The following is a 60,450-nucleotide window of genomic DNA, read 5'->3' as shown; positions in this document are numbered from 1 at the left end:
ATACGTGTATTGACTGTGAAGATATTGTTGTGCACACTTGCATTATCTCTGAGTTAACATACTCAGATACATGGATTATCATAATCTATATCTTCAGTGACAGGAGATATATTCAGATATAATTCTGAATTAGAACAATAATATCAGAGATATTGCTCTATACCTCTGTAATTTTAATTCTGATCCCAAAATTTAACAAGATCAAGGGTACAGCGTACGTCATCAGTCTCACTAAAGACTTTACATTGGACAATTGTATGCTCTATTAGCTTTCCTCCCATATTCTTCTTCAAGCTTAGGAAAGCTGATTGGTCTTTAAAACTCTATAAAGTTCCAATAAGGTTGGTGCCAATATCACTGCAGCTTTTGCCATGCTGAAGTCTTATGCGAATATCACTAACTGGTACATGAAACCTATCTATTTCTTGATTCCCATCACTTGAGCTGTTGCTTCTAAGCCCAGGTGAACCAGTGTATTTGAAGCTCAGGAAGCCTAGCCCATCTGGAGAGTTTATTCCATCTTGCTGCTGCTTTTGGGATTTTTTGGTGACTGTACCATATGAATAGGCTTCCTAAACAGAAGAAAGGACGTGGTCTTAGGGAATAAGCTACTAGTATACTTACTACATTTTTGCTCACTTTGTGATGAATTCCTCATTGTCAGTTAACAAGAGAGACCGTTCTGCACCTTTGATTGTTCAAGAGAAAGGCTCCCTATATTGAGATCTGTGGAAATAGGAGCCATAGCCCCTGGATCGTGGTGGTTCAGTTTATCTTAAAATAACCTAGATTGGATTTTGTTTTGATGTATGTCTGAGAAATCAATCCTATAAAGACTGTCATGCCTGCAGTTACATTTTTGAAAGACTGCGCCATAAGTTTGTTTGCCCTAGCACATTATTGGTGAGATTGTCCATTTGGAGTCCCATGATTCCTCCTTGGCCCTCAACATGTAACTCAGGAGGCTGTGTAACTTGGAGTTTTTTCATAGGGAGCATAAAAAGTGGCATTTGGATGGTAAGCATGTTGGAAACAACTTCCACCAACGATGGACTAACCCGTTTCACGTTTTGTAACAAGTCTGGCTCATACCATGCCACCTGTTTCACAAGCATCCAAGCTATGAGAACCTAGAAGTATAAAAAAGTAGAGCTCAGAACTGTCAAGTTATTCTTCATCCACTTCCCATTGCTACCTATTTTAATCTAAATTCCTAGGGAAGCCAAAACAAAATTATAACAAGTTCTGAAAATGATGATTTTTGGCGGTCAACCATGCAGCACACGGATTCCAATTTCCATAGTATCTTTTCCTGGCATCTAACTTGGTAAAACCTACAACCGATGTTACACCAGTTACAGGTTAAATGAATTGTATTTGTTTACAATTACTTGTGTCATAATTGCTTTAAGTCAAAAATACACTGAGAAGAATAAATCAGAAGACCTTAGGGCTCATAAAAAACTTTCCAGAAACCTGGAAGTTATATGAAATTTTGAATTCAACAGCAGAATATAATCTTAATGTTCATTACATCATAGTCGAAGTTTTAAATTTTGCTAATGGTGAACATATACAGAAGAAGGGTGGTATCAATACTCGAAAGTTGTAAGTTCTGCCAAAGGGACCTCGAAAGCAGAATAGAATTAAAACATGCATTATATCGTACTCAACAGTGTATATTACAGTATGATCAAAGATTTTTTCCAAGGGGTACTTGATTCACAAGCAGGGTAGAATCATAGCAAAGTCGCGTTATCATGCAATCTTGTGTATTTTGCCAAAGGGATCTTGATTGGAAGATAGAATAGAACCAAAATACTCATTACTTATAATAACATTGAAAATTTGGCAAAGGGGCCATGATTCAGCAACAGAGGTCAGAAACAAAGATAATAAAGTAAAGTTTAACTGTTAAATTGGACATATCAATGGATATTAACTATATATTTTTAACTGATTATTCCTATATACATCAGAGTAAATTTCCTACCTTCCCAAAGTGAGTTAACTAATTTTTATTTTTTTCAATAAATGATATTGGTATGACTAGAATCTGCTTGTCACATATGGTGTCGCTTCCTATGGAGTTGAAGTCCTGCTCGTATGTTTTATCATGTTCCTCCTAATACTCTATTATATTCTCACTTTCCATCTTGAAACCCTGTTTGTAAACTATTACTCTCGATAATTGAAAATCACTAAAATTTTCCCACCTCACATGTTGAACCTAAAGCTTTCTGTCAAAATATTAATATGGGTAAGAGTGACTTTTAAGAATAACTTAGTTATAATAGTCACTGCTTCAACCTGAAGTACTATTCCTAAACTGAGATCAGTCCCCCCTAAGCATTATCCACTGAGATCACCCAAATTCGAGAAGTCTCCAATGGAGACGAATTTGTAAATAAGATTTGAAAAGAGACCAAATAATCTTTATGATCACTATATCAACCATATCTGAAATCAGCGATCCTATAGATCAATGTGTATTGTTAACCGGTCAAAAAGAGAATAAAGAAGATAATCCGAGCCATCGAAAGGTCAAACATGTCCAACGTATATACAGTTCCACTCTCTCAAAAGATGCATAAATAACGCAGAGATATTGTGCTCAATTGGATCGATCGATCAAGGTATATAATCGATACGTAAGAAGCGGTCATAGGAGTATCAACGCTTCACACCGTGTGTTTCTAATCAAGGGGAAGATATCTATTAAGGAAACATGGCGCCAATACAAGACTAGAATATCAACAATGTAAATGATTGGTGAGAGCGTATATGTCTCAGAGAGGTCATCATCAAGAACTAAATATTGAACAAAGTTGCTAGAATATCAACCGGTTATATACCAATCATGGTAACAAATATTAGCCAGAGGTGATAACCGTGTTTTCATGATCGTAAAAGATCATCCACGATTAAGGCATGAACCAACAGTAATATAGAAATCAAGCTGGGCAAATACCAATAATTAGATTGCATTAACTAATGCACACCATAACCATTCACCCATCGATATCTGTTGAAATGGAAGCAAATGACTGAATAGCGGTTATGAGTAATGAGTAATGCTTAAGATAACACTTGATTAATTAATTAACTGACATACTAATGAATGGAAACGACCTGGTTAAAATACAAGTAAAGGAGCAATGCTTAGCATAAACAATGATAGGGATCAGTGGCGATAGTTGTAATAAGGAGTCACGACCCCTTATAAAGAAAACATGAATGGGAGAAGGTGTGACTTTCAAGATGCAATCCTTCACGGGTAATGGATACATAAGTCAATCAGATCGCTCATTCCAAACAAGGTGGAATTAGTATCTATCATTTATCTGTAGATGTGAAGAAGTTTGTGGGCAGACTGAAGGCCAAAATTTTTGAGCACCAAAACCAAGGCATATAAGTGTTTGACGGTCAAGATTAGTATCAACCAATTCAATATAGAAGCCATTCTAAAATAGGACAAAGGCAGTATAATTTACATCTAGTCATCTGGATCCCATAAATTATAAGCAGAATTTAAGTGTCTCAGTAGGGAACATTACAACAACCTGAGTGGGTCTAATGGTGAAGGTTGTGTGCTCCATAGAGAAACATGGTTAAATCTGAGGGTGTGTGAACTGTGAAGGATCTATGCCTTATTGAACAATGCACATGGTAAATTGACAATCAATCACCTTCGTTTGTGGGGTTGAACAACAAGGGTCTTGGACACCACATTGGCGTCTCTGTAAGTGGGAGGATTCATACCAATTTGGTGTCTCTATAAGCAAGAGAATTCACACCTTTGAATATGACAGTAGAGGAAGCCGACATGAATATTGTCTAGTAGTCCCATAGTATCAAGAGAATGTACTTGTTAAATTCTAAGTTTGTAAATTTTTTAGGCCAAAAAGGAGCTCAAATTTGGTTATTTTTTAAGACGAAAAGATAGAATCAGATCTTTTGGAAAGGAATTGTAATCTTTGAATAATGAGAGCCATTTTAATAAATTCATTAACCAACACCAATATGTGTTATATCTACGAACTAGAACTCTCTATTCTAAACATTCTATTAAAACAGACTTCTAATGTTTCTTTGATTTGTAATACGATATCTATTTAAAGTGCTACATGTAGAACATATATATTTACTCTCATAACCAAAATTGGGTAAGATTAGCATTTGAGCAACAGCTTATAAGTTTTCTCACTTTAATTAGTTAATAAAAGTATATATGAACCTACTGTTTTAGATATATATGTATGTTAAATGTGCAGAAGCTACAATATTATCTGTCTCAGTTTAGAGTTTCGTTCATGAATAAATCTCATGAACTTTGTGTTCATAGAATACTACATTTTAACAGCAACAAGATTTCAAAAAGAATTTTATAATGATAGTATGCAGAACTGCAGTCTCAATTTTATTCAAATTTTCCAATGAAAATTTTAAACAAAGCCCTATATACCTGTATATATTTGAACTATAAAATAGCTGTGTGAACTATGGATACCATTCTCACCTATATATATATATATATAAATCTATCTGGTTGTTATTTTCTGCAATATCTATATGAGAATGTATATATAATATATATGCTATGCTACCTAATAGTTTGATTATCCTCTTTGTATTATTGTCCTTGAAGCTTTTGCTGTTTCTTGCTCTTGGAGATAATTTGATGCTTTAATGTAAATAATATGTTTTCATCTAATATTCATTAGTTAGTTTTGCCCCTTTCGACTATAATGAAGTGAGGGACTGGGCAATAGTTCATATAATTGATGCAAAGAAGAGATGAGAAGTTCATATGTTTGATCTTGGAAATAATTTAATGCTTTAATGTAATTAATATATTTTCACCTAATATCATTAGTTATTTTTTCCCTTTTGAAATATAATGAAATGAGAGTCCAATGCAGGCATTGGACACAAGATCCGGTAGGAGTTCATAGAACCGATGTAGAGAAGAAGAGATGGGAAGCTCACATGTTTGATCGTAGACAGCCTTCTTGCATCCCCTTCACTGTAAGGGGTTAAGATTCTTTATACAACTGACATTGTTGGCTTAAATTTAATTATACGATTAAGGCCTCGATTATTTTTACATGGATTTAAGAAATGAAGGTTTGGCTCATGGAGTTCTATTAATAAACAGGTATGGATCGTTTTTCTGGACTTGTACTTTGCAAGATCGTCTGCATCACATGTGGTTCAGCAATTCACTGACCTCACAACACATACAGCTGCAATGCCCTATTGGGCTTCTGGTATGTCCGTTTTTTGGTGTAGCATTGTATTGTTTATTTTATAGAACCTGCAAATCATCTATAATAGTAAGCTAAAGTTATATGAGCTAACTGAGCTTTGTTGGTTTCGGAATTTAATAATTTTGGTTTAGGGTTTCAATATTTTTTTGAATTCCTTGTTTAGGGAGCTCTGGTAATTTTGTTGGATTTATTCATTTTGTTTATTATTTGAAATGGGATGCAGGGATATGATTTTTCTTGGTTTCAGGCCAACAGATTTTATAAAGTAGAGAATGAATTATGTGTAATACAGAGAAGCTACAATCATTGAAGTTTACGAGGTTGACACGATCGATTAAAATTGAACCTGGTACGTATAGTTGTTTAATGTTTTAGATTGTTTTCACAACCATTTGTGTGATTAACTACCTTGGTTCATGTTCCTGTTTTGTGTGATTAACAACTATGGTAGTTAGAAAACAAAAGTTTACACAACTTGTTTTCACAATATGCTTTGAATGATTTATGACTGTCCCTTCTTGAGATTAAATATATGTTCCTTCTCTGTTACCGCAATTCGTCTTTCTTTGATGTTAGGATTGCTAATTCATAAAAATGGCTTTTGAGACTACCGTACTCCTCTTAGTTGCTAATGATCCATCTGATGACTGCTCAAATCTCCAATGGATTGTGTTCTGGTCTTCATGGACCTTTGATGAGTTGTTTGTAAGTATTCCCTTTTGTAGAGGCCATCATACCTTACTGTCTTTGCTCATTGGTGAGGACTGCTCACTTGTAAGGGTATTGACCTTTGCTAGATTTGGGACTGTTGTTCTGAAAACTGTTTCTTAGTTTGGATCTCTATTTCCTTTGTTACTAATGATGCTACTAATCCTCATCATGACCTGTGGCTCATGATGAGGATTAGTGGCATCATGAGCCACAGGTCAATGAGGGTATTGAATGCCTTAATCTACCTTAACTTTATACCCCCTGACTGTATAGGCTCTACATATTATTGGTGTGAAGGTTTCTCAAAGATCCGTCTATTCATATGATTGTCTTCAAAACAGATCTCCGTAGCTTATCATGAGAACCTTCAATGCTTTTACCTGTGTTAGGACAAGAAATGTGACTGTGAAAAAATGTTTGCTGTTATTAATGAGTGTAGGTTTCTTTGGACAGCAGTGATCAAGGACTGCATGCTATCATGAAACCCATATTGTGCTTCTCTTTATTGCTCAGACTGCTCAAACTTTTGCCACAAGTCTGCATTCATAGCTCTTGGTGATGGATCATTCTAGGACTCTCACAACTTTGTAAGGGTTCTTTATTGTCTTTGTACACTGTGTAACAACCTTCCTCTACAATATTAATCTATCTACTGCAAATAAGGACTGTCTTCCTTAAAGCTGGTCTGAAGCTTGATTATACTCACAAGGACTGTCATCTTGCTTATCATATATGATGGCTATATGCCTCTTGATGGAGACTCTAACCATTCCTTGCTGCGATGATTGGTATCTTTACCTTGAGCACCATCCTTGAACATCTTTTGAAGATATTATCGTATAGCCTTTCTTGTTCACCATTGTGTTTTGCATCTATTCTTTGACTGCCTATTATCCATTGTACAGTGCTCTTTTCCAATCTGCTGCTTTTGCAGTGGCAAATTGAAAAGTTATTGCTGCTGATAATCAAATCCATGGTGCATCGTTCTCGGCACTGTACTATGACATTTTATCAGTCTGGTTACCTTATGCACTTAAGGTTTCATGCCCTTGAGAATGACTGCTAATCTGATCCTTCATATGTTTTGAACATTGTTCCCTGACTGATTCATATAGCAAACTTATTACAGAGCTCCTCTCGAAGATGATAGTCCTTGTATCATATTTTGTGTAACCTTACAACTGTTTTGAAGCCTCTTTGATCTACTCTTTTCAAGATCATTGTCCATTTTATCAGACTTGGGCGTATTTGTTGTCTTCTACTACACCCTAGACTAAGGTATTGGCTGATAAAAAACTTTTGTTATGCATTAGACTGTCCTAAGGAAACATTTACACATTATGACATCTCTTTGAGACTATACTTTCATCTGCAACAAAAACTTCGAATGGCATGCATATCTTTTATACCATTAACAGGAGATTTGGCTGCTGTTATAAGGCTCTTCTATGGCTGGAAACTTTGTTTATGAATTGATCTTGACTGTTTATTGCTGCTCTGTATTGGCTACCTCTCAAACCCTTAGACTATCAAAATAGCATTTGATTGTTCTCTTCATTTCAATGCATCCTTTTGATATATATCTTTACTTTTGATTTCTTGGTGACATTGAGGACTCTCTTTTTTCTCCTCATGACTGCTATTTCCTTGTATACCTGAACTTTATCATGACGGTGACATCATAACTCTGCCATGATTGAATGCTCTTTGAAGACCATTTCTCTGTTTCCCCCTTTGCATGGACTATCTCACTGTCAAAACTTTGTTTTTCTTGGTGTCTCACCACGACTTGATGAAAGGACTTGGAGCTGTCTTAAGGGCGCTGTGAAGACTACTTTGGATATTACTTTCCTTTAAGATTGTCATCAAAACTTTGCCTTGCTGTTATAATAACTTCCATTTATCCCTTTGTTCTTTGAGTTCAAGATCAACCTTAATGAAAGATGCATCTCTCCGCTATTATGGAATAAGAGGTTTCTAATTACCATGCAGACTTAGAAGTTTGTTGATCTCTGAATGGTCCTCAATCTCTGCAAGCATTCTATTTTGGCTCTCCATGTTGATCTTCTCACAACAGCCCCTTCGTTTCAAGAGCAAACCTAGCGAAACCCTAAACGCATATACGAAGACCTTGCTTTCTACAATTGTAAGAAAGAACTTGATAAGACCTATCTGACCTGATTAATGGAGAACTATGTGCATGAGGCTTGCATGGATGGATGATAGTGATCTCTATTACTTTCAATGGCCTCCACAAGTACTCTTCTCTATCATGGAGCATATTTCACGTTCCACAAACCTCTAGATGACTTCTTAACTTCTTGAAAAATGAAGAACACATGATCTTGACACTCTTTGAGATAGACTGAATATGGAAGTGTAGAAGTAGTATTGAATGGATCTTCAATTCTTTATTAGAGAGATTGGCCACTATGATAAATCTGCAACAGTAAGAAAACTTATAGAAAGGTATGGCTTATTTGTATAATAACTCAAGCCTTCTCAACACAACCCTAGCCTGACTCTTTCCACGTGGAAAACATGCCTCATGACACACTACGCCACGTGGAAATACATTCAAACCTTGAATTACTCTTCATGCAGCGCGGAAACAAGGGTTGTGGGACACTTTATTTATTTATTTATATTTCACATTTGGGCATAGTGAAGAGGTTTATGTTTGCACATTCACATTTGAATAAAACAAAAAACCTATGGTCCCTTGTAAGACTATTTTTAGCTTGTGAGCAAAAATAGGTAACAATTACGTCCACCACCTCTTTCACCAACCCCAACATCACCTATTATTGTCTGCATCTTTGAAGAAAAAATTTCACCTTGCAAAATTTTTATAACTGTTTTCAAATTCAAACAGTTTTCTATGTTTGTGATGTTTCTTTTTTGGTTTTTTGTGGTAGTTGTAAAATGTATGAATCTTTGAGCATCCTAAATTTCATTTTCTAGATTGGAAATTACTTCTATGATCATTTTTTCTTGTTGCATTATGTTGACTAATTTATGGCTGAATTGGTATGACAGGGTGGTAGACAGCAAGCTCACAACCCTTCTCTACAACCTCCTCAATGATTGGGTGGCAACATGTTGCAGCCAAAAAACTGCAGTTTGATAAGAAGGATCTTGAGCAGCTTTTTGAATTAGTCGTTTTCCATCATGGTGTATTCAAAACAGCTAGAGATGGAATTAGGCTTGTATCATTTCTTTAGTTATGTTTTGGTCAAGCATACTGACTTGATAGCATTGTAACATGTACAAATATAGTGTTTAATAAAAAAATTATTTGGATTGGAAGGGGTTAAAAACTCCTTCCAAAGACTGAAGGGAATAGTCACTGGCCATGGTTATTCCTTGAGGTCGTGTTTTCTGACACCTTAAAGAATGGTCAATAGGCCAAAGCCATTCTTTAAGGTTTGTGTCTCATTTTCGTTGCTTTTTAACTATTAGTTTAATTTTTATTTAAAGCATTTATTCATTTTGATTTCAATATTGAAGTTAAATTTCACAATTTCGAAAAATAAATTTATCATTTACCCCCTCCCTAAATGTTTTATGAATCATTTATAACAGTCCACAAAAAGGATAATCATTAATAACCTTTACAAAACCCAAATTTGCTCAATTTATGAACTATGCCACTACAAATTAAAAAATGACAATCACATAAAAACATTATTGTAAATGATTGGAAACTAATCATGAATTACCCTTACGACAATATCATTAAAAGAGCACCATGAAAGCAATATACATAACATTAAAATTTTACCATAATTATAATAAAATATGTATACTCATAACATATTAACACTATTTCATATTCCATAACTAACAACAAATTATAAAATGTGATACTTAATATAACCATCACATTTATCATCGTCATAATAAATAAAATAAAATGGTCTGGTCTAGTCTTATCTTGTCTCGTCTCGTCTTGTCGTCTTAGGTCACTTAGGGGAGGCCATACAAGCTTCTACCTTCACGTGGTTGGCCTTGTTAGTAGAGAATGTTTGAATAAATATTCTTGAAACTAAAAGAAGCTTACATGTAAATATTTTCATTTTAAACAAATAATGTTTTATAAGTTTAAGGTAGTTCATTGGATGTTGAAATTCTTTAAGTAAAACGAAAATCGTGATTGCAAAGGCGAAATAAAGGCAAAGTAAATAATATTTTTAAAACTAGAAACATATATGATATGTTTTCAAGATGGTAAAATAATAGGTTTCTTTAAATTGTTTGGTATTTTAATGGAGCTTGTTTTTAACTAAGTATAATAATATTAATCCCAATTGTAACCTTCCCATAACCAAAACCTAATTTTAAGCATTATTAGGGTTTAGAGTTAGGATTATTGTTAGGGTTTAGTGTTCTAGGTAAGGTTTAGAGTTTAGGGTTAGGGTTAGGGTTTACATCATGGGAAGGGTTAGGATTATTGTTTGGGTTTAGGGTTTACATCATGGTTAGGTTTAGGGTTATGAATCCTAAACCCTAAATTTGAACCCTAATATCAAAAAGCCAAAACCCTAAACATGAACTATAAATTTGTTTATTAGGATTTGGATTTAGGGTTTATGGTTTAGGTTTAAGGGTTTAGATTTAGGGTGTGGGTTTACGGTTTAAGTTTAGGGTTCAAGTTTAGAGTTTGGGGTTGGGGTTTAGTGGTTTGGATTTAGGGTTTAGGGCTAGGGAGGGTTCAAATTTAGGGTTTAGGGTTTGGATCAGATTTAAAGTTCATGGTGTAGGTTTAGGTTTAGGGTTAGGGTTTAGTGCTCGGATTTAGGGTTCAAGTTTTAGGGTTTAAATTTAGGGTTCAAGGTTTAGGTATACGAATTAGGGTTTAGGGTCAAGGTTTTGGGGTTTAAATTTAGGGTTTTAGGTTCAAATTCAAGGTTTTGGGTTTTGACAACAAACTGAACCCTAAATCCTAAACCCTAAATTTGAACCCTGATATCAAAAAGCCAAAACCCTAAAAACAAATTTAGAGTTCATATTTAGGGTTTAGGTTTAAGGTGTGTTTAAGGTTTAGGGTTTGGGTTTCAAGTTTAGGGTTTTGGGTTTAGTGTTCGAATTTAGGGTTTAGGGTTCGGGTTTAGCGATGTAGACCTAGGGTTTAGGGCTAGGGAGGTTTAGGTTTAGGGTTTATGGTTTATGGTTTGGATCATATTTAAAGTTCGGGGTGTTCAGGGTTTAGGTATAGAGATTAGGGTTTGGGGTACAAATTTAGGGTTTTAGGTTCAAATTCAAGGTTTAGGGTTTTGAGAATAAATTGAACCCTAAACCGTAATATCGAAAAGCCAAAACCCTAAATATGAACTCTAAATCTGTTTATTAGAGTTCAGATTTAGTGTTCAAGGTTTAGAGTTCAAATTTAGGGTTTAGGATTTGGATTTAGGGTTTATGGTTTAGGTTTAAGGGTTTAGATTTAGGTTGTGGGTTTAAGGTTTAGGTTTAGGGTTTAGTGTTCAAATTTAGGGTTCAAGTTTAGAGTTTAGCAGTTTGGATTTAGGGTTTAGGGCTAGGGAGGGTTGAGGTTTAGGGTATGTATCAGATTTAAAGTTCGGGATCTAGGTTTAGGGTTAGGGTTTAGTGCTTGTATTCAAGGTTCAAGTATTAGGATTTAAATTTAGGGTTTAGGAATAGGGATTAGGGTTTAGGGTTAAAACTGAACCCTGAACCCTAAACCCTAAATTTGAACCCTAATATTGAAAAGCCAAAACCCTAAATATGAACTCTAAATCTGTTTATTAGAGTTCAGATTTAGGGTTCAAATTTATGGTTTAGGATAAGGGTTTAGATTTAGGGTGTAGGTTTAAGGTTTATGGTTTAGTGTTCGAATTTAGGGTTTAGGGTTCAAGATTAGAGTTTGGGGTTCGGGTTTAGTGGTTTGGATTTAGAGTTTAAGGCTAGGGAGGGTTTAGGGTTCAGGTCAGATTTAAAGTTCGGGTTATAGGTTTAGGTTTAGGGTTTAAATTTAGGGTTCAAGGGTTTAGGTATAGGGATTAGGGTTTGGATTTAGGGTTTCAAGTTCAAATTCAAGGTCTAGGGCTTTGACAACAAACTAAACCCTAAATTTGAACCCTAATATCAAAAAGCCAAAACCCTAAATATGAACTCTAAATCTGTTTATTAGAGTTCAAGTTTAGGGTTCAAGGGTTGAGGTTCGAATTTAGGGTTTAGGGTTAGGGTTTCGATTAGTGTTCAAATTTAGGGCTCGAGGTTAAAGGTTTAAATTTAGTGTTTGGGTTTGATTTGCTATTGAAAGCCTAAACCTTTAATATAAACCTTGAATCCAAGCACTAAACCCTAACCCTAAACCTACACCCCGAACTTTAAATCTAATTCAAACCCTAAACTCTAAACCTCAACCCTCCCTAGCCCTAAACCCTAAATCCTAACTGCTAAACCCAAACCCCAAACTCTAAACTTGAACCCTAAACCCTAAATTCAAACACTAAACCCTAAACTCGAAACCCAAACCCTAAACCGACACACCCTAAATCTAAACCCTTAAACCTAAACCATAAACCCTAAATCCAAATCATAAACCCTAAATTTGAACCCTAAATCTGAACTCTAATAAACATATTTAGAGTTCATATTTAGGGTTTAGGGTTCAAGGTTCAATTTGTTAACCCTGAACCCTAAAACTTGAACCCTAAATCCAAGCACTAAACCCTAACCCTAAACCTACACCCTGAACTTTAAATTTGATCCAAACCCTAAACTCTAAACCTGAAACCTCCTTAGCCCTAAACCCTAAATCCAAAACACTAAACCTGAACCCCAAACTCTAAACTTGAACCCTAAACCCTAAATTCAAATCCAAACCCTAAACCTTAAACCCACACCCTAAATCTAAACCCTTAACCCCAAATCCAAATCCAAATCCTAAACCCTAAATTTGAACCCTAAACCTTGAACCCTAAATCTGAACTCTAATAAACAAATTCAGAGTTCATATTTAGGGTTTTGGGTTTTCGATATTAGGGTTCAGGGTTCAATTTATTCTCAAAACCCTAAACCTTGAATTTGAACCTAAAACCCTAAACCTTGAATTTGAACCTAAAACCCTAAATTTGTACCCTAATCCCTATACCTAAACCCTGAACCCTAAACCTACACCCCGAACTTTAAATATGATCCAAACCATAAACCCTAAACCTGAACCTCCCTAGCCCTAAACCCTAGGTCCACACCGCTAAACCCGAACCCTAAACCCTAAATTCGAACACTAAACTCGAAACCCTAAATGTAAACCCAAACCCTAAACCTTAAACACACCCTAAATCTAAACCCTTAAACCTAAACCCTAAATATGAACTCTAAATCTGTTTTTAGGGTTTTGGCTTTTTGATATCAGGATTCAAATTTAGGGTTTAGGGTTTAGGGTTCAGTTTGTTGTCAAAACCCTAAACCTTGAATTTGAACCTGAAACCGTAAATTTGAACCCCAAACCCTTGACGTAAACCCTAAACCCTAAAACCTGACCTTGAATCCAAGCACTAAACCCTAAACCTGAACCCTCCCTAGCCCTAAACCCAAAATCCAAACTACTAAACCCGAACCCCAAACTCTAAACTTGAACCCTAAACCCTAAATTCGAACACTAAACCCTAAACCCTAAACCTTAAACCTAAACCCTAAATGTAAACCTTAAACTTGAAACCCAAAGCCTAAACCTTAAACCCACACCCTAAATCTAAACCCTTAAACCTAAACCATAAATGCTAAATCCAAATCCTAAACCCTAAACCTTGAACCCTAAATATGAACTCTAATAAACAGATTTAGAGTTCATATTTAGGGTTTTGGGTTTTTGATATTAGGGTTCAAATTTAGGGTTTAGGATTCATAACCCTAAACCTAACCATGATGTAAACCCTAAACCCAAACAATAATCCTAACCCTAACCCTAACCCTTCCCATGATGTAAACCCTAACCCTAACCCTAAACTCTAAACCTTACCCAGAACACTAAACCCTAACAATAATCCTAACTCTAAACCCTAATAATGCTTAAAATTAGGTTTTGGTTATGGGAAGGTTAGGATTGGGATTAAGATTATTATACTTAGTTAAAAACAAGCTCCATTAAAATACCAAACAATTTAAAGAAACCTAATATTTTACCATCTTGAAAACATATCATATATGTTTCTAGTTTAAAAAATATTATTTACTTTGCCTTTATTTCGCCTTTGCAATCACGATTTTCGTTTTACTTAAAGAATTTCAACATCCAACGAACTACCTTAAACTTATAAAACATTATTTGTTTAAAATGAAAATATTTACATGTAAGCTTCTTTTAGTTTCAAGAATATTTATTCAAACATTCTCTACTAACAAGGCCAACCACGTGAAGGTAGAAGCTTGTATGGCCTCCCCTAAGTGACCTAAGACGACAAGACGAGACGAGACAAGACAAGACTAGACTAGACCATTTTATTTTATTTATTATGATGATGATAAATGTGACCGTTATATTAAGTATCACATTTTATAATTTGTTGTTAGTTATGGAATATGAAATAGTGTTAATATGTTATGAGTCAAAATACATATTTTATTATAATTATGGTAAAATTTTAATGTTATGTATATTGCTTTCATGGTGCTCTTTTAATGATATTGTCATAAAGGCAATTCATGATTAGTTTCCAATCATTTACAATAATGTTTTTATGTGATTGTCATTTTTTAATTTGTAGTGGCATAGTTCATAGCGTGAATTGTATTCATAAATTGGGCAAATTTGGGTTTTGTAAAGGTTATTAATGATTATCCTTTTTGTGCACTGTTATAAATGATTCATAAAACATTTAGGGAGGGGGTAAATGATAAATTTATTTTTCGAAATTGTGAAATTTAACTTCAATATTGAAATCAAAATGAATAAATGCTTTAAATAAAAATTAAACTAATAGTAAAAAAGCAACGAAAATGAGACACAGACCTTAAAGAATGGCTTTGGCCTACTGACCATTCTTTAAGGTGTCAGAAAACACGACCTCAAGGAATAACCATGGCCAGTGACTATTCCCTTCAGTCTTTGGAAGGAGTTTTTAACCCCTTCCAATCCAAATAATTTTTTTATTAAACATTATATTTGTACATGTTACAATGCTATCAAGTCAGTATGCTTGACCAAAACATAACTAAAGAAATGATACAAGCCTAATTCCATCTCTAGCTGTTTTGAATACACCATGATGGAAAACGACTAATTCAAAAAGCTGCTTAGGGTCCTTCTTATCAAACTGCAGTTTTTTGGCTGCAACATGTTGCCACCCAATCATTGAGGAGGTTGCAGAGAAGGGATGTGAGCTTGCTGTCTACCACCCTGTCATACCAATTCAGCCATAAATTAGTCAACATAATGCAACAAGAAAAAATGATCATAGAAGTAATTTCCAATCTAGAAAATGAAATTTAGGATGCTCAAAGATTCATACATTTTACAACTACCACAAAAAACCGAAAAAGAAACATCACAAACATAGAAAACTGTTTGAATTTGAAAACAGTTAATAAAAATTTTGCAAGGTGAAATTTTTTCTTCAAAGATGCAGACAATAATAGGTGATGTTGGGGTTGGTGAAATTTTTTCTTCAAAGATGCAGACAATAATAGGTGATGTTGGGGTTGGTGAAAGAGGTGGTGGACGTAATTGTTACCTATTTTTGCTCACATGCTAAAATTAGTCTTACAAGGGACCGTAGGTTTTTTTTTTTATTCAAATGTGAATGAGCAAACATAAACCTCTTCACTATGCCCAAAAGTGAAATATAAATAAATAAATAAAGTGTCCCACAGTCCTTGTTTCTGCGTTGCATGAAGAGTAATTCAAGGTTTGAATGTATTTCCACGTGGCGTAGTGTGTCATGAGGCATGTTTTCCACGTGGAAAGAGTCAGGCTAGGGTTGTGTTGAGAAGGCTTGAGTTATTATACAAATAAGCCATACCTTTCTATAAGTTTTCTTACTGTTGCAGATTTATCATGGCGGCCAATCTCTCTAATAAAGAATTGAAGATCCATTCAATACTACTTCTACACTCCATATTCAGTCTATCTCAAAGAGTGTCAAGATCATGTGTTCTTCAATTTTCAAGAAGTTAAGAAGTCATCTAGAGGTTTGTGGAACGTGAAATATGCTCCATGATAGAGAAGAGTACTTGTGGAGGCCATTGCAAGTAATAGAGATCACATCATCCATCCATGCAAGCCTCATGCACATAGTTCTCCATTAATCAGGTCAGATAGGTCTTATCAAGTTCTTTCTTACAATTGTAGAAAGCAAGGTCTTCGTATATGCGTTTAGGGTTTCGCTAGGTTTGCTCTTGAAACGAAGGGGCTGTTGTGAGAAGATTAACACGGAGAGCCAAAATAGAATGCTTGCAGAGATTGAGGACCATTCAGAGATCAACAAACTTCTAAGTCTGTACGGTGATTAGAAACCTCTTATTCCATAATAGTGGAGAGATACAACTTTCATTAAGGTTGATCTTGAACTCAAAGAACAAAGGGATAAAAGGAAGTTATTATAACAGCAATAGAAGGCAAGGTTTTGATGACAATCTTAAGGAAAGTAATATCCAAAGTAGTCTTCACAGTGCCATTAAGATAGCTCCAAGTCCTTTCATCAAGTCATGGTGAGACACAAAGAGGAACAAATTTTTGACAGTGAGATAGTCCATGCAAAGGGGGAAACAGAGAAATGGTCTTCAAAGAGCATTCAATCATGGCAGAGTTATGATGTCACCGTCATGATAAAGTTCAGGTATACAAGGAAATAGCAGTCATGAGGAGAAAAAGGAGAGTCCTCAATGTCACCAAGAAATCAAAAGTAAAGATATATATCAAAAGGATGCATTGAAATGAAGAGAACAATCAAATGCTATTTTGATAGTCTAAGGGTTTGAGAGGTAGCCAATACAGAGCAGCAATAAACAGTCAAAGATCAATTCATAAACAAAGTTTGCAGCCATAGAAGAGCCTTATAACAGTAGCCAAATCTCCTGTTAATGGTATAAAAGATATGCATGCCATTCGAAGTTTTTGTTGCAGATGAAAGTATAGTCTCAAAGAGATGTCATAATGTGTAAATGTTTCCTTAGGACAGTCTAATGCATAACAAAGTTTTTTATCAGCCAATACCTTAGTCTAGGGTGTAGTAGAAGACAACAAATACGCCCAAGTCTGATAAAATGGACAATGATCTTGAAAAGAGTAGATCAAAGAGGCTTCAAAACAGTTGTAAGGTTACACAAAATATGATACAAGGACTATCATCTTCGAGAGGAGCTCTGTAATAAGTTTGCTATATGAATCAGTCAGGGAACAATGTTCAAAACATATGAAGGATCAGATTAGCAGTCATTCTCAAGGGCATGAAACCTTAAGTGCATAAGGTAACCAGACTGATAAAATGTCATAGTACAGTGCCGAGAACGATGCACCATGGATTTGATTATCAGCAGCAATAACTTTTCAATTTGCCACTGCAAAAGCAGCAGATTGGAAAAGAGCACTGTACAATGGATAATAGGCAGTCAAAGAATAGATGCAAAACACAATGGTGAACAAGAAAGGCTATACGATAATATCTTCAAAAGATGTTCAAGGATGGTGCTCAAGGTAAAGATACCAATCATCGCAGCAAGGAATGGTTAGAGTCTCCATCAAGAGGCATATAGCCATCATATATGATAAGCAAGATGACAGTCCTTGTGAGTATAATCAAGCTTCAGACCAGCTTTAAGGAAGACAGTCCTTATTTGCAGTAGATAGATTAATATTGTAGAGGAAGGTTGTTACACAGTGTACAAAGACAATAAAGAACCCTTACAAAGTTGTGAGAGTCCTAGAATGATCCATCACCAAGAGCTATGAATGCAGACTTGTGGCAAAAGTTTGAGCAGTCTGAGCAATAAAGAGAAGCACAATATGGGATTCATGATAGCATGCAGTCCTTGATCACTGCTGTCCAAAGAAACCTACACTCATTAATAACAGCAAACATTTTTTCACAGTCACATTTCTTGTCCTAACACAGGTAAAAGCATTGAAGGTTCTCATGATAAGCTACGGAGATCTGTTTTGAAGTAAGACAATCATATGAATAGACGGATCTTTGACAAACCTTCACACCAATAATATGTAGAGCCTATACAGTCAGGGGGTATAAAGTTAAGGTAGATTAAGGCATTCAATACCCTCATTGACCTGTGGCTCATGATGCCACTAATCCTCATCATGAGCCACAGGTCATGATGAGGATTAGTAGCATCATTAGTAACAAAGGAAATAGAGATCCAAACTAAGAAACAGTTTTCAGAACAACAGTCCCAAATCTAGCAAAGGTCAATACCCTTACAAGTGAGCAGTCCTCACCAATGAGCAAAGACAGTAAGGTATGATGGCCTCTACAAAAGGGAATACTTACAAACAACTCATCAAAGGTCCATGAAGACCAGAACACAATCCATTGGAGATTTGAGCAGTCATCAGATGGATCATTAGCAACTAAGAGGAGTACGGTAGTCTCAAAAGCCATTTTTATGAATTAGCAATCCTAATATCAAAGAAAGACGAATTGCGGTAACAGAGAAGGAACATATATTTAATCTCAAGAAGGGACAGTCATAAATCATTCAAAGCATATTGTGAAAACAAGTTGTGTAAACTTTTTTTTTCTAACTACCATAGTAGTTAATCACACAAAACAGGAACACGAACCAAGGTAGTTAATCACACAAATGGTTGTGAAAACAATCTAAAACATTAAACAACTATACATACCAGGTTCAATTTTAATCGATCGTGTCAACCTCGTAAACTTCAATGATAGTAGCTTCTCTGTATTACACATATTTCATTCTCTACTCTATAAAATCTGCTGGCCTGAAACCAAGAAAAATCGTATCCCTGCATCCCATTTCAAATAATAAACAAAATGAATAAATCCAACAAAATTACCAGAGCTCCCTAAACAAGGAATTCAAAAAAATATTGAAACCCTAAACTAAAACTATTAAATTCTGAAACCAACAAAGATCAGTTAGCTGATATAACTTTAGCTTACTATTATAGATGATTTGCAGGTTCTGTAAAATAAACAATACAATGCTACACCAAAAAATGGACATACCAGAAGCCCAATGGGGCATTGCAGCTGTATGTGTTGTGAGGTCAGTGAATTGCTGAACCACATGTGATGCAGATGATCTTGCAAAGTACAAGCCCAGAAAAATGATCCATAGCTGTTTATTAATAGAACTCCATGAGCCAAACTTTCATTTCTTAAATCCATGTAAAAAGAATCGGGGCCTTAATCTATAATTAAATTTAAGCCAACAATGTCACTTTTATAAAGAATCTTAACCCCTTACAGTGAAGGGGATGCAAGAAGGCTGTCTAAGATCAAACATGTGAGCTTCCCATCTCTTCTTCTCTACATCGGTTCTATGAACTCCTACCGGTTCTTGTGTCCCATGCCTGCATTGGACTCTCATTTCATTATATTTCAAAAGGGAAAAAATAAATAATGATATTAAGTGAAAATATATTAATTACATTAAAGCATTAAATTATTTCCAAGATCAAACATATGAACTTCTCATCTCTTCTTTGCATCGATTATATGAACTATTGCCCAGTCCCTCACTTCATTATAGTCGAAAGGGGCAAAACTAACTAATGAATATTAGATGAAAACATATTATTTACATTAAAGAATCAAATTATCTCCAAGAGCAAGAAACATCAAAAGCTTCAAGGATAATCAAACTATTAGGGAGCATAGCATATATATTATATATACATTCTCATATAGATATTGCAGAAAATAACAACCAGATAGATTTATATATATATATATATATATAGGTGAGAATGGTATCCATAGTTCCCACTGCTATTTTATAGTTCAAATATATACAGGTATATAGGGCTTTGTTTAAAATTTTCATTGGAAAATTTGAATAAAATTGAGACTGCAGTTCTGCATAATATCATTATAAAATTCTTTTTGAAATCTTGTTGCTGTTAAAATGTAGTATTCTATGAACACAAAGTTCATGAGCTTTATTCATGAACGAAACTCTTAACTGAGACAGATAATATTGTAGCTTCTGCACATTTAACATGCATATATATCTAAAACAGTAGGTTCATATATACTTTTATTAACTAATTAAAGTGAGAAAACTTATAAGCTGCTGCTCAAATGCTAATCTTACCCAATTTTGTTATGAGAGTAAATATATATGCTCTACATGTAGCACTTTAAATAGATATCCTACTACAAATTAAAGAAACGTTAGAAGTCTGTTTTGATAGAATGTTTAAAATAGAGAGTTCTAGTTCGTAGATATAACACATATTGGTGTTGGTTAATGAATTTATTAAAATGGCTCTCATTATTCAAAGACTACAATTCCTTTCCAAAAGATCTGATTCTATCTTTTCGTCTTAAAAAATAACCAAATTTGAGCTCCTTTTTGGCCTAAAAAATTTACAAACTTAGAATTTAACAAGTACATTCTCTTGATGCTATGGGACTACTAGACAATATTCATGTCGGCTTCCTCTACTGTCATTTTCAAAGGTGTGAATTCTCTTGCTTATAGAGACCAAATTGGTATGAATCCTCCCACTTACAGAGACGCCAATTTGGTGTCCAAGACCCTTGTTGTTCAACCCCACAAATGAAGGTGATTGATTGTCAATTTACCATGTGCATTGTTCAATAATGCATAGATCCTTCACAGTTCACACACCCTCAGATTTAACCATGTTTCTCTATGTAGCACACAACCTTCACCATTAGACCCACTCAGGTTGTTGTAATGTCCCCTACTGAGACACTTAAATTCAGCTTATAATTTATGGGATCCAGATGACTAGATGTAAATTATACTGCCTTCGTCCTATTTTAGAATGGCTTATATATTGAATTGGTCGATACTAATCTTGACCGTCAAACACTTATATGCCTTGGTTTTGGTGCTCGATAATTTTGACCTTCTGTCTGCCCACAAACTTTTTCACATCTGCAGATAAATGATAGATACTAATTCCACCTTGTTTGGAATGAGCGATCTGATTGACTTATGTATCCATTACCCTTGAAGGATTGCATCTTGAAAGTCACACCTTCTCCCATTGATGTTTTCTTTATAAGGGGTTGTGACTCCTTATTACAACTATCGCCACTGATCCCTATCATTGTTTATGCTAATTGTTGCTCCTTTACTTGTATTTTAACCAGGTCGTTTTCATTCATTAGTATGTCGGTTAATTAATTAATCAAGTGTTACCTTAAGCATTACTCATTACTCATAACCGCTATTTAGTCATCTGCTTTCATTTCAACAGATATCGATGGGTGAATGGTTATGGTGTACATTAGTTAATGCAATGTAATTATCGGCATTTGCCTAGCTTGATTTCTATATTACTCTTGGTTCATGCCTTAATCGTGGATGATCTTTTACGATCATGAAAACACGGTCATCACCTATGGCTAATATTTGTTACCATGGTTGGTATATAACCGGTTGATATTCTAGCAACTTTGTTCAATATTTAGTTCTTGATGATGACCTCTCTGAGACGTATACGATCTCACCAATCATTTACATTGTTGATTAATATCTTCTATCATGATAGTCTTGTATTGGCGCCATGTTTCCTTAATAGATATCTTCCCCTTGATTAGAAACACACGGTGTGAAGCGTTGATACTCCTATGACCGCTTCTTACGTACGATTATATACCTTGATCGATCGATCCAATTGAGCACAATATCTCTGCGTTATTTATGCATCTTTTGAGATAGCAGAACTGTATATACGTTGGACATGTTTGACCTTTCGATGGCTTGGATTATCTTCTTTATTCTCTTTTTGACCGGTTAACAATACACATTGATCTATAGGATCGCTGATTTCGGATATGGTTGATATAGTGATCATAAAGATTATTTGGTCTCTTTTCAAATCTTATTTACAAATTCGTCTCCATTGGAGACTTCTCGAATTTGGGTGATCCCAGTGGATAATGCTTAGGGGGGACTGATCTCAGTTTAGGAATGGTACTTCAGGTTGAAGCAGTGACTATTATAACTAAGTTATTCTTAAAAGTCACTCTTACCCATATTAATATTTTGACAGAAAGCTTTAGGTTCAACATGTGAGGTGGGAAAATTTTAGTGCTTTTCAATTATTGAGAATAATAGTTTACAAACAGGGTTTCAAGATAGAAAGTGAGAATATGATAGAGTATTAGGAGGAACGTGATAAAACATATGAGCAGGACTTCAACTCCATAGGAAGCGGCACCATATGTGACAAGCAGATTCTAGTCATACCAATATCATTTATTGAAAAAAATAAAAATTAGTTAACTCACTTTGGGAAGGTAGGAAATTTACTCTGATGTATATAGGAATAATCAGTTAAAAATATATAGTTAATATCAATTGATATGTCCAATTTAACAATTAAACTTTATTTTATTATCTTTGTTTATGACCTATGTTGCAGAATCATGGCCCCTTTGCCAAATTTTCAATGTTATTATAAGTAATGAGTATTTTGGTTCTATTCTATCTTCCAATCAAGATCCCTTTGGCAAAATACACAAGATTGCATGATAACGTGACTTTGCTATGATTCTACCCTGCTTGTGAATCAAGTACCCCTTGGAAAAAATCTTTGATCGTACTATAATATACACTGCTGAGTACGATATAATGCATGTTTTAATTCTATTCTGCTTTCGAGGTCCCTTTGGCAGAACTTACAACTTTTGAGTATTGATACCACCCTTCTTCTGTATCTGTTCGCCATTAGCAAAATTTAAAACTTCGACTATGATATAATGAACATTAAGATTATATTCTGCTGTTGAATTCAAAATTTCATATAACTTCCAGGTTTTTGGAAAGTTTTTTATGAGCCCTAAGGTCTTCTGATTTATTCTTCTCAGTGTATTTTTGACTTAAAGCAATTATGACACAAGTAATTGTAAACAAATACAATTCATTTAACCTGTAACTGGTGTAACATCGGCTGTAGGTTTTACCAAGTTAGATGCCAGGAAAAGATACTATGGAAATTGGAATCTGTGTGCTGCATGGTTGACTGCCAAAAATCATCATTTTCAGAACTTGTTATAATTTTGTTTTGGCTTCCCTAGGAATTTAGATTAAAATAGGTAGCAATGAGAAGTGGATGAAGAATAACTTGACAGTTCTGAGCTCTACTTTTTTATACTTCTAGGTTCTCATAGCTTGGATGCTTGTGAAACAGGTGGCATGGTATGAGCCAGACTTGTTACAAAACGTGAAACGGGTTAGTCCTTTGTTGGTGGAAGTTGTTTCCAACATGCTTACCATCCAAATGACACTTTTTATGCTCCCTATGAAAAAACTCCAAGTTACACAGCCTCCTGAGTTACATGTTGAGGGCCAAGGAGGAATCATGGGACTCGAAATGGACAATCTCACCAATAATGTGCTAGGGCAAACAAACTCATGGCGCAGTCTTTCAAAAATGTAACTGCAGGCATGACAGTCTTCATGGGATTGATTTCTCGGAAATACATCAAAACAAAATCCAATCTAGGTTATTTTTAGATAAACTGAACCACCACGATCCAGGGGCTATGGCTCCTGTTTCCACAGATCTCAATATAGGGAGCCTTTCTCTTGAACAATCAAAGGTGCAGAACAGTCTCTCTTGTTAACTGACAATGAGGAATTCATCACAAAGTGAGCAAAAAGGTAGTAAGTATACTAGTAGCTTATTCCCTAAGACCACATCCTTTCTTCTGTTCAGGAAGCCTATTCATATGGTACAGTCACCAAAAATCCCAAAAGCAGCAGCAAGATGGAATAAACTCTCCAGATGGGCTAGGCTTTCTGAGCTTCAAATACACTGGTTCAGCTGGGCTTAGAAGCAACAGCTCAAGTGATGGGAATCAAGAAATAGATAGGTTTCATGTACCAGTTAGTGAAAGGACAGATGGATTGAAAATGTTTAACAATTCTAGCATAAGACTTCAGCATGGCAAAAGCTGTAGTGATATTGGCACCAACCTTATTGGAACTTTATAGAGTTTTAAAGACCAATCAGCTTTCCGAAGCTTGAAGAAGAATATGGGAGGAAAGCTAATAGATCATACAATTGTCCAATGTAAAGTCTTTAGTGAGACTGATGAAGTACGCTGTACCCTTGATCTTGTTAAATTTTGGCATCAGAATTAAAATTGCAGAGGTATAGAGCAATATCTCTGATATTATTGTTCTAATTCAGAATTATATCTGAATATATCTCCTGTCACTGAAGATATAGATTATGATAATCCATGTATCTGAGTATGTTAACTCCTCAGAGATAATGCAAGTGTGCACAACAATATCTTCACAGTCAATACACGTATATATATACACCAGAATCTTCGACGGGTATTACACGGGTATATGCAGTATGATCTTCAACAGGTATTATATGGATGTATGCAGTATATCCTTCAACAACGAACCATTAATGCTCCCAATCTAGGGAACTAAATACCCGACCAAGGCAGTGAAAGCACATGACCTCAATCGGGGTAACTTGTCAGATAAACGGGTGCGATAAAGATAAACTAACCCGATAGACAATCATCAACATTCCCTGATAATGAGATGAACTAACTAATATATTTGTCAAGGAAATTAATACTAACCAATATATACGTAGGAAAAACAATTAGATTAGCAAAATAAAGAAATCGCAAAATTAACACGGCGATTATAAGGAAATAAACAAAATATTAATAAAAGTTGCGACAGCAGTCAGGAGAAAGATATCTCCTGCTGCTTTAACATTAACAGATCTAACACTCTTCAGTGCATATGAACAACTTTATGCCACTTTGGCAAAAATGTTGGTATTGAATAACTTAAGCTTTCCAATCGTGTTCTCTACAAGGACATTGGCAACACTCTGAGGCATGCTGGGGAGGAGCCTTGTGGGTAAGTTATCTGTCTGATCCAATCCTGTTCCTCTTTCACCATTATCTTAAGCTTAATTTGAGTTTGTTTTACAATGATGAAAATTAAGTTCTTTCATGTGATATAAATAGTTTCCTACAGAAATCTTCTTTTGCATTGCCTTTAGAAGTGATTTCTTATATAGATCCTTTAGCGATTAATTAAATTGTCATTTTAATTATCCTTAATTTATATACAGAGATTTTGTGAAAACAGTGAGGAGGATTACAATCACTTCTGATTCAGGTAGGGACATGATGTCAAGATTGTTGATGTTTGTAGCTAGGTCAGAATCTTTCTAGGGCCGACCAAGCACTTGTGGGTGACTAATTGGCCTATCGGCCTTAGCCACATTAATGTGCAAAACCAATATGTAACTTGTGAATTAAGCTGGCCCTAAATGGGCGATGTGACTGTTGATGTGCAAATGTAACTTGTAATTGCAAATATGGCCGACCCTATAATGGGTGCCAATTTAAGAGCATATTATTATTATTAGTAGAGCAGACCTAGGATGTATTAGGAGGCAAAGGCTCTTATATATTCAAGGTTCAAGCAAGCATCATATACATCCAAGCAATTAAGTATCCAGCAAATACCTTCTGCAGTGCATATTCTTGATCAGCGAATTGTATTCTTGATTAGCGAACTATCTTCTGATCAGCAAAGTATCTTCTAGGGCAGCGAATCATCTCCTGATCAGCAAAGTGTCTCCTAGGGCAGTGAATCATCTTCTGATCAGCGAATCCATTCCTGAAGCAGTGAATCAATACCTTGTGTTGCATCCAGCACAGCGAACCTAATTCTTGGCTAAGCGAATCATCTTCCTTCAATCATATTGCAGACAAGTCTCACTGCTGTGTATATCACGTTTATTGCCCTGGTTCAGATACATGTGGTGCTTCAAGAATTGAAGCAAATTTGTAAAGACATATACTGATTTTTGTCTAATAAGATCTGAGATTAATTGCTGGGCTTTTCACCTCCAAGAGGGAGGTTTTCCCAGGGTACTATTGTGTTCTGAGTGTTTATTGTGTTGATTTACTGTTAATGCTATCAGTTTGATCTAAACTTAACAAAGATAATTGATAGCATGGATAAAACTGCATGCCCTATTCCTGCATTACGATTTTGATTATTGTCTAATAAGTAAATTTGTTATTATATGTGAGGGACTGCATACTGTGAGAGGGAGTTCTGAAGGCAGACAACTTAGATATCAACCTATTATTGGATTTGTTTTGTCATTGATGTCAAGAAGGGGTTTGCAGATTTCAGTTTAGAATTTGTCGTGTGTACACTGGTATGAGGATCAGATTTGTGTTTCGATTTCAGTTCAGAAGTGGCCATGTGTGCCGGTAATCTTATCTGTACGAGTTGTTTCTCTTATTGCTTCTGCACCTGCCATTCTAGAACATTCTCTCTTTACGCGGCATTTTTTTATCAGTGGCGTTTTTCTGTAGTAGCTCTGCATTTACTTACCTGTGCGATGATTATTCTCTGATCATTTTTGTATGAGTTCGGAAGATATGCATTCTTTGGCAGATTCGTATCCTTGCGTGACAAGTGTTTTTATCATCGTGTTTCTCCTTCAATGGCGGTTTCTGCATAATTCTTGTTGAAGGCGTTACTTTTATTAGCACTGTTTGTTATGTCTGCTGTGAAAAAATAACATCTGTCACCTTTTAACAAATGAGGCGTTTTCTTTTAAGCTGTGTGTGGAAATTCTTTTAAAAAATGAGGCGTTTTCTTTTATGACATCTGTGTGTGGGAATTCTTTTCTAAAATATGGCGATTTCTTTTAAGCAGTTCAGATGAATCGTCCAGTTGGTAGACAGAAAATGAATTCTTTTACAATCTTGACAGCGCTGTTACTGCAAATCGAAAGGTGGAAAGTCGACAGGTGTTAAAAAATAATTTTTGGTAGCTATGAATCTTGTCGAAAAATGTTGACCAGATATACAGTCGACTTAGCAAGTTTTTGTTTCGGTTTTTTTTAAAAATATATCAAGCTGTGAAAGTGGATGGTGTGATAATATGCAGAGTCAATTTGGATGAGCGATTTTTTAAGTATGCTCAACTTCTAGTAACCTAGGTTCCACGGGTGTTACTTGGACACTGATTTTTATCTGAAAGGGTGCTAGTAGAGTTGCAAATGTTCATTTAGATTGCTCATTTGAAATTTTTTTGAAGAGATTACGGGTTCTTTGCATATTGAGATGTGTTGGTAGTAAAGGTTGGAGTTTGTGTGAACTTCACACAGGTTTGAAGAGATGCAGAATACTCTGTGTCAACAATTTCTTGTTTTTGTAGCTATTTGCAGTGTATAACTACTGCTGAAATTTTTCAGTTCGAATATTCCAGTGAGTACTGAAGGGTAATCTGCAGTAGATGATTTTTCAAGGGTTTTATACATCTCTGTATGGAACACTGTTATAACTTTTGTAACTTCTTTAAAATCTGGAAATTGTTCCTACTGAGTTGGTGCTCTACTTAAGGGTTGGAGCCTCTTTTTTAAGCTATTTGCAGTGTATACCTAGTGTTGAAATTTCTCTGTCCGAATATTCTAGTGAGTACTGAAGGGCAATCTGCAGTAGATGATTTTTAAAGGGTTTTATACATCTCTGTATAGAACATTGTTATAAGTTTTGTAACTTCTTTAAAATCTGGAAATTGTTCCTACTGAGTTGGTGCTCTACTTAAGGGTTGGAGCCTCTTTTTGTTCTCAAGTTGGTGCTTTGTATGTGAGTTGCAACTCATTATTGTATTTGGGTTGGTGCCCAGTTGTTTTTTATGGAAGCATTTGTTGCCGTGGTTTTTAACCCTGTTGGGTTTTCCACGTAATAAAAATCTGTGTCTCTGTCTCTCTAGTTACAAGCATTTATTTTTGGTTTTTCATGTTGTTAATTGTGTGAAAATACTGATTCACCCCCTCCCCATCTCAGTATTTTCTGTTGCTTTTCACCTATGATTAGGTTTGACGTGAGAAAAGTTTTATCAAGATAATTGTGGCTCCAAAACTCATTGGTACTTTATTTTAAAACTAAACCTGCAACAGAGAACATCCATAAGATGTACTCTGTGCAACCGATGACTTTAACCATTGCTGTCAAAGTTCAAACAATGATTAGAGGTTTCTGGACTATGCTAATGCTGAATATGTAAGTTGTTGTCTATATTGGTTAAAGATGATTAAGTAGTCACAATAAAGCAACTACTAAATCACAGATTAAAGGGCATAAAAATTGTAAACCAAGAAAGCATTCTCATATCATATACAAGCTTAAAATCCAATAAATGGAACTGCCCATCTGGGTTGCTAGCCTTGCAAGGCTAGTCCTAAGTCATCCAGGTAGTAACATAGTATCAGAACCATTTTGAGCCATCCAGATGTAACAATAGCCATCATTGGATGATATGTGCACCGTGCAGAAAACTTTGACAAGTCAATCATGGGAGATGAAAGATGGGGGATGGATCTGGGTAGTTACAATCCGGCCTGTTCTTCGAGGATTGTGAATTTTTAGATATGCAATGCTTTTATGTATGGCCATTATGGTACATAACCTGCTTCCCTCGTCATTCTTTGGTCTTTTATGTATGGAAATTATGGTACATAACATGCTTCCCTCGTCAGTCTTTGGCTTATCCAACTTTACATAGATTTCATCAAATTGTGGGTGGGATCTGTCATCAATAAGAAAAAATGCACTCTGCTCTTTCACTCAATCACTCTGCGTTGCAATTTCTTTTTCAATCCCCTCTCATTCATCAACTTTCATATGATTGGGGCACCATCCCAACTATTAGCTTTGCATAAATATTTGAAAGCAGCACATACTACCTACGTGTTTCAGGTGCTAATGGAAACAGACACTCTACAGAAAGCTCGTCCAGCTTTATGTTACGACAAACTCTACATGCGCTAATGCAAGCCCCCAAAACAAGTAGGTTGCAGAGCCATCTATTCAATTAATTCATGTGCTTCACATAGGTTGCGATGATGAAGAAGAGATCGTTGTTGTGACTCTAGGGACCAAATCTGGGATCTTGCATTCCAGGGCCCTAGTTCGTCTGAAGGCTCAGAGAGACTTCTTGACCGCCACTGCACAGGCTGCTGAGAGGTTTTTCAACAGTGAGAGTATTCTTGGGCTAGATGAGGCCTATGCCAAGTTCAAGAAAATGTATCCAAAATTTGATAGTACAGAGAAAGTGGATGAGATCAGAAGTGATGAATATGGGCATCTAGAAGAAACTTTGAAAGTCTGCTCAGATTATTGTGGATTTGGGCTCTTTTCTTACCTGCAGCAGTTCCAGCATTGGGAAGCTTCTTCGTTTAGTTTGTCAGCAATATCTGCAAACTTGAGCTCACATGCACTAAATGGGCTGCTTGAGGAAGGTACTGTTGAGTATGCTATCAGGAATAGGATAATGGATTATCTTAGCATTCCTCAGAGTGAGTACAGCATGGTATTCACTTTTAGTAGAGGCTCCGCTTTCAATCTTCTTGAAGAAGCCCATCCATTTCATCAAAATAGGAGGCTAATAACTATGTATGACTATGAAATTGAATCAATTAATTGTATGGCGCAAACTGCGAGGAAGAAGGGTGCCAAAGGACACAGTGCTTGGTTCAAGTGGCCAACACTCAGACTATGTAGCTGTGAGCTTAGGAAACAACTTCAGCATAAGAAAGGAAGGAAAAAGGACTCAGCGCTAGCTCTTTTTGTTTCTCCTGCCCAGTCCAAGGTGCCTGGAGCCAATTATTCCTACTAATGGATGTTTCTTGCACAGCAGAACAGGTGGCATGTATTGCTGGATGCAGGTGCTGTAATGTCGCCAGTTGGGATCCTCTTATAATCTGTCTAAAATCTCAGTTTTAGCACATTAGAAAATAATAGAAGGATATTGATGTAAGACAAGCTGGAACTGGCACTACTGAGAACAAGTATGTTACTGCCAGTAACTTAACAACAGTTCTCAACTACCCCAGATATAAAGATTGCTGTTGCAAATTATTAAGAAAAGACGCCTATGGTAGACACTGTGATGCTCCTTTTTTGGAAATGAAGGAAAGCTGGGATGATTACTTCAACCTCCTCCTCCTAACATGACAAGAGAGTATAATTTTAAGCAACGGGAGATAATTCTATTTCAGATTTGATCTTTGATATACCTTCAGTATAGATATATACTGTGATGATAATTATAAGGCAATTGTGATGTCTAATATGCAGTAGGATATAAACAATGTGAGAAGTGATTTCTACCACCCCAGAGACAGTTTGGTTATGCAATCACTGACTCACAGTGACAATCTGCAATCAATATTTATTACTTGTAGAAATGGTGCTATGTTTGGTCCATCGATATTATGTCAACCTGAATGTGGTCGCTTAGGGGTGATTAATATTATAACTGGTTACTCGGTCAGGCTATTGACTCTCTAAATATGTTGTACGCAGTTGCCTGTGCAATTCAGTCAAGCTATTGACTCTCTATGTAGAGCATACCACCTAGAACAAGGATGGTACTGCCAGTAATTTAATAACAGATCTGATCTGTTCTGAATCTGACACTGTATCTTCAATACACGGAACATTTATGCAGGAATATGCTAATCTTCTAGTGTACCTACTTATGTCTAAGACTGAAAATATATCCTTAAATACACAAAATACTAATACAGAGAATGGGCTAGTTCTCTGATATATACACTATGTTCTGGGACTGAAATATATCCTTAATATGTAGAATATGTATACAGAGAATGGATGGTATTCTGATATCGTCTTCCTGAATCAGATTCCTTCTTCCGTTTGGGTATAATCTGGGCGTCGTTTATCCCCCTTCCTTTTCCCCCAATCGATTCTCATTATATAACTTGTGGTTATCGGACAGTCGCAACCATTGGTTGGAATGGGCATGTTCCTTCCGTAATCGCACTTCCTTATTAACATTGCGTTTCTTCATAACAATATTATGTTTGGTAATTGATGAGTTTATTTATCGATTAGATAGCTTATACGAGTTGCTAGGATTATTATTAACCTTCCTCCATGCCACGTTAATTGATCTTCTGGCAATTACAATGTATTTATCCATAATCCCTATTCGCTATCGATACTAATTCGGTACCGGGACCTTCACAATGTATGACGATCGATGCTTAGCCGGTTTTCTCCAGCCATGTATGTGACAGGTCTTCATCGGATGAATCTTTGGTGGTGGTACACGGAAGGAGTTTTGGTATTCAGCATAGCTCGATACTTTGCCGGCAGCGAGGAATCATTTATTGTAGAATTCCCATAGTCGGTAATACCAAAAGATAACAGAGGAAGTTCTCCAGAACCATTAAATATTAATCAAATAATAATATAAAATTTTAAGAATATTATTAGAAATATATTAATCAAATAATAATATTTAATAAATAAATAAATCTCCAATATTCATTTGTTGTTTAATTATTATATTAATTATTAATAATAATTGCTTCTTTTAGGATGCATATAGCGATCAAGGAGGGGACATGACAGGTGCTTTGGGTCCTAAAGACATGGATTCCCTTGAACTATCACTCTTTACGCCTGATTTTACCATCACATCTTTTTACAAGGTATTTGGATCAGATCCAACAGGTTTAGGATGCCTTTTTATAAAAGACTCTGTTCTGGGCTGTCTCCAAAATAAGGAAAATACAGGAACTGGAATGGTAAGCATTATTCATGTTTCTCCTCAATACTTGAGTGATTCTGGAGAACGGCGTGATGGCACAGTGCAGGAGAGCGATGGAACTAATGAAATTGGAGAAGATGGTTATGGCTCCAAGTTCTCTATCAGACCTCATCTTCCAGCATTCTCTGGTGCATTCTCATCAGCCCAAGTAAGGGATGTATTCGAAAGTGAAATGGAATATATGAGAACAATTCTGACAAGGATGGAGCTAGTACAATTTGTGAGGAGATTGATAATCTCTCAGTAGATGAGATTATGAAAAGTCCCATCTTTAGTGAAGAAGAAAATGAGGATGCGATCTGCATAGACTTGGGTGAAAGTCCAGGTGGCCTAAATACTCAAAGAAATTTCAAAAAGAGTCCTCCTAGCAATCTGGGTTTGCGCCAACTCCACAATGGGTTTTCTCAAAGAACCAAACATAAAAAATCTTCTACTGAAACCATATCCAAGTCTTCAACGGAAGATTATGGAAATGGTCCTACTTATGATGAAGAAAAGAAGAGTTTGGGTGTGAACAATGAAATAGTGTCATTTGATGCAGCAGTATCATCTGTATCACAAGATATTACTCAGACTAAGTTGGTTTCTAAATGCGCAAACTTCTTGTTTAAAAGGAAATACCAAGCCATTGCAGGATGATATTAAGAAAGCAACATCCAAAAAGTCTAGAGAAATTGATACAAGAGAATCCGTTTACAATGGCCAAGGAAAATCACATGCAGACCAAGATCCCAGTAAGCCAAATGGTAACAGTTTCTCACATGGATCAAGTCAAGGAGATAACCTTCTTTTAGAAGATGAGATGGGGATTTCTAGAAGAGTGGATTCACAGAGATTCCCAAAGCAGACATGGATAACTTTCAACTTAGATGGTGAAGGCTCTGTTTCTGCAGGTTACGAAATAGATGATAACAGAGACAAAGGTGGAAGTCATACTTCAGAACAAAGTATGGGCATTGCAGAGGAAGTTGTTCAGTCTGTCTCTTCTGAAATAAGTAGTTGTGACAAAGATGATAAGCAATTCATGGAGCGTCCAATCCATGCAAAACAAAATATTGTAAATGCCACGACTAGCCTAGCAAATGGTCCAAGAGAGCCTGGAAAGATTTGTTTTTTAGTTGAAAGCAAGCAAAATCCAGCAGAGAATGGATGCATAACAAATGAAAGTTGTATAAGAGAAGAAACAGAGGGGGCATTCAGGCTTCTAGATAGTAACATAGTATAAGAACCATTTTGAGCCATCTGGATGTAACAATAGCCATCATTAAATGATATGTGCACCGTGCAGAAAACTTTGGCAGGTCAATCATGGGGGATGAAAGGTGGGGGATGGATCTAGGTAGTTACTATCCAGCCTCTTCATGGATTGTGAATTTTTAGATATGCAATGCTTTTATGTATGGCCATTATGGTAAATAACCTTCTTCCGTTGTCAGTATTTGGTCTTTTATGTATGGCAATCATGGTATATTACATGCTTCCCTCATCAGCCTTTGGTCTATCCAACTTTGCATAAGTTTCATCAAATTGTGGGTGGGATCTGTCATCGATAAGAAAAAAATGCACTCTGCTCTTTAACTCAATCACACTGCAATACAATTTCTTTTTCAATCCCCTCTCATTCATCAACTTTCATATGACAAGGGCAATATCCCAACTATTAACTTCTGCATAAATATTTGAAAGCAGCAATAATACCCAGGTGTTTCAGGTGCTAATGTAAACAAACACTCTACGGAAAGCTCGTCCAGCTTTAAGTTACTACAAACTCTACATGCACTAATGAAAGCCCCCCAAACAAGTAGGTTGCATAGCATCTATTCAATTAATTCATGTGCTTCACATAGGTGTCCAACACAACCAAGAGGGTCTACTAGGTAGGCTTAATGTTCCACTATGTGTGCAATATAAAACTCTTGAATCATAATATCAAAACAACGCATGCTCAGATAGTAGACCTGCGTGATAGAACAGAAACTACACAGGGCTGGATCTGGATTAGGGGGTTCATTCTCTAGTGTCTTCCATTCAATGTAAGGATGCACCACTATTAAAGAACAATAATTTGCAATTAAATAAGGGATATTGGACCATCGTGGCATCTGCATTTTTCCCTTGTGGAATGACTTTCAATCTAGTGTCTATGTCAAAAATTTGGCTCCACTTTTTTTTATTGTTGGTATGATTCAAGTCTGATTTTAGCCAGTCTATTTCATTCATTTTACGTGTTCTATTTTTTCTTCATTGGTATATCAATACACTGAGTGAAATACAATGTTAAAGCCTTTATGCTTCTTATTCTTTCTTCTTCAAGAGCTTGCTTAAATTTTAAAACGGTTCTATGTTTCACTCTTTAAACTATTTTTATTTTCTTCTTCAAGAGCTTGCTTAAATTTTTAAACAGTTCTATATTTCACTCTTTTAACTATTTTTATTGCTTGTCTACTACATTTATCTTCAGCTGGCTCCTAACCAGCGACCTATGGCCTTCAGGTAGATAATGTACACTAAACAGAGGGTGAAGACAGCATAATTGCTATTGGTGGTTATAAGAAAAGATATTCTTTATCACTAGGAATCTAGTTCCTGTCATTATGGGAACGAAATCAAATTATTAAATCATAAAAAAGATTCCGGAAAATCAATATGATAAATGTTCTTTTAAAGAGTTATCAGTCAGTTTGTTAGACAAAATGGATGTGCGAGGACATTTTTGTATAGAGAAGAGAAAGAAAATTACAATGTAATAAATTATCACACAAATGACTTAAACTATCAATCTCAAGTTTTATTGCAGTTCTTTTATATTCAAAGCAACAAAATAATGATTAAAGACTCCAAATCTATAAAATTATTTTTAAAAATTCATCATAGAAAATGAAGGGTATACAAAAGAAACGCATAGAACAAAGCATGGTAGTCACACAAATTGATCAGGTAAAACAATCTAAAACATTAGGCACGTGTACATACCAGGTCCCATTTGTAATCATTCATGCCAACCTCACCAAACACGTCAACTTCAATGACTGCAGTTTCTCTGTGTTTCTACAACCCACAAACAATCCCGATAGCTGTTTGTCAGTCATAACATTCCAAAACTTGACCAAAAAAAATTTTAAATACAGAATATATTGGAACATAATGACCTAAAACATTTGTGATTTACCTAGAATTAAGACATCCCAATCCAAAAACTTTTTCCTTGAGTAAAACAATGACATCCACCTAATAAATATTCAAAACTTAAAAAATGATAAAAGGAAGAGCGTTAAAAAGAAAACGAAAATCACAAGCCTAAATATATCATCCCACATTTTACGTACTTGATTTGGGTTTGTACACTTCGTTTGAGGTTGCTATTCCATTGCCAACTATGTAATTTAGAATTTAATGGATAGTTTTAGTGGAGCTTATACATTTGCATATTTTGAATTGATATTTGTTTTCTATTATTTTGAGATGTAGACTTTGTCTTGAGTCAACAAAAGTATGCAATGTCAGTTTATATTGTCAAAGGATAAAAAATACATGCAAAAGTCAAAACTCCACACCTTAAGTTTTTAAATAGGAAAAGATAAATGAAAAAGGAAAAACCTAAGTTGATGATGCAGTTCACCTGTGAGCAGGTTCAGAGGGAGTCATGAAATGCTTGCCTCCTCTTAGAAATGGACCCACCCATGAATCCGTTGACAGTGCCATGACAACTGAATATAAAAATAAACATGAGCTAACCTATTAAAAATTAAAACAAACAGAAATATTTATTTCCAAGAAAAATAAAACATAGTGTGTAAACTTAAATATTAAGAGAACAATGTCCTTTGAAGTGGTCAAATCTAAAACGTTTTATCTATAAATTTATAATTTGAACAGTAAATTATACCAAGATAAAAGACTGATTACATCAAAAACATTAAATCATATCAAATATCTAACATATAATGCCCACCACTGTCATCATAGCACGGTGAAGAGTAGGCAAGCCAAAAGAAATAAAGATAATGATGCTAAGGATAAATAAACTAGGGCTGACAGCTCCAAGGGTAGATGGCTATTTTTTATTATTGTCCAACTGTCCATGTATAAACAATTTGTGGTTCTTATTCAATCAGGTGCAGCAAACAATCCATTAGTTTTTAGGATAAAGATATCTTAAATAGGAAGATTTGGGATTCCTATTAATTCTGGTAAGGCAAACAATCCTTTAGTTTTCATTGGAAAATCTGTGGTTCCTATTCATTCTGGCAGGGTAAACAAATCCTCTACTCTGCCTCTGTTACTACATAAATATAAGGAAAACATAAAGAATAAAGATAATCAATAAGAAGAATTACCTGCAAGAAGAATTTTGCCCTCATTCAATTTCTATTTCCTGATCCCTGCCTTTTCCTATGCTATTTCCTGATCCCTGCCTTTTCCTATGCTTTGCCTCTTCATCCTCTGCCACACACAATGTGAAAAACAAAAAAAAATAATAGATAAAAATCATGACAGACACACAAAATGTTTCACAAATAACAGATTGAAATCATGGACAGACAGACCAGTGTGCACACTGCAGACAAACTCATACAGAAAAAGGAAAAGCCAAGAAATAGAAAAAATGCAGAACAAAGCATTGTGAAAAAAAAAACATAATTAAAGAAATTATAAAAAAACAGAACAAAGTATTGGCAAAAGAGAAAATTAAAAGAAAAAACGTTATCTGTACCTGGTCTACAAATGCTGAGGGTTATATATAATCATACTTTTGCACGCTCCATGGAATTTGAAATTTGAATTTTGAATTTTCCTTCCGTTTCAAACATTCTAGAACACTCAACGGCTAGGTTAGTTTCAAACACGAATCGGTGTTTGAATCCACGGACCATATACATGGAAAGACATTGCAATGCGGCCATCCGTTGGATTTTTTGAACACGTTTTTCTCGCCTCTGCTCGTGTTTTTCTCGGACCGTTTCAAATCACTGTGAATTTCGTTTGAAGCAGATTGGCTATACCTAGGGTTTCAAAATATTTAGCAGTAAGGTTTAAAGCTTTTCCTGCTGTGAGACGCTTAATCTCTTCAATGAATTTTTATTATTTCTTATAAAATTTATCCCGTTGTCCTGCAGATGCTTAATCCCTTTCATGAGTTTATATTATTTCTTATAAAATTTATCCCTCATTATTATATTGTATGTAAAATATTTATTTATGTTTTTTAATATATAAAATATATATTTAAATTATATTTAATCTTGTTATATACTAAATTCATAGAATATACTTTAACTTTAGTTTATTTTCTTTGAATAAGAGTATGTGTTTAGGGGAACCTACATTGTGTAGTTAGGCTCTTGTTTGCAAATAGTATGTGCAACGTTTAATATGTTCATGAGTATGAAATCTTATATTTGATGGAAGGGATTTGACTTATATTTATAAATTTTTATGTATCTTTTGGGGTTCTATCAGTGACCCCTTTTATGCTAAGTCTTCACCCTTGCTTTGAAATTTGGTTAGTATGTTATGTTTCAAATGATCTCATCGTGAGGCCACCAGTTGTTAAGTCGGTCCCCTTTTCGCTGGTTCAAAATAGTAGCATCTATCTAATTATTCGGTGAATAAAAACCTTTAATTTTGTCCGTCTCCAATATAAATATGAATGACTTAACGAGTAAACGTAGTAAGGTTTGCACTTGTTTTACTTGTGGGCAGCATATGGTGAGAGAAGAAAAGGAGCTTGTAGGCACAATGAGAGCCAAGGTAAAATAGGGATATCAACATGGAATAGTATAAGAAAATTCAATGACTCTAATTTCCTTTAAGCCATCTCATAAACAACAATAAAGTCATTTTATTTTAGTAATTTATTAATTTGATTAAGGAAATGTTTAGTTAAACTCACTAATTAATGTCGAACTTTTAAGAAAAGTATAAAAGTGTATTTGCATGTATGTATATCCAAATGTTAGCGAGTATAATAGTGAATGTTCTTTTTATTTTGGTTTAATTTATTTATTGGTGTGTATGGAAAAATTTATGCAAGATAAGTACAATAATAATATTTCCATTTTGGTAGACTCGCTTAGGGATTCTGATTAAATCGACATTTGTTACTGTAGGTTTTTTATTTTCCTTATGTTAGCGGGTATTTATTTTTCCTACACATATATTATTTAAGCTTGCTTAGGTTAATAGGAGTGGTTTATATGAGGACACGTGGCGAAATACTTCAGCTACATGTGTAACTCTCCACCTCACATGGGTAGTTGAGTTACACACCCTCTTTTGGCTTGTTGTGCCACCTCTCATAACCACTATTTTGTCATTTCCTAAGTGGGTTATGGGGTAGTTGGGTTTCACACCCTCTTTTGGCCTTATGTGCCAACTTTCTCAACTCCTTTTTTGTCTTCATGTAAGGAGGTTATGCCACATGTTTTGACATTTACCAAGAAGGTAAACCTCCCACTTTTTATGGGGAATAGGAGTTAATGCACCCCTTGGATGTATATGCTTATATTTTTCTATATAATAAGCATTATACTCTCACCTTCACTAGACAAGTTAGTGGAGTGATAGCTCCGTAAGAGTCTTCTCAAAATTCTCTTTTTTGTCTCTATTTCTCTCTCATATTGAAATTATCTTCATTCAGCTATTTTGATCTTCGATCATCCATTGTGTGAGGAGTTGCATGTGATCTATGACCGACATCAGATCTTGGCTCGATTCTCACTTCTTGCAGAATCTCACATGGTATCAAAGCGTATTGTCTAATATAGCTCATTGCTTTTTTTATTTTTGTTTTATTTGAGGGATTTAAGACTTTTATATAGCTAATATTTTCCTTAAAAACTAAGTATGCTCTTCTCCTACATTCTCATGTGATCTGGAGAATCAGAACAGTTTAAAGGAAAATAGCTTCTAGTTAAATCTGGTTTACATGTATGTGTTCTTGTAAGATCTGAGTGATTGCAGCTTTGTAGTAATATTGGAAGCTTAATAAGAATTTCCAGAGTGTCTATAAGGCGTGACAAAGTCAAAAGTGACTTTTACTTCACCAAAATCAGAATTTGAAGGACACAGTAAAAAATCAGAGTAAATTTTTTTTACTGGAGCTGTTTTCATTTTGGCTTTAGTGTTCCAACTTCTGTTCACTTTTAGAAAAAACAATTTCTGGGTTTTCTTCCCAGTCTCAAAAAACTTCTGGGTTTCAGATGGTATTTCCATAAAATTAATAAATTTTGCATAAATCGAGCTTGAATAGGGCCTAAGCCATTTTTCTATCAAGGAAATTTAGCAACCTTTCTTAAAAGTTGCACAACTTTTGCCTCGGGTGTCAGATTTTTGCAAACAAGTACTTGACGGAAAGCTGGAAATGAGCACTCTTCATTATTGCAGGTCAAATTGAAATTTTGTGCCTTTTTCTATCAGATATTAAAGGTTGTATCAGCTATTTTGTTTTCTCTTCAACTTGTCATATCTTTCTCCTCACAACTCTGTTTTTCAAAAACTAATAGTTGTTGGAAAGGTATTGAGATAAATTAAGCAGTTATAAGGCTAATTTGTTTCAGATCTTGTCTCAAATTATTTGTATTTAAAATCTCTATTGGTTTCTTAAAAGATTTGTAATTTGATAAAAAGCCTTGTAAATGCACTAATTATAAAGTGCCAACCTTGTAATATTTGGGGGGGGGGGGTGATTTCTGAGACTAGTGAAAAGGGGGGGTGTCTCTTGTGCCTTCTTTCTTGCACTTTTCATGATTCTTTGCAATCTTCTTTTCTACTATCATGGATGCATCTATAGTTCCAATTTTAACACCATATAATTATTTTGAATGGAAATCTAAGATGATAATATATCTTAAAAGACATGGATATCATCGTGTTACTATGGGACTTGAAATTGAACCTCAAGATGCTGCAAAAAATATTAAATGGTTTAATAAATGTGATGAAGCTTTTGGTACTCTATGTATGTTAGTCTCTCCAGACCTTCTTTTTCACATTGAATCTGCCACTACACCAAATGCAGTGTGGACCTCTTTGGAAAACCTCTTTGGTAAGCAGGATGAGCTAAGACGTCATCAGTTAGAGAATGAACTCATAGGGTTGAATCCAACCAATTTTGATACTATACAAGATTTCTTCACTAAACTTAAGTCTGTAAGATTGCAGTTGGAATGGTGTGGAACTAAGAAAGATGATAAGCAACTGATCTTGAGTATTTTTTCCAAGCTTGGTCCTAACTATTCAGTGTTTGTTTCTACATTCTATGCTACAAAATGTGCCCTAAGTACCACATTCAAAATGCCTTCTCTGGATGAATTTGCTGCAGAATTCACTAGGGAGCAAGACAAATTGGTTCAAATGGGTACAATAAAACCCTCTAAGTCACATGCCTTAGTTGTAAATCAAGGCACAAAAGAACAAAAAGGGTCTAGTAAGCAAGATAAGAAACAAAAGAACCAAGGAGAGAAGAAAAAAGATCAGAAATCTGCTACTTCAAAAGTAGATAATCAGACCTCTTCATCAAGAGGTGAACAACCTAAGAAGGAGAAGGTCAAGTGTTCTTATTGTAAGAGGCCTGGTCATGATGAACATAAGTGTTTAAAGAAACAAATTGATCACCTTTCAAATCTTCTTGAAAAGAATAATATCAAGGTTCCTGATTCAGTCAAACAGAGTTCATTAGAAGGATCTTCTAAGGATACAGATAAGAGTAAAGGGAAAGGAAAAGATAAGGCCCTAGTTGTTGTTGCTTCACAACCCAATTCTTGGATAATTGACTCAGGTGCTTCGCACCACATAACTTCTTCAAAAGATGATTTCACCTCTTTAGAGCCATGTTCTATGTCTTCCATACTAATGGGTGATGACACTCCTGTTGAAGTGCATGGGAGAGGGTCTGTTGATGTGGGCAAAGGAACATTTAAGGATGTCCTTTGTGTTCCATCTTTATCAACTAATCTCCTATCTGTTTATCAGATCACTCACACTGGTTCTAGCAAGTGAGTTGAGTTCACACCAGATACAGTGGTAATCAGTGAAATGCATAATGGGTCTACTATTGTTGTGGGAAAAGCAGATCATCAATCCAGATTATATTAGTTTTCTCACTTTGTTCCTGACTCTCCTTCGACAGTTTTACTCACTCATGCAGATGAGATTAGTTGTTTGTGGCATCAACGATTTGGCCACTTGAACTATCATTACTTGCAACAACTCAGTAAATAGGACATGGTTTCAGGGTTGCCTCTATTCGATTTTCTGATGGAGTTTGCCAGGGATGTATTCTTGGTAAGCATCTTGAGGAGAAGTATGATAAAGGCAAAGCATGGAGAGCTCCACAGCTATTGGAGTTGGTACATAGTGACTTGGCAAGACCATTTCCACAACCATCTTTCAGTAGGGCTAGATATGTCTTAACATTTATTGATGACTTTTCCAGATTTACATGGGTTTACTTTCTCAAACAAAAGTTTGAGGTATTTGAGAATTTTCTAGATTTCAAAGCTTTTGCAGAGAAACAATCTGGGAAGTTCATCAAGATTCTGCATACAAATAATGGGGGTGAATATGTTAATAATCAGTTTGAACAATTTTGTGCTTCAGAAGGTATCAACATACAACACACAGTTCCATACAGTCCTCAGCAGAATGGTGTCGCAGAATGGAAGAATAGGTCCTTGAAGGAGATGGCAAATTGTATGATTCACTCCAAGTCTTTGGCACCTCAGTATTGGGTAGAGGCCATCAATTGTGCATGTTACATCCAGAACCGAGTTCCTCATAAAGCTATGAAGGGGGTAACTCCTTTTCAAGCTTGGACTGGTCGGAAACCTACAGTTAAGCATTTCAGAGTGTTTGGTTCTCTTGCATGGGCCCACATTCCAGTAGAGAAACGCAAGGCTATGAATCCGCAGAGCAAGCCTTGCATATTTGTTGGGTATCCAGATGATGTCAAAGTGTATAGACTTCTCCATCCCTCTACACATGAGTTGTTCATTGAGAGGAATGTTCGTTTTGAGGAGAGTTCTTCTATTTCTTCTCATACCACTTCTCCATCCACTATCACATTGGAGACATTGCATGATGATGACAGTTCTTCTGAGGATCTTAATCCTCCTAATCCTATTGAGGAGTCTTCTTCCTCCACTTCAGATGGTGACAGTGATGGTGAGGATTCACATTCTTCTCATAGTCATCCTTCAGAGGTTGATGATTCTCCCCCAGACTCACCAGCTTTGGTGCCTCTTTGGGCTCAACAAACTTTTGAGTCAGCAGAAGATTGGCTTGGTGATCCATCAGATTCTAGAAGAACTAGATCACAATTTCAACAAGCTCCACATCTCTTCATTGCTTTAGCTTCTGATCCACAGTCTTTTCGAGAAGCTACAGGTGTTCCTGAATGGGATGTTGCAATGCAAGAAGAGTTTAATTCCTTGGAAAGGAATCACACATGGGATTTACTTCCTCTTCCTAAGCGAAGGAAACTTGTTCGATGCAAGTGGATCTATTGAACAAAATTTGCAGCAGATGAGTCAGTTGATAAGTATAAGGCTCGCTTGGTAGCAAAAGGCTTTTCCCAAGTTCCAGGGGTTGATTACTCTGAGACTTTTGCTCCAGTTGCTAAGATGAATTCCATCCGGCTTGTCCTTGCTATTGCTGCAACCCATCATTGGGAAGTTCATTAGATGGATGTCAAGAGTGCATTTCTTCATGGTGACCTTCAGGAGGAAATCTACATGGAGCAGCCACAAGGGTTTGTTCAAGATCCTTCACTTGTGTGTCGACTTCGAAAGTCTCTCTATGGCCTCAAACAAGCTCCTCGAACTTGGTATGCCAAGATGGACTCCTTCCTTCTGACAGTTGGTTTTACTCGATGCCATTCTAATCCGAATGTCTACATTCTCAACCAGGATGATACTCTCACATTTCTAGTTCTCTATGTTGATGACTTGTTGATCACAGGGAGTCACTCATCCACCATCAAGGTAGTGAAAACTACTCTACTTGATAGATTTCTGATGTCAAACTTGGGTCTTCTACATTACTTCTTGGGAATTGAGATTACTCAATCTTCTTCAGGCATCTTCCTTGGACAACCCAAGTATGCACTTGATATGCTCTCTAGATTTCGCATGGCTGATTGTAAACTTGCACCTACTCCTTTTTTGTCTGGGGTCAAACTTGAGGCTAAGTGCTCTTCACCCTTGGTTGATAGCACTTTATTTCGACAAATTGTTGGGAGCCTCATCTACTTGACTCATACGAGACCTGACATTTCATATGCGGTGGGCATGGTCTCTAGATTCATGCAAGAGCCACATGAGTTGCATTGGAAAGCAGCTAAGCGGATTCTCCACTACATTCAGGGTACTCACAATTATGGAATTCAGTATGTAGCAGGCATGGATATTGACTTGGTGGGATATACGAATTCAGATTGGGCGGGTGATTCTCAGGATCGCAAATCCACTTCAGGGTATTGCTTCTCACTTGGTTCTGGTCTAGTTTGTTGGTTGAGTAAGAAGCAGTCTGCAATTGTTCTTTCATCAATAGAGGCTGAGTATCGAGGGGCAGTTAATGCCACCACTGAGGCTATTTGGCTTCAGAATATTCTCACTAAGTTTGGTATTCCAGTTAGGAAGCCTACTATCATCTTTTGTGATAATCAAAGTGCTATACAGATCTCAAGAAATCCAGTTCATCACCAGAGGACAAAACACATTGAGATACATATGCACTATATTCGGGAGCTCATTCAAGAAGGCATCATGGATCTTAAGTATTGTTCTACAACGAAACAAACTATGGACATCTTCACCAAACCCTTCACCGAAAGCAAGTTCCTTCATTTGCGATCTCTGCTTGGGATACAACATGTGTCTACTTCAGGAGGGACTTCTTAGTCCTCCTTTCTTTCTCTCCTTATTTAGGGGGGGGGCTATTCCTCTTATGGGGGGCTTCTTCTTTTGGGGGGGCTATCTATGTACATGGGTACCTAACATGGTTGCATTTGTCGGGACCCATATTTTTACCCACCTAAGCTACGCTCAAGAGGGGGTGTTAGTGTAGGTTTTTTATTTTCCTTATGTTAGGGGGTATTTATTTTTCCCACACATATATTATTTAAGCTTGCTTAGGTTAATAGGAGTGGTTTATATGAGGACACGTGGCGAAATACTTTAGCTACATCTGTAACTCTCCACCTCACATGGGTAGTTGAGTTACACACCCTCTTTTGGCTTGTTGTGCCACCTCTCATAACCACTATTTTGTCATTTCCTAAGTGGGTTATGGGGTAGTTGGGTTTCACACCCTCTTTTGGCCTTATGTGCCAACTTTCTCAACTCCTTTTTTGTCTTCATGTAAGGAGGTTATGCCACATGTTTTGGCATTTACCAAGAAGGTAAAACCTCCCACTTTTTATGGGGAATAGGAGTTAATGCACCCCTTAGATGTATATGCTTATATTTTTCTATATAATAAGCACTATACTCTCACCTTCACTAGTCAAGTTAGTGGAGTGATAGCTCGGTGAGAGTCTTCTCAAAATTCTCCTCTTTGTCTCTATTTCTCTCTCATATTGAAATTATCTTCATTAAACTATTTTGATCTTCGATCATCCATTGTGTGAGGAGTTGCATGTGATCTATGACCGACATCAGATCTTGGCTCGCTTCTCACTTCTCGCAGAATCTCACAACATTATGGCTTATTCTTTAAGATATGCTCTTGGGTATCAACATTAAGACATATTCTCAATTCAAATAGAGTTATAGTATGGTGAATATTATTACTACATCACTTGCACTATTGTCTTGTAAGGAATGTTGTATAAATGCTTAAGTATTATCTATTTAATTAAACAATAACTTTATTACTAATGGACACCTTGTACAAATTCCACTTGCCTAAAAGAGAAGAATCTTATGAAAGGAATATCTACTTAAGGAAGAGAGGTTTCCACCTTGTGTTAAGGGAGTTTATTCCACATTTACCCTTAGTTGTGATTCAAGGTTGAATTTGTTGTTTCATGTTGTGGATTCCTTTATCATTATATATATGTTATCTCCATTTGATTTCCTATCTTGACGGTGAAACTTTTCCTCGCACTACAATATAGTCTTAACGTAGGTCCTAAAGTGTACAATATGCTTATCATTGGTTAGATTTACAATAGCAAATATGAGATTGATTTATTCTAATTTTAAATATCATTATTTTATCATTATATTACATTGATAAAGGTATAGATTGTTCCACACTCCTCATCTGCTTATATCTATGTAATTGTGTCAACATCATGATGTACTAGCACTAGAGAGTTATTGATTTGGTGCTCAATCGAAATTAGATAAACACCCTTCTAGCATTTACCATGTTGGATTATTATTTCTTTGAATATTTAATGATTAATTTCTATGAATTGAAAGATGTTAGTTGATATCATAGATATTGTGTTGTTATCTAATTTTATGAAATGTTGATGCAACTACTATAAAGACATTGCTTTATAATTTGAGATCTTTATAATAGCATTTAAATTGATTGTAATAAGCCATATGATATTTATTGTATTTTGGATCAATACAATATTAATTGTAGTATATGGTTGTTGCGATGATTAGTCCTACATAAAAAATAAAAAATAAAATTATAGGAAGTAAATATTCCTTAGTTTTCAATTAATTATTTATTGGTATACATTAAATTGACTAGTTTATTGTCTTAATATCCATTAATTTGTGTGGTGGTCATTTTAAGAATCTATGGTTAGAAACTCATAATAAAATTACTTAATTCAAGTTATTGTCATCTTATGAGTTTGTGTACCCACTCTCAGAGATCAATTTTGCTATTCATTAATCCAATTCTTGTAGAAATTTCTTCATGCTTATGATCAATGATAACTTGTAAATCCTACACCATGTGGAGTCTTGCTAGAAGTAAACTTAGTTTATAAATGAATATGGAATTATTCACATGCAAACTTAATACTTAAGTAAACTTTCTTACTATATTGGCATAGTATATCCTTAACCAAATTTTCATTGCTCGTTCTCCTAAGTGGGTGGCAGCTGACGAGAAAACTATCTAGGGAACTGGACCATAGAAAGGGTTGTGTACCCATTATTGAATTTTCATAAGAAATGGTTTTAAATTGAATAATCATACTATGATGTCTCTGTTCTTGAAGTAGGCAAGGCCATTAGTGACAAGCCCTCAAGGCATAGGTTCGACCCTTAGGACTTGTCTTTATAAGAATTAAAATAAAATTAGTTTACAACCCAATGTTATGTGTACTTTGTCCTCTTTATAAATTCCTGAATGAAACTAACTTTTGTCGATTTATCTAGCTAATGTATTGAGGTGACCTATCTATATGAACATGTACCTAACTTTCAATAAATCTTACATCGTGCATCTAGTTATATGGGCATGTATACAAGTACAAGTATTAGGGGGCTAGGAGAATACAATACAAAAACAAGAAAGAGAAACTCGGGTATGCAATGACATGTTATGCTTGTTGTTTGAATATCATAATAAACCATTGTTCTAAGTAGATTAATTTCCATCTTGTATTCTAATTAAATGATACAAGAAATAGGATCACAATTTGTTTCTTTAATTAATCTAGTATGTTTTGATTAATTAAAAATGGGTTTTTGAAAGGAACCCAGAACCTTGTAACATAGCAAGAGAAAGATAAAGCATTAAAGAGGCAAGAAATAATAGTGCCTGGACACCCATACAAAGAACAGATCCCAGTTAAAACAAAAAGGGATCACAAGACAAAGAGAACAACACTAGACAGCCCAAGGACAACACAAAGACATCACCAAGACAACACAAGGACAAGGACAACTAGATGTTTCTTATGAGTTCTTCCGCATGAACCACCATCTGCTTCATATTGACCGCAGAGTTTTTCATATCATCCAGCTCTTTTTCCTTGATACCAACCTGTTTCCGAGTGTTGGCCCTTGTTCTTTTTTCATGACCCTTCTTCTCAGTCTGATCCTTCTCATCCTCCTTGCCTTTAATCTGTTCAAATTTATTTATCAGCATGTTAACATGGTCAATAGTGGCCTTAAGGATCTAGAAGTTTTGCTCAGCAACACCTTCTTTTTCGTTTCCAGAATCTTACTAACCATTGCCTTAATTGCTTCAGCCTTGTTAATAGCAACCATTAATTCTTTAACGTTCTCAGATAGAGGCTTCTCACCCATAGTAGCCTTTTTTTATCATATTGAGATCAGTCTTTAAGTCTCCAATCTCTTTCGCCATTTTGCTAATGACCTCATGGAAACCCTTGATGTTGTCATTACCTATGGCACCATGACAGACATTTTGATTGCCCATGTTGTTCTCCTAACCCTCATTCTGCATTCTTTGTGTGTTTAGGTTCTCCCCATGGTCACCGTCCAACATTTCATCTTCCTCCTTACCCTTATTATTATCCATTTTTTCAACCTCAGAATCCTCATCAAAAGAAATAATAATCTTCCTTTTCACCTTATCTATCCCCTTACTGGTCTTCTTGGTCCTTTGGGTTTGCTTACCCATTCCCTTTCTCTTCTTGCTTTTTATGATTTTATCATCAAAAGACTCATCCTCAGAGTCCGAAAGGTCAGAATCCACAGTAGTCCCCTTGCTTTTTCCCTTGGTATTTCCGTTGTTGCTAAAATCCTTAGACTCACCCTCAGTTTCATAATAGAGATTGGACCCACTATTCTCACTTTTAGTATCATTATCCCTAATTTGTTTGCCTTTACTAATGGGTTTCTCAATAATTTTCCCCTTCAACATCTTATAAACTAAAACCATTAAACCCTGGTGGAGGGCGTGATCTCTTTGAGAATCTTTCTGCATTTCACTAGTATGTTATTGTTTAAAAGAAAAAATAATATAGATTAGTTAAGTTTGGAGTAGGATAAATAGGTTGTGTTGTGTCCATTAACCATGTACTTTTTGGGCATTACTCATAGGAAGAATGTATATGATATTTTGGGAGGACTAGAGAATTTTACTTTTTAGTAGTAGTAGAAACTAAGTAGATTGATTTTTTGATAAAACTGTCAATACAATTTATTTTGTAGAGTAGGGTTGTGAAGATGATTTAAGTTGATATTGATATTGTAATTTCTTTAGAAAAGTAATACAAATAGAACCATTTTCGATAACAAAAATACATGTAGATAAATAATAATATTTTTTAACAAATATAATAATGTTTTAGCAAATAATAATATTAATAATTATATCATTCATTTATAATCACTTTTTACCTTTTAATAAGTTTCATATGTAGTAATTTTAACTTTTTAAGGGTGATTTTACTTGTAACTTTCAATATAAAAGTTAAAATTTATTACAAGTGAGTTTTAATTTTTTAAATTTAATTTATTTAAGAATTTAACTATATTTATACTCAATTTTATAATTATTTTTTATTTGTTAATATTAAAACAAAATTAATATAATTTATAATATATAATTATTTCTACAATTTTTTTGGGTTAGTTAATAGCTACTAAGGGGTAGTAACCATTATATTGATATTAAAAAAGTTTACATTCTACATTTTGTCTCAGTGTCTGCCATGAAAACATCTTAAACCCTATCACCTATATACTATTGGGGCAGCACCCAATATATCACTACATACAAAATGCCATTGTTACCACAAAATGATGGCTAAGATTATATACTCTTAGCTTCTATTCTATTGATTCCCACTATCATAACCACTTTATCACATCATATAACATATACTATATAGAAACCAAACTTCTATGTCATTTGAGCTACTTAATTCACACACACACACCAACACACACACACACACACACACACACACACACACACACACACACACACACACACACATATGTATATGTATATGTATAATTGAATTAAGTAGCAAATTTTTTCACCAACATCAAGAAAAAACATAGGTACATTAGTATTAAATCATGGCAAGGTATAGTCAAAGTTATCCATAACTCTTTATTAGGATTTGTTAGATGGATCAAATTTGGCATCAAAATATGGAGAAACATTTGAGTTAAGTGACCCTGTGATGTATTCACCTCACATTTGAATAAAGATTTGGTCATGATCACCATTCATGAGTTGTTTTGAGAACTTTATATTACAATATAGTTAGAATGAAATTGACAAAAGTGATGAATAGGGTTAATATTAGAGGTAGATTGGATGCAAGTTCCTTACGAAAGACCCATTTTCTCTTATTAGGTGAACCTACATTATTATTGTGATGTAGGAGCATCCCCGGTTCTTGGCAATCTTGCATCAACCAAAAACATTTCTTTTCAGTTTATTTTCTATTTTGCAGTTTCAACATTTCTTTCTGAATTCTCTTGCATTGGCTCACCGAATCTTGCGGAGCTGGATTTTTCTTGAGAACGTGATTATCTTCCTTATTCCTGAACTGCAAAATGTTTGGATAATTTTTCAATAATTTATTACTTTCGGATTCCGAGATAGTTGTCTGGCTTAGAACATCGGAACCGCTTGGACCTATTTTGCTATTGGTGAATCTTGTGGATCCTTTCCGTAGTTTGCAGAGCTCCAGTTCATTTATTCCAATGCTCCTTGGCGTGTGACCAACCTTCCCTCTAATCCACACTTCATCCTTTGTATTTTCTGGAGGAAACTTTTTTGCGGAGGCCGACCTGGTGATTTCCACATTTGATCTTGTTCTTCGACATTTTATCCCTCTTGGTCTGAATCGGATCACTCTTGACCATATAAATCAATTTATTTTAGCATCATAATTCATCAAAGATAGCATAGAAGACATATCTTAATATTTAGAGGTTCGGAGTTGACTGATCATATAATTGAGCATGTATGTGGCAGGCTAGTGAGTTGATGTATCCCAGATGTTACCGGTTATTTGTAATCAGTTTTCATGATCTAATTCATTTAGTCTGCATTACCTCCATCATATCCTCTTATTTCTGTTGTGTTTACTCTTGCTGCCAAGTTTAGATTTATCTCTTTGAGGTCCCTCCTAACTGATGACTGCACCAAGTGGTATCAAAGAGAGATTTTGTCTTTACTCTTGTTTCTATTGTGTTTACTCTTGTTGCCAGGTTATGCTTGTTTGTTTGAATATCATAATAAACCATTGTTCTAAGCAGATTAATTTCCATTCCGTATTCTAATTAAATGATAAAAGAAGTAGGATCATAATTTGTTTCTTTAATTAATCTAGTATGTTATTGTTTAAAAGAAAAAATAATATAGATTATTTAAGTTTGGAGTAGGATAATAGGTTGTGTTGTGTCCATTAACCATGCACTTTTTGGGCATTACTCATAGGAAGAATGTATATGATATTTTGGGAGGACTGTAGAATTTTAGTTTTTAGTAGTAGTAGAAACTGAGTAGATTGATTTTTTGATAAAATTGTCGATACAATTTATTTCATACAGTAGGGTTGTGAAGATGATTTAAGATGATATTGATATTGTAATTTCTTTAGAAAAGTAATACAAATAGAACCACTTCCGATAACAAAAATACATATAGATAAATAATAATATTTTTTTAACAAATAACATAATGTTTTAGCAAATAATAATATTAATAATTATATCATTCGTTTATACTCACTTTTTACCTTTTAATAAATTTCATAGTAATTTTAACTTTTAAAGTGTGATTTTACTTGAAACTTTCAATATAAAAGTTAGAATTTATTACAAGTGAGTTTTAATTTTTAAAATTTAATATATTTAAGAATTTAACTATATTTATACTCAATTTTATAATAATTTTTTATTTGTTAATATTGAAACAAAATTAATATATTTTATAATATATAATTATTTGTATAATTTTTTGGGGTTAGTAAATAGCTACTAAGGGGTAGTAACCATTATATTAATATTAAAAAAGTTTACATTCTACATTTTGTCTAAGTGGCTGCCATGAAAACATCTTAAACCTTATCACCTATATACTGTTGGAGCAACACCCAATGTATCACTACATATAAAATGCCATTGTTACCACAAAATGATGGCTAAGATTATATACTCTTAGCTTCTATTCTATTCATTCCCACTAGCATAACCACTTTATCACATTATATAATATATACTATATAGAAACCAAACTTCTATGTCATTTGAGCTACTTAATTCACACACACACACACACACACACACACACACACACACACACACACACACACACACACACACACACACACACACACACACACACACACACACACACACACACACACACACACACACACTGTATATGTATATGTATACATATATGTATATGTATATGTATATGTATATATATAATTGAATTAAGTAGAAAAAAAATTTCACCAACATCGAGAAAAAATAGAGGTACATTAGTATTAAATCATGGCAAGGTATAGTCAAAGTTATCCATAACTCTTTATTAGGATTTGTTAGATGGATCAAATTTGGCATCAAAATGTGGAGAAACATTTGAGTACATTTAAGTTAAGTGACCCCGTGATGTATTCACCTCACATTTGAACAAAGATTTTGTCATGATCACCATTCACGATTTGTTTTGAGAATATTATATTACAATATAGTTAGAATGGAATTGACAAAAGTGATGAATAGGGTTAATATTAGAGGTAGATTGGATGCAAGTTCCTTACGAAAGACCCATTTTCTCTAATTGGGTGAACCTGCATTATTATTGTGATGCAGGAGCATCCCCGATTCTTGGCAATATTGCATCAACCAAAAACATTTCTTTTCAGTTTGTTTTCTATTTTGCAGTTTCAACATTTCTTTCTGCATTTTCTTGCATGGGCTCATTGGATCTTGTAGAGCTAGTTTTTTCTTGAGAATGTGATTATCTTCCTTATTCCCGAAATGCAAAACATTGGATAATTTTTCAACAAGTTATTGCTTCCGGATTCCGAGATAGTTGTCTGGCTTAGAACATTGAAACCGCCTGGACCTATTTTTCTATTGGTGAATCTTGTAGATCCTTTTCGTAGCTTGCGAAGCCCCAGTTCATTGATTTCAATGATCCTTGGCGTGTGGCCAACCTTCCCTCTAATCCACACTTCATCCTTTGTATTTTCTAGAGGAAACTTTTTTGCGGAGGCTGACCTAGTGATTTCCACATTTGATCTTGTTCTTCAATATTTTATCCCTCTTGGGCCGACCTGAATCCCTCTTGCCCATATAAATCAATGTAATTTAGCATCATAATTCATTAGAGATAGCATAGAAGACATATCTTAAGATTTAGAGGTCCGAAGTTGACCGATTCTGTAATTGAGCATGTATGTGGCAGGCCAGTGAGACGAATCTTGTATCCTGGATGTTACTGGTAATTTGTAATCAGTTTTCATGATCTAATTCATTTAGTTTTGCATTGCCTCCATCATATTCTCTTGTTTCTGGTGTGTTTACTCTTTCTTCCCAGTTTAGATTTATCTCTTTGAGGTCCCTCCTAACCTTTTGACTGCACCAAGTGGTATCAGAGAGATTTTGTTTCAGAGATTGCATTGTCTTGAAGATTTTGTTGTAGGGTGGCATATTGTGGATCTGACCTACAACTGCAAAGGATTGGCATGAAGATGGCGCAAAGAGGAAATAGGAATGGTGGAGCATGTGGGAATGCAGACCCTGTTGTGATAGAAATGTTGAGAGGAACTGCAGCCCGATTAGAAGCCATTGAGATAGCCCAGAGAAGAGGCCAAAATATTGAAGATTTGAGCGAAGCTGAAGAAGAAGAAGCACTGACAGAACAAGTAGCAAATCCACCGGTGATCGATCCAAATGAAGAAAGGTTATTGAGGGTTTTGAGTAGGGTGAATACTAAAACACATTTTACCCCACCAGAGTATGATGGAAAGTTGGATTCAGATGAATTAATGGATTGGATCTCGAAGATGGAGACATATTTTGATTTTGAGAACATCATAGAAGAAAGGAAGGTGAAATATGTCTGTACTCGGTTGAAAGGTTACACATTTCTTTGGTGGGAACATTTGCAGGTTGATAGACAGAGAAGAGGTAAAGAGAAGATCAAATCATGGGAGCAGATGGTTGCTAAGTTAAAATTGAAGTTTATGCTAATTGATTACCAAGTAAATCTATTCTGGAAGTTGCAAAACTTGAAGTAGAAAGAATCTAGTGTAAAGGAGTATACTGAAGCATTCTAAAAGTTGAATATCAGATCAAAACATGTTGATGATGAGGTTGAACAAGTCGCAAGATATTTGAATGGATTGCGGATGTCTATACAAGATGAACTCAATTTGATCGAGTTATAGAGTGTTGAAGAAGAGTGTTGAAGAAGCTTACTAATATGCCTTGAAAGCAAGAGAGAAGTTGAACAAAAGACATGAGTAGAGACAGAGAGGTAGTGGTGGAAGGTTTTTGGAGGAAGATTTCAAGGAGGAAGAGGATATTCAGGAGGAAGAGGAACCTGTATAGATCAGAACAAGGACAAGGAAGTAAGAAAATAAGGTAACTCATACTGGAAGGATGACAAAAATTTCTACTGAAGGAGAGATCTCGATGGTTACTGAAATGAAAGTTTTGGAAAAGATGATAGAAGGAAAGATTAGAGAGTGTTTAGAGGAGCTTGCTTTAAGTGTGGAGGAGAAGGACATTGTGCTTTTGAATGTAAGAAGATAGAGAACATTGAAAGAACAACATTGGTAGAAGAAAGCCCCACTGGATCAACTAACAAACCAGAAGATGGAGAACTATTGATGACGAGGAGAGCTTTGTGTCATACCGAAGAAGATGAAGAACCCTTGTAGAGGAGAAATTTGTTCAAGACCAGATGTAAGGTATCTGGTAAGTGTTGTAAAGTAGTTATTGATAGTGGTAGTTCGAATAATCTTATTTCAGAAGAAATGGTGAATAAATTGATGTTGGAAAAATTGAAACACCCTAAGCCTTATTAGATAGCATGGATTTGGGATGATCATAAGTTGTTAGTAAGTGAGAAATGTTTGGTGAAATTGAAAATTGGAAATTATCATGATGAAGTTTTGCGTGATATCATGACTATGGATATTTGTCAGGTCTTTTGATGGGCAGACCTTGGCAGGTTGATAGACAAGCAATACATGATGGAAGAAAGAACATATACACTATTGTAGCAAATGAGATGAAAAAAACCTTGTTACCCTTGGAGGATCCTTTGAAGAGTGAAGACTGTATGAATGCTAGAATCTATTTGGTGTGGGTGAAAGGAAATTCCTGGATGGAATGAGAAATGAGAAATGAGAATGTGTGTTTTGCCTTAGTTCCTGAGAAGACTAAGAACCTGGAGCATGAAGAACAACCGAAGGAGATAAAGGAGTTGCTAACAGAGTATGAAGACATCATTTCAGATAATATGCCTGATGGATTACCACCTATGAGGAGTATCAGTCATTGCATGGACCTGCTTCTTGGAGCTAGTTTGCCTAACAAAGCTGCACACCAGATGACACCGATAGAGACTAAAGAGTTGAATAGACAAGTGCAGGAATTGTTAAAGAAAGATTTGATCAGAGAAAGTTTGAGTCCATGTGCAGTACCAACAGTGTTAGCACCTAAGAAGAATGGAGAATGGAGGATGTGTACTGATTCTAGAGCAATAAACAAGATCACAGTGAAGTACCAATTTCCTTTACCTAGGATGGATGACATAATGGATTGTTTGAGTGGAGCCAAATACTACACAAAGATAGACTTGAAGAGTGGATATCATTAGATTGGAATCATAGAAGGAGATGAGTGGAAGACAACATTTAAGACAAATGAAGGACTGTATGAATGGTTGGTGATGCCTTTTGGGTTGACTAATGCACTAAGTACTTTCATGAGGTTCATGAATGTGGTATTGAAGAAATTCTTAGGTAAGTTTGTTATTGTATATCTGGATGACATTTTGATTTTCAGTAAGACAAAAGAGGAGCATTTGTTGCATTTAAGACAAGTTTTGCAAAGGTTGAGAAAAGAAAAGTTGTTGATAAATCTAAAGAAGTGTACTTTCATGAAGGAAGAGTTAGTCTATTTGGGATTTGTGATATCTATGAATGGACTGAAGATGGACCTTGAGAAGGTGAGAGCAATTGTTGAATGGCCTACACCGAAAAAAATTGGAGAGGTTAGATCATTTCATGGATTGGCTAGTTTCTACTAGAAGTTTATCAGAAATTATTTTAGTATTTCAAGTGGACAACCGGAGCAAACAAGAGTTTTGAATTATTGAAGCAGAAAGTGACTGAACAGCCTGTGTTAGCTTTACCAGATTTCAACAAAGTATTTCAAGTGGCTTGTGATGCAAGTGGGAATGCAATTGGAGTCGTGTTAAGTTAGGAAGGGAGAGCATTAGCTTATTTCAGTGAAAAGTTGAATGATTTCAGGAGGAGATATTCAGTGTATGATCAGGAAATTTATGCCATAGTTCAAGCCTTGAAGAAGTGGAGACATTACTTGTTGCCTAAGGAATTCATATTGTATACTGATCATCAAGCCTTGCAGTATTTGAACAATCAGAGCAAGTTGAATCAGAGACATATGAGATGGGTAGAATTTTTGCAAAGTTACACCTTGTGTTGAAGCATAGAAGTGGGAAGTCAAATAAAGTTGTTGATGCATTAAGTAGGAGGACTTTGCTGACAAAGATGAGAGTGACATCATTAGGATTTGAAAAGTTGAAGACCTTGTATGATGATGACCCGGATTTTGCAGAACCTTGGAAAGTATGTAGAGCATCGATTATGGTAGATAGAAGCAAATGATTGGATTACTTCATTCAAGATGGGATGTTATTCAGAGGACTTCAATTGTGTATACCTAAGAGCTCTATGAGGGAGAATCCGCTAAAGGAGAAGCATAGTGGAGTATTAGAAGGACACTTTGGTATTGACAAAATGATAGCATTGGTGAGTGAACATTACTTTTGTTCTCAGATTATTAGGGATGTTAGGAAATTTGTATAGAGCTATAGAGTTTGTCAAGTTGCAAAGGGTAGTAGTCCGAATGTGGGATTGTATAAGCCTTTGACAGTTCCAAAGAGACCTTGGGAAGACATAAGCATGGATTATATACTTGGATTGCCTAAGACACAGAGAGGGAATGATTCTATATTTGTGGTGGTGGATAGATTTTCGAAGATGACTCATTTCATAACTTGTAAGAAGACATCTGATGTAGTACATGTAGTTGACTTATTTTTCAAGGAAGTGGTGAGATTGCATGGATTACCTAAGAGCATAGTTTCAGACAAAGACACTAGGTTCTTTGGTTATTTTTGGAGAACACTTTGGAAGAAGATGAAGACAAATTTGGAGTTCAGTTCTACTTTTCACCCACAGATTGATGGATAGACAGAAGTAGTAAATAGGAGATTGGGAAATTTATTGAGAAGCTTAGTTGGAGAGAAAATCAAAAGTTGGGATTTGATTCTTGCACAAGCAAAGTTTGCCTACAATAATTTAGTGAACAGGAGTATCCGAAGAACGCCTTTTGAGATTGTTACCGAAGCACACCCTAGAGGTATATCAGAATTGAGAGATATCCATAATGAAGACAAGTAGAGTGCAAAGGCAGAAGAATTTGTAGATCACATGAAGACCTTGCATACTCAAGTTAAGAAACATTTGGAGGATATGAGCAACAAGTATAAGGAGAAAGTAGACGAGAAGAGAAGACATAAGGAATTTGAAGTTGGCAATGAAGTAATGGTATATTTGAGAAAAGAAAGATTTTCAGTTGGAACATATAACAAGTTGCAGATGAATAAGTTTGGACCTTGCAAGATCTTGAGGAAATTCAGTTCTGGAAATGCATATGAAGTAGAGCTACTGGATAATTTGAGTATTTCACCTATATTCAACATTGCAGATCTACATTAGTATCATGAATCCGAATTCAGTAAAGACAATATTGCAGACTTGGAGAAGCAGTTACCCCGAAAGGAACCAGAGCAAATTGAAGATATTTTGGATAGTAGGATTGGGTGTAGTACCCGGAGAAGTCAATACAAGGAGTATCTTGTGAAATGGAAGGACAGACCAGTTGAAAATTCCTCTTGGATTTCTCAGGCATAGGTGGACCGCCTTGGTTTTCCTCTAACCCTAGCAAAGTGAGGGACTCACTTTTTCAACAACCCCGAATGTCTGATGTAGGAGCATCCCTGGTTATTGGCAATCTTGCATCAACCAAAAACATTTCTTTTCAGTTTGTTTTCTGTTTTGCAGTTTTAGTATTTCTTTCTACATTTTCTTGCATTGGCTCACCGAATCTTGCAGAGTTGGATTTTGCTTGAGAACATGATTATCTTCCTTATTCTTGAACCGCATAACGTTTTGATCATTTTTTGGAAAGTTATCGCTTCCAAATTCTGAGACAGTTTTCTAGCTTAGAACACTGGAACCACCTAGACCTATTTTTCTATGTTGGCATTTGATTGAACCAATAAAGACTATTGGTGATTTGCAACTGGTAAATGATTGATTGGTGAATGTGATGAAGATATTGAGATTCATGTTTGATGACTGTATTGTGTTGTCATTGATGAAAATAATATTTTTGTGGTCATCTAAGTCTTGGAAGCCAACTGGTAAGGTATAATCGGTACAAATGACAGTTTACCAATGAATTGATAAATAGGTTCTTAACCGGTAAACAAAGACAGAGTTGCATTCATGCAACCGGTATAGGCGATTGATGAAGAGTTGAATGGTGTGGTTTTACAAGAGTGATGGAGATGGGTATTTGGAGCTATGTTCATGACCACATTGATAGATTCAACCGAACAAGAGAGATTTGATGTACAGAGCAGGTATTCGGATGAACACTTAACCGGTAGTGATAAAGTCACTTAAATTGATAAAACGACACATGTTTTGATTTGTTATGTCAGTGGCAGACATAAGTTCGACGTGAAATATTATTTTGCCTAGATTCATTGAACTTAGGAAATTGTTCCAAGGTTGTAGCTAACTTAGTTGATGTCAATAAAAAATGAGATGAGTTATGAGATAGACATAAGATCAAAGGCGAATATTGAGATTGTGATTGTGCAGTGATTAGTGAAGTTCTGTATTGATGTGTTATTGATGTTTTCATGATATGAAGTGGACCTTATTAGGCACCGAGGTGTTATATGAAGATCATTTGAACTGTTGTTATCCTAATAGTTACAACAATAAAATCCCCTAATCGGGTAGGTCCTAATAGGCCTTACATTGTAAATCCCCTAATAGGGTAGCTCTATATCAGAGTACTAAATCCTCTTGTGAGGTTGATCCTAATAGGGCTAATCATTTAAATCCCTTAACCAGGTGACTCCTGACTGGTTCTGCTCCTAACGGGTCATGTTTGTAAGACCTTAACCGGTCAAGATTTCTATTCTGCAGATAGTGAATCTTGTGGGTATTAACTCCCACAATGGGTTTTCCCTTTTTGGTTTCCATGTATACATCTCTTGTGTTATGTATAATTTGTTTACTTGGGAATTATCTTATGTGGTGATATTCCTCTTATGCTTGTTAAGTTTTAAGTTGTTTAAGGTGGTGATCGGATTCATATTGTTTTTGCTTGCACTGATTCCCCCCCCCCCTCTCAGTGCCTTATAAGTTTATCAATTAGTATCAGAGCCAACCTTCTTTGAGGCTTAACCGCTTGAGAAGGATTCCTAAGGCAGACATGGGGGATATGAGCTATAGAGAGATGTCTAACAAACTTGTAGAAATTGAGGATGCCTTAGAAACATTGAGAGGCAAGTATAAAGCTTCACTTGCTAAGAGAAGAGAGATAACTGAACAAATGTTGGAGGTTTCTGAGAGCAATTCTTCTAATGAAGCAAACATAGGTGCATTGGTTGATGAGGTGGAGAAAGTGAATGATGAGAAGACTAATTTGAGGAGAGAGCTAGAAGCCCTAACTATCCAGATGAGTCAAGAACTTGAAGCAAGGAGGGCAACAAAATACAAAATCAAAGAGAAAGAACATGAGATCTTCAAGATAAATCAGGAAAATGGCACTCTATATGCACACTGGTACAAGGAAATAGAAGAAAAATAAGAGATAAAGGTATAACTGGATATGGAAATGTCTCTTAGAGAGACTCTCATGAAAAGGAATGAAGACCTTACAAAAGAACTTGTTGATGCTAATGAGAAGCTTGCAAAGTTTAACAATAGTTCTACCATGCTTGATGAACATATCCAATCTCAAATGATGAATGGTGATACAACTAGATTGGGTTACAATACATTTGAGAAAGGTGAGTCTTCCAGTACTAAGGACAACATGCATGAAGGTGAACCTGCTCCTAAGAATCACAAACCCATCGGTAAGAAGTCCTATAAGCCTGTTTGTTTCAATTGTCATAAGCTAAGACATACTGCTAATATTTGTAGAAGTAGATCTGATGTTGCTAATGGTTATAGACTCAATGCTTATCGGGGATATAAGCCTAGAACCTTTAATGGTTATTGTTTCACTTGCAACATGCATGGACATAGAGCTATTGAGTGCAGGTATGGAGCAAATAATCTGGCACCTCACATGAATCATAGGTATGGTGGTGGTTGGCAAAGAACCCTTAATGATCGGAGAAGTCCTAACTGGCAGAGACCCTATGATAATCGGTCTAGTCCCTATGAGATGGAAAAGAGGATGAATGTGGTTTGCAAAATCTGTCATAACTAGGGTCATGTAGTTATGAATTGTAGAAGAAGGACTGGTAGAGGCAATGTCAGACCTTGGAGAGCATTTGTTATGGCTTGTTATCATTGTCATAAATCGGGACATATGGCAAAGTTTTGCAGACCAAATGTGAACCAACCGGTGAATCAATCTGTTGACCGGAAAGGGAAGATGAAAATTGATGTGGAGGAGACCAGAGCTGAAATGAATAAAATATAGAAAAAGAAGGATGATGAGAATACTGAAGTCAAACCATCTGAAGATCCTATTTCTTCACCTAGTGTGGAGAACCCTTCACAGACAAACTATGTTGTTAAAAAGATTAGGGGGAACTTAATGTTAGATCCATTTTAGAACCCCCTGAAGGATTGTAAGGTATGTTAAATTTGCATACTTTGATGTATTATGATATTGTGAAGAGATTTTGTGATCAAATCGATAGGTTTGATGAGTTATGTGAACTGGTAGTGTGTTAAAAGATATTTTAGGGTTATATCGGTAATGCCATTTAATGTGGTAGTTAATGAGCAAATAAAAGGAACTTTTAAAATGTTATTATCACATTGCATTCTTATGAGCACACAGAGAGTGAATAGAGCAGAGCAGAGTTTGTGTTTGCAACATTGACATAGATTTGAAGTGATCTAGTGTGATTTGCGATCGGGAATCAGTAAGAAAGATTTGATGGTGTTTGGAACCCTAGTGCAGAAGCAGTAAAAGGTATTTATTCAGAAATCTTGTTATCTGCTTATCTTTCTAAATTATTGAAGATGGACACCCCACATTTGGTTGATGTTATCAATAGACCCAGTCCTAAATTTAAGAGGCACCCATTTAAGTTTGAGGAAATTGATCCCATCGGAGCTCTATCCGGAGTTCCTTATGGTGTCTTACATGTTGAAGATATTAGATCTTTATATCATTGCAAACTAGAGGATCTTGGTGTTGCTGCTATTTTTTAT

The 60,450-nt window shown here is 35.4% G+C and overlaps 1 pseudogene; it reads left to right on the top strand.

The window, feature by feature from the left end:
• Positions 1 to 23,674: 23,674 nt before the first annotated feature.
• On the top strand, positions 23,675 to 33,009 carry LOC131027145 (uncharacterized; annotated as a pseudogene).
• The last annotated feature ends 27,441 nt before the right edge of the window (positions 33,010 to 60,450 follow it).

Source organism: Cryptomeria japonica, chromosome 10 (genome assembly GCF_030272615.1).
Source record: "Cryptomeria japonica chromosome 10, Sugi_1.0, whole genome shotgun sequence".
Taxonomy (NCBI): domain Eukaryota; kingdom Viridiplantae; phylum Streptophyta; class Pinopsida; order Cupressales; family Cupressaceae; genus Cryptomeria; species Cryptomeria japonica.
The sequence above is the reverse complement of the archived record's forward strand: the minus strand, read 5'-3'. Positions and strand labels throughout refer to the sequence as shown.